Source organism: Amblyomma americanum, chromosome 7, assembly GCF_052857255.1.
Source record: "Amblyomma americanum isolate KBUSLIRL-KWMA chromosome 7, ASM5285725v1, whole genome shotgun sequence".
NCBI classification, from domain to species: domain Eukaryota; kingdom Metazoa; phylum Arthropoda; class Arachnida; order Ixodida; family Ixodidae; genus Amblyomma; species Amblyomma americanum.
This window is the reverse complement of record NC_135503.1, coordinates 62714223-62786311: the sequence shown is the minus strand read 5'-3', so window position 1 is coordinate 62786311 and position 72089 is coordinate 62714223. Positions and strand designations below refer to the sequence as shown.

The following is a 72089-nucleotide window of genomic DNA, read 5'->3' as shown; positions in this document are numbered from 1 at the left end:
AAGTTGATATCGGAGTCATTGTTTGAGGACAGGCCTGCCTCTTGCACAACGCGAGCGCGCACCAGCGAACTTCCTGGGCAAGTCCACAATAGGTGGTGAACAGTGGTGTCAGAAGCTTGGTGTGTCGCAGTGAGGGCATTTTTCTGGCGCAGGAATCTGCCACTGGTGGCGAACTGCAGGCGTAATGGCCACTCTGACACGCAGCCGCCTCAGAGAGACCTCCTCGATCTGTGATAGGTTGGGAGGAAGGGGGTGGGTACACGGGGGAATAAGAGCACGTGTACGCAGCCTGAGGGATGCTGAAGATGTTAAATGTGTCAGAAGTGGATCTGGTGGTAAAGAGGCAGGAGGTGTTTGCGGTACGTCCGCTAAACGAGATGACATCTCTGACGCGATGCTATCGACATCTGTGCGTGCTCGAAGCCAGTGTATAAGTATAGGGACCGGGTAAGTTTTGCAAGCAGCATGTATGTCCTGGGAAATCCGAAGGGTACCACGCACTTTCTTTAGGTGCTTGAGAGCTTTTTGGGAATGAGTGAATAGGTGTACCTGGTTATAAGGAGGGTCGTCAGGTAAAGCTGCTATGGCATTTAAAATCGCTTGGAGCTCCAAGGGAAGCGGTGATGAATTTTTAGTACAGTAGGTCTGGCGGCTGTAGAGTTGAGGGTGTGTCGGGCTTATAAAAACAGTTGATCCCCCCGTTGAGGTTATGGCGACATCTGTGTAAAGGGTGCAGTCATCATGTTGGGTAGAAAAAGTTGATGGTAATGGCGGAGAGAACTCCGACTTCTTATGACAAGCTGGCTTATTTGATGTAATGTGGCAGTAGTCCCATGGAGGTAGTTGAGGCTCGAACATTGGACGAACAGAAACTTTCCGTGCTCTGTTATGTTGTCGCTGGGCAATTAAATCTTCCAGTGTGTTGAGCTGCGCATAGTCCTGCTGCAGACAAATAGGAGTTGCTCGGGGTAGGTCAGTAATGACTCAGATGGCTTCGTGGTTGAGTGCTTCGAGTGTAGATCATTGTTGTTTCATAAGTTGTGGAAACTAAGCCTGATATAGGAGCCAAGGTTGAAAGAGAGCACGAACAAGTCGACGAGATGTAACGGAGCGCGCACCTCCAGAGCGATTGGCTATTCTGCGGATGAGGCCAAGTGTGTTTATAGCACTCTTGCGCATAGCTGATAACCAAGCCATGCCTTTGCCTGAAGAATGAACATGCAGGCTCAATACATTTTTATGTTCCACTTCAGGAAGAGGTGCGATGTGAATAGTGAGCCCGAACGGAGTAGCTTTGAAAATACGGCGGCCAGCTTTAGTGCCCACATGAACGTAACAGGATTTGGAGAGGTTGAGGGAGAGGCCAGTGTTGGCAAGAAATTTGTTTACAAGATTGAGGGCATTTTGCAGAGAGCCTTGCTGCACCTGAGCTGAGCGATTTGTGGACCAGAGAGTGATATCGTCTGCATATGCCAGAGCTTGAACATTAGGAAGGGTGGAAAGACTGTGTATCAGAGGAATGAACGCGATGTTAAATAGAGCTTTGGCTAAAACTGAGCCCTGCGGTACTCCGCGATTAGAAATGAATCGGCCTGTAGGTTTACCATTAACACGGATAGCAAATGTCCTTTGTGAGATAAAAGCATGAATTGCTCGACGTATCTGCAAGGGCATGCCAAGTGATGACATAGTGTTGAGAATGGCTTCGTGAAGAATGTTGTCGTAGGCCTTCGTGATATCTGTTGCCATGACTGTGCGAACGAGACGGCTGTAAGGTGAACGACGTATCACGTGGTAGCAAAGTGGTCAAGACCATCTTCAGCTCCGTATCCTGGTCGGAAACCAATTTGGGAAGACGAATATTTCTGATGATGGTCGAGCCACCAGGGAGTCGAGTGGCAAGCGGTTTTTCATACAACTTGCAAATAGTTGGGGTAAGAGAAATCGTTCGTAGGGCCCCAAGAGTTGTGGGTGATTTTCCAGGCTTTGGTATTGGAACTACCACTGAATGTTTCCAATCTGGTGGCATCTCATTGGATGTCCAGGTTTCGTTAAAAATTCTTAGAAGTGAAGTCAATGCTTCACCGTTCAGATCCCGGAATAGGGCATAAGGTACACTGTCATGACCAGGTGCAGTGTTAGGGCGGATGTCTTCAATTGCAGCTATAAGCTCAGGCATGGTGAACGGGCATGTTATCTTATCCTCTGGCTCATGTTTGTAACTGACCGGAACAGGTGCAGGTGAAGTCATAATTCGGAAAAACCTGAAGGGCAACTTGCGAAGCAAATTCATCTGAAGAAAGACAAAGGGCAAGACGAACACTCTCGGCATAGTCTTTGATGGATGGCTTGCGTTCCATGGAATGAAATACACGCCACAAGTGGTGATTGCCGACAGTACTGAGTTTAAAACACCACTGTGTACAGCGCTTGTGCAGAAGGCGTTTAGAATACCAACGGGCTTTAGCTGTGACTCTATGAAGTTCAGTTCGTGCATTCTGGTCTGAAGGATGCTGAGTGATGTACACGCCCAGCTGTTTGCGCCTTGCCCAGAGATTAAGGAGGTTAAAGTCAGGATTTAGTTGGTCTTCGCTGACAGTGGAAGAAACTGTTTTCTGAGTTAAGACAAGCATAAATGGAGAAAGTGCTGAAGCAGGAGTTATTGAGGCGTGGCGACCATCCGTGCGAAGATTGTCCCAAGAAGTTACATGGACCTTCCGGCGAATTTTACGCAATGTACTTGAAGCAAAGTTAATTAGGATGGGGGACTGATCACTGCCCCAGGTGTCTGCGCCACAAGACCAGTGAGGATTGCCGGGACCCAGTCACAATGTAAGGTCCGGAGTTGATGGAGGAGCACGAAGCCGGGTATAATTAGAGGTGTTGTTCAGAAGTGTAAACGACTGGTCAAAAAACGTGTCGTAAATCTGATCTCCACGTTTAGAGTTATGGGTGTAACCCCAGGCTGTATGTGGCCCATTAAAATCTCCTCCAACTAGTATGGTTACACTTGGGTAAGAGGTGCGCAGATGTGTAAGCCGTCCAAGGTTGAGTGTAGAGGATTAGGGTCGGCCGTAAAAAGAAACCAATAGTACTGAAGTACGTTGCGCCTTAGTGAGAGTGGCAATTACTTCTTGTCGGGTATTGCACCAACGAGACAGGTCGACGGGAGAATGTGGTGTCGAACAGTGAACATATATAGCTGCTTTACCAGGAGCAAGACCACTACAGCGGTCGGGTATTGATGGATTGTGATATCCACAATAACCAGAGAGAGGAAGGATGGCATTATGCTCCTGGAGAAGGAATGCCCAAGCAGAAGGTTGCCTTCTTGAATGCGCAGCTTCAAATCAGGGAGCTTATTAGTAAGACCACGACAGTTCCATTGCACGACATGGGAAGTAGCGTTAGTAGCCATTCGCTTGCAAAACAGAAGCAATCATCTGAGGGAGTTGCTGCAATAGGATAATGTGATCAAATCAGAAGGTGTCCTTGTTAGGAAGCACATTAATCCCATTCTCTCGCCTGTGCCGACTACTCCAGTTTCTGTTAAGCCAGGTCGTAATGTACAGCAGGATCCCCTTTATTCGACTGTAAGGCAAGAGCCATGACTTCAGTGCCGCACAGAAGCATGAACACGAAGCAGTCTTGCTTGGGGCTATGCGCACTGCGACAAACGAATTTATTGCATGCTTGTTGGACTGAACTTATTTGTTGGCCGCATCAAAGAAAGCTACCGAGGGTAAACGTGAGTTACGTGTTTTGCGCGCTCCCGGGAGTTTGAGCCGACCGATAGCCATCCGGGTGCTACGCCAGCGGGGCAATGGGGAGGGAGAGTGTTGGGCTTTGACAGTAACACTCCTTCCGGGAAGACCACAGGGGTGCGTCTTCATGTAGGCTCGAACTGAACGGACATTCCGGCGCAGCACCGGAAGCTAAGAGAGAACTGTGGCATCCGGTTGTCCAAGGAGGGGAAACCGAACACCAAACGTCATTGCGGTGATGAGCTGCAACTCTGCTTCGGAAGCGGCACTCGTCGGAGTAAGACGTGGCAACTGCAAAATGTCCCGACCTAAAAATTTCGACCTCACTGAATGACGACCTCACTCAACCTCGAACTCATGTGTGAAGTTGAGGTCTGATTTGCTGACCTCACTCCCAAAATTTCGAGCCGTCGCTGACCTCACCTCAACCTCACCTCACAACGTGAGGTTCAGGTCATTTTGAGGTTGAGGTCAACATCATGAGGTCGAAACCTCAAGAGGTGCCCACCTCTGTTTGTCTGTCTCCCGATGCTTCTACCACGTTCAGTCATTACTTTTCAAGTTCACAACTTTTATCCAGTCCAGATTTACTTTGTCTAGATCTACTTTGAATATAGGCACGCCCGGCTACGGCAGAGCGCACTGCGCAAATATATTTGCGTTTCAAGACATTTTTTTCATGAAATATCGCATCCGAAAATGACTTAGGTCGTAAAGCTTTGCTATGCAAAGCGCTACTTTCTCCGGTTCTTCTTCAGCTGCTGCTCTTATCCACACCGTTTCAAGTCAGTGCGTACGGCTGACATTCCTCGAATTTTTTATCGTGGCTTCTGTGCGCTCTTATTTACATGTCTACCTCTAGTGTTGCAATGCATACAATAATTGTTTATACCGGGTGTGTAACGCTGATCATGACATCCTCCGTCGGTCTAGGTCACCGGCATCCATACAATTCAATGCAGACGCCTGGCGATTACACATTGTCATTAGTAGTTTGAACGGGACATTTTATGCCTTCTATACGCATGATCAAGTTGAGTTTTTTCTTCTCGCTATGTTAATTGGTTTCAAAAGGCACATGAGAGGCGTTTATAGATTCTTTATTTCTGATAAACTTTAAGGCTATTGCTCATCCGCCACATCGCAGCAGTGAGGAAATTTTTCTCCAGAGGACTGCGAAATAGTTTGAGGATTCGTGCCCAGCACTTAAATGTAACAGAAAAAATTACATGGTCCAACTACACAAAGATGCGCCATTGTCGGCCAAGTAAATCGGTACTCGGCTATGTCCAAGTGTTTTCACGCGTAAACTCTGCTCGCAACAAGTAAAAATTAAGAGAAGAATACGAGCAACATTTGTGCTACCTTAGTCTATGGATCTGAATATAATAGCACTGAGTATCATACGCGGTTAACTATTTTTCCTTCATATGTGAGGGTGTTTCCTTCGCGGCGAGTAATAGATCTTAATTGTCGCACGATTATATTGACAATCTATTTCTTCGGAAGAGCGAATTAATATTTGGAAGTTTTTATTTCCGGTGCCTGTTTTCTAAGTATTCCTAATTTGTGCTTTATATAAGACTGGAACTGCCGACAATTACAGTGAGCAAGAAATCTTCATTCTTTTGAAAATCCTTCCAAAGGCCTAAACGCACTCACAAGCATTGGTCTGCAGTTTCTTCGCAGCGGCTGATTCGTGGCTTGCACTTTAAGGTATAAAAAAATAATCGCTGAAGCTTCTAAATTTTTGTGATCGTAATACTCCTGTCATGCGGCCAACCTACCATTTTAAGCGAGTGACACTCGCGTTCAGGGTCGTTCGCAGAGCGTCACACGATTAACTTGACTGAAATTGGTTGCAAAATCATAGCATCGCAGTAAGTTCAGCAAGCTCACGCCACTCGGCTGAAACATTCTTCCGTTCGAAAACATTGCGCATCAAACATTTAAAGTATTATTGATGGGGGTTTAACGTCCCAAAGCGACTCAGGCTCAAACATTTAAAGGTTGCTTTGCAGAGAGAATTGCCTCTATGTAGAATTCTCTGCGTACAAGGCTCTTGACCAGCTGCTTTTCAAAAGCTATTTTACTTTGAGACTTTATCGAATTGATCTTATTGGCTATGTCTCGAACTTCGCTTAAAGTCTTCAATGCTGGAAACAATAGACCTCACATGGCATCAATGATATCCAAAGCTGCCCTCACTAGCTGTTCCAATTGCTCCTCGCATATCAGCGAAGCCCACAGCTTTCAAAGCGTTTATTGCTGCAGCTTAGGACAAGCACATTCACCGATCCGCGCAAAGACATACAGTAGTTAAATAGGGTTAAAATAGCGCGTCGAATAAAGAATGTAGCGGATATGCAGATTCGCCAAGGACGAGTGTGGCAGGTTCTTATGATTTATATAAAGGTGTAAGACAGCCGAGCGTGGATTAAAACTGCTTTTCAGTGAATTACGATGACAATCCATTGTTCTCACCGAATTTCTGGCAAGACCCAGTACAGTAACTTGCTTCATACTCACAGTTGAGAACTGGCGTGAATGCAACGGAACTGTCACAGTCGAAGAGAGGCCTAATGTTATCAAAAAAATCATTTCGCTTCACCCGATCACAGAAGGCACACACGCTGATAAAGCTCCGCGATCAGCCGTACTATTGAAAATCGCACACATAAGCCATCCCTGTTCGTCAACCGATTATAAAACGAATGTAACGTAGGAATAAGGCAGTCTATATTTAAGAAATACAAAGAAATTTGGCAAACACACCCCGTGTTTAACACGCAGAAATATTGATATCCTAAGGCCCCACGGCCTTGTTACGTTTGGAGACGCCAACATGCCAAGAATATTGAAGCCACAGAGAAGCATCAATCGACAGAGGCTTCAAGGGCCGTCGACGTGGTTGCAGCGCCACGAATGCAGGTTATGGCGTCTACAAGGAACTTTCCCTCCACCTCCTTTTGGTTACGGGGTGAAACGGCCCTTCGCTGCCTGAGAACGGCTTTCGGGAACCTGTCGTTAGTTCTCAACGCCGGACCCACCTGGGACATGACGACGTCTTTCTGTCGGAGGGGACGGCAGGGGAGCCGGCAAGCGGCACGGGGCTGCAAATGAGCCGTGGCAAATGCCGCCGGGTTTGACTAAGCCAACAAAGCCGGAATCCTCGTGCTACGAAAACAACCTCGTCTTACCCTAAGTGCTTTTTCTTATACGTGCAACCTTCTGCAAAGTACAGTGGCATCCTTTCGTTCTCACGCTACCGCTGTGAAGTGCAGGTGACTGACCTTCGACGCTGCTTGGGGCCCGCTTCGGGCTATTCGTCACTGCTGCCTAGACAGCGCGGACCATAACTTGCCAGAAGTGGCAAGAGTGTGTTGTTGGGGGCGTCCTCGAATGCGGACCCTAACGACAGGACACGTGATCTACATCACAGTGATACGACGCATTTTTACTGAACTAAATTCCCCAAGTAGGGACCTGGGGACAGCGGACCCTATTTAAGCAGCGATCTGGCGTGTGATCAGCCACCTCCCGATTCTCTATTGAACTTTGTAAAAATGCAAATAAACCCTTTCAGTCTCTTCTCCACCTCGAAGACCCTCTCACCTCTTCGTCACCCCACAACAGCAGTCTCCCGATCCGGAACCCGGGACACCGACCTTGGCGAGAGCCGGCACAGGCGAACCAGGGGCCCGCATCTAACAACTGGTGGCAGCGGTGGGATTGAAGCGCAATCCCCCAACACCGGTTTACTGCTACGGGATAGAAGCCCCACACCTAACAACTCTTCGGCAGCGTTGGGATCGAAGCACAATCCCCCAACACCGGAGGCCTGCTATGGGGTTGGAGCTTAACACCTAACAGCCTCGTTTGTGTCGTCGAATATTTATATCTCAGTCTCATGCACCCTGACAAAGTTCCATGTAAGTCCCGAAAACAACCTTCGCAGCTCCACCGGTTAGAGCCCACGGAGATTCTTATTAACGTGGTGACCAGCTGCTCAGTGTTCACCATGACGACCAACTCCCACTCAAATCAGCGACCCACGATGTTTGGTGGCGAACCATGGGGAGCATATTTTTCCTGAAGGCTGCACTTTTGTCTTCTTTATCTCAAGCCCGGAGATGATTTTTGTCCTCCAACCTTCTACATCGAGGCTTGTGCTTGGCGAATATAGTTTCATCAAACTCCTGAGACGAGGAGGAACTCGGTCACTTACCCCACTTCGCCACCACACTTGCGCCATGCAGATCCACACCAGAGCGGTCGTCATGGTTTGAACCAAATACCAGCCTGGCTTTCGGGTGCCACAGCTAGTTCAGCTGCGCCGTAACTCGGCATTGCCTTAGTAGCCTTGCCTCCTTCTGCTTATATTCGAGGGTTTTGTCGAGCGCAGGTACCGTAATATTAATTTGGATTATTTACTGATATAAAGAGACATCACAGGGTGGACAAATGTAAGTGAGAAATTTAAATGGGTATGACCCGAAAACAGGGGCTTTGGTTCCATTACTAATTACACCTTTATCGCAGCTTTGCCCACTGCCTTCACAACTGTTTTCACAAAACACAGCAATGTACAACCTCCTGAGCCATTCAAGCGACAAGAAGTTTGATATGTAAATTGGTGATTTGCAGAGCCTCCCCATGAAGTGAACACTGAATTCGATAGCACTTGCCAGTAATCAAGATATTAAACACTGTTGTGCCATGACAACCAGCCCGGACTCCACATTTTCAAGACGCACAATTTCTCCTGCGAACGCCCTTGAACATGCCCGGTGCTGCGCCGCAAGGCACAGCGCCCTAACGCTCCCTTGACAAGCTATGATGCTGCATCGCCAGGCAGCACCGCTCTATGGAGAAGCATCGGCGAGCAACATGTCCAAACGTGTCCCAACATTGCTAGACAGCCAGGCGCCGGTTCCCCATTCTCCTTGGGAGTTACCGCGCACGGCAAACTTGAAGCGGGTTGCCAGCGCGGTCGCTGGTTGGACCTGTCGGACGGCGGTCAAGTGCTCGCTTTTTATTGGTCCGTTTGTGTGACGACTGTTTCTCGGGGCTATATAAGCCCCAACGCTGCCGCCTGGACAGACCGGCACCCCCTCTCCTTCCTGGAGGCCACCAGCCTCTTCGGCCGCCTGTAGGCCACAGGGGACAGCACATGTCATCTGACATGATCACTGCGGCTGCGCGCCTACCCTCTCCTCTTTCAATCTTTTTCCCCTCCTCTCCTCCTCCTATGACACGCCGGCAGTGGGCGTGGAGGATAGCCCTCCAGTAGACAAGCCCGTGTCTTCCCACTTTCATCCTTCCCTACAACCACAGAAGAAGCCTGGACAGACTCCGGACTCCGTTCTTCCGAGACCGTTCAGAGTGTGCCGCTCCCGAGTGGAGTGTGATGTATTACGCTTTGGAGCCTCGCCGGACGTCACTGTGCGAGAACAGTCGCGTTTGCTGCTAGCTCTCGGCCCCTGTGCCCATCTCGTCCTGCATAATGCTCTGTCCATAATGTATAAAATCCCTTTCGTTGTTCTCACCGACGCCTGACTCGGAGTCTTCGCTACCGACTGAGAGCTGGCGACGCTCTGTCACAAAACGGGTGGCGAGCGTTACGGGACAACCTCAAAGTCACAACACTGGATGGCAGCTACGAGATTGACCGATATCAGCTACATCGGCGCGGTGAGTGCCTGAAGTTTACCTCAAACACTAAACTTTCTCTGACACAGGTTATTATAGCTTAGAGAAGGACTTGGTGTAGCATTGTGTTAACCTTGTGTGTTTCAAGCCTAGTGAGAGCGTTTTGAAAACCAAGGGATGCTGAGGGGGTAAACGGCAGTTTGTAAAATACTTGCGAGTGTCTTACTAGTAACGTTACAGTAGCGTACGGCAAGTATATTCAAAAAGGGTAAACAGCGAGAGGACGGTGTGAACGATGGAAAAGTACAAGGTCAATGAAATTCTCCAAATTTGTGAGGAGTTGGGCACTGTGTTGGTCTCAGCAAAAAGAAAGAATGCGATCCTTGAGGTCATGAGGACTGGGGACATAACTGCTGAGGAAGCCGAAGAGGCCTGGGCGGATAACAATGAACGGTGGGAGCAGCAGGAAAAACGTTGCGAGGAAGAAAGGGAAGAAAAACGTCGCGAGGAGGAAAAGAAAGAAAACGTCGCGAGGAGGAAAGGGAAGAAAAACGTCGCGAGGAGGAAAAGGAAGAAAAACGTCGCGAGGAAGAATGGGAAGAGAAACGTCGCGAGCACGACCTTAAAATGAAAGAGTTGGAGGCCCGAATTAGCTCGCCGGCGCCTAGCCTCGCTTCTAACGGTCCAAGAATACGCGATCAACTTCCACCCTTTCATTCATTCATTCATTCATTCATTCATTCATTCATTCATTCATTCATTCATTCATTCATTGATTCATTCATTCATTCATTCATTCATTCATTTATTGTAACCTTAAAGGCCCTTTTCGGGCATTACATAAGGGGGGGGGGACAGTTGAAATACAATGTAAAGAGAATAACAATGTTAATACAGTAAAATACAACACAATGCAAAAAGGATCTGGAATACACTGTGAAATGTTGAAATGCAGTTCTAATCAATACATGGTGGCGGATAGGCTAAATTGGGAATAGTAACAAGAAAAAATAAATGGTAAAAATCAAAGCATGAGGTTGTTTTTTTCATTTGATGTAATGTTAGATTAGTGCGTCTCTAAATTTACTAGCGTCACGATTGTTTACGATGTGATCTGGTAACTGGCTCCAATTTTCCATTGCTGTAGGTATAAATGATTTATTGAAGGCTATTGTAGAACCATGTAAACGCTGAACACTCAGGGAATTGAAGAGGCGACGCGATGTTCGGATGGGAGGTAGGAGTAATGAGTCACGGAGGTAAGGAAAGTTGTAATACAATTTATGAAGAAGGCAAAGTCGTGAGATTTTTCGACGCTTCTCAAGTGGTAGCAGATTGAGTGTTGATTTAATCCTGGTGATGCTGTAGTATCTGTCATAATTTGAGGTTATGTAACGTGCTGCGTGGTTCTGAATAGCTTCTAGGGTGTTAATTAAGTTCGCCTGATGAGGGTTCCATATAGAAGATGCATATTCAAGTTTACTACGGATGAAGGTTTCATATGCCAATTTACGGACAGAAGGAGGAGCCAAGTATAACGATCGTCTGATGAAGCCGAGTGATTTGGATGAATTAGCCGCTAATTTCAAGATGTGTTCGGACCAGGTTAAATTGCTGGAGATGGTGACTCCGAGGTATCGGTAGGATTGCACGTTTGTTAATGTGTTTGAAAGCAATGAATAAGCGTAAGTGAGGCTGGAATGTTTGCGAGATACTTGCATGTATTGGCATTTTGAAATGTTTAGCGAGAGAGGATATGGCCAAATACCTCGTAAAATTTGAGCATGTGTGTGAACGGAATGGCACTGAGCGATCCCTCTGGGTACAGAATCTGTTAGCCTTGCTTCCTGGGCGGCACACGGCACAGCGGGGCGGCACACGGACCGATCAAGGTAATTTGAGTGGCGAGCAGGCACGGGAGATGCAGAGCTCGGAGGCTGGCCTGGGCGAGCGTGGCCTGGAAGTGACTGGGAGTGACACGTGCAGTGCTAGTCGCGATGTAGACACGACGCCGCAGTTAGGTGACGCGGGCTCCACACTCGCTCCAGTTTCCGCCAGGTGGCAGGCGCTCACTGCAGTTAAAAAAGAAACGCTGATTCGCGAGCAGCAGGAAGATTGCTCCATAGCCGATCTGATGAACAGCGTCAAACTGCGGGTGGTGAAAAAAAGAGGGTTTCATTTTACGAGAAATCTGGCTTATTGTACCGCTGCTACACGGATAAGCAGGGTCGCAAATATGAGCAGCTTCTGATTCCTCGAAAATATCGCCGTCAGTTACTGGAACTCGCGCACGAAAATGCGTGAGCTGGGTACCTTGGCTTAAAAAAAGACCAAAGCTAGAATGGCTCAGGAGTTTTAGTGGCCGCATTGGTGGAAGGATATCGAACAATTCGTGCGCTCTTGTGACACCTGCCAGAGAGTCGGCAAATCCACTGACAAATGGAAGGCACCGATGAAATTGGTGCCAGTCATAACAGAACCTTTTCGGCGACTGGTAATCGACATTTTAGGTCCTCTGCCAGAGTCAACGAACGGTTGTAGTTACGTTCTGACCGCCCTGTTTGTCGCGAGAAAGTTCCCAGAGGCGGTACCTCTTAAGGAGCTAAATTCCTCACAGGTAGTAGACGCTCTGCTCTCAATGTTCGCACGCGTCGGGTTCCCTTCCGAGGCTCATTGCGACAACGGCAGCGTCTTCACCAGCTGCCTAACTTCTACCTTTTTGGAAAGATGCGGCCTTAAAGTGGTGCACAGTTCTATCCATCAACCACAGTCTAACCCAGTAGAGCGAATGCATTCTGTGCTGAAGCGAATATTGAGAGCCCTGTGCTCTGAGCGTCATTGTGACTTGGAAGCCTGCATTCCCGCAGCTATGTTCGCCTTGAGATCTGCTCCCCATGAGAGCACAGGCTTTAGCCCCGCGGAGCTTGTATATGGCCGGATGCAAAGAACTCCGCTGCGCATGCTACGAGAGTCTTGGAAGGGCAGTGACGCCGACCCAAATGTAGTCTCCTACGTCCTCGACCTCCTCCAGAGGCTCGAGAAAACAAAAGGTATTGTAGAGAACCACATGAAGGCGGCGCAAACCTTGTCAAAGGAATACTACGACAAGCCAGCAAAAAAAAACGCACTTTTGAAGTGTGTAGCCAAGTGATGTTGCTGCGACCGTCGAAAAAAAACAAGCTTGAGGTTCACTGGGAGGGGTCCGCAAACCTTGTATCGAAGCTTTCCGATACCAACTGCGAAGTCAAATTATGAAGAAGGCCCAACAAAATTTATCACAGCAATTTGATGAAACCATACATTCAGCGTCACGCGATTGTAAGCATGACGGTAAATGCTGCCGATGAGGAAGGGGCCGAGATCCTGACGACGGCTGACATGAAAGAATGTGGTTTAGAGCTAATGTTGGAACACCTTACGTTGGACGCGCATCTAAGTGCCGCCAAAAAGGAGGACTTAAAGGGAATCGTTGCAGAGTTTAAGGAGGTTTTTTCGAACTGTCCCGGAAGGACCACGGTCCTAGAGCACGACATCGAGTTAACATCTGAGCAACCGATCCGCAGTAAACCGTATCGTTGTTCACCTGCGCAGAAAAAAATCATGGCTGAGGAGATTCAGCGCATGCGTGACTTGGGGGTTATTGTCCCAAGCGAGAGCGATCACACATCGCCCCTGATACTCGTCCAGGTTCCGGGAAAAGATCCGAGGCCATGCGTCGATTATCGGCGTCTGAACGCGATAACCCAAGATCAGACATATCCGATACCGAACCTGGAAGAAAGGGTAGAGACGGTGTCGAAGTCAAATTATATACCTACCCTGGGCCTCGTGCGAGGCTATTGGCAAGTACCCCTTACGGAACGGGCTAGCCGCTGCGCAGCGTTCGTTTCCCCGTTTGGAACGTTCCGCCCACTCATGTTGAGCTTTGGACTCAAAAACGCGCCGTACTGTTTTTCTAGCCTGATGGACAGAGTGCTTTATGGTTTGGGCGAGTTCGCCTTACCGTACCTCGATGATATTGCCATATTTTCGGACACTTGGGAAGCACATCTGGAGCACTTGCGTGTCGTATTGAGCAGGTTGAAAGAGGCCGGCCTTACGGTGAAACCAGCTAAATGTCACCTAGGTTGCGGTGAAGTGACTTACTTGGGCCATGTGGTAGGGCGCGGCCGGCGTAGACCTTCCGACATCAAATTAGCCGCTATTGTGAACTATCCCCGGCCAACCACTAAGACGGATATAAGGGCCTTTTTAGGTTTAGCTGAATATTACCAACACTATGTGAGAGACTTCTCTGACCTTGCCAGCCCGCTAACAGACGCGCTTCGGAAATCTGTGCCCGTTAACTTGACGCGGGACCCGAAGAAAGAAAATGCGTTCCAAATGCTGAAGCAAGCATTGAGCCATAAGCCGGTTCTGACGGCACCAGACTTTTCGAAAGGTTTCATCATTCCATGTGACGCGAGTGATCGCGGTGCTATGCCAGGACGATGCTAGTGGTCATGAACGACCAATTTTGTATTTGAGTCGCAAACTAAGTTGCAGGGAAGAGGCATACAGTACCTTTGAGAAAGAGTGCGCCTGCGTTATGTGGGCAGTGCAGAAGCTGGCTTGTTATGTCTCCGGTTCTAAGTTTATTGTGGAAACGGACCATTGCCCTTTCACTTGGTTAAGTAACATGTCGTCTAAAAGTGGCCGTTTGCTGAGGTGGAGCATGACCCTCCAGCAGCACAACCTCGTCATTCGTTATAAGAAGGGAAGGTTGAACGCGAACGCAGATGCTCTAAGCCGTGCATTCTAGGCCTCGCTTCTTTCAGTGACCTCCTCCTTACTTACCTTATTTCGCTTCGCGACAACCTGTCATATTCGCAGTAAGATCGGGGCAAAAATGAATGACCTCATTTGCTTCATCAGTAGTGTGTTTTCGGCCGAAGTGATTTCAAAGGGATCATTCTATTTTCATTAGTATTGATGATTATAATGGTTCCTAATATTTTGGCGTTTTGTTGATTTGCAAAATTGTTGTTTGAACCTTGTGTACTAGAACGTACACCTGCCTCTTGCTGCAGCGGGAGCAAAAAGGGGACAGCAATTTAGTAGTTAGGTTGATTTGGATTATGGCCTTGTCTGGTGTATGACGGGAGACAGAGGGCAATTGCGTGTGTTGGGTGTTGCCTTTTGCTGGTCGGTTCTTGCAAGCTCCAGAGCTGCCGACATCAAGGGCATCGGAACGACCCAAGTGAATCTGGTCGAGGTGCCTTGGCGACAACGCTGTGAGCAGCGATCCTGGCCCGGCGAGTGGGACCTGGGCACGTGAAGCGACCTGGCGTCCGGACACTGGACGTGAACTTCAAAGAGCCTGACGAACGTGCGCGTCGGTCATCCGAGCCACGTGGAAGGAGCTCGTCTTCCCGGCGCCTAATCTGAGGGCGGGGATGCTGTTGTGCCCGGACAACCAGCACGGACTCCACATTTTCAAGACCGACAATTTCTCCTGCGAGCGCCCTTGAACAAGCCCGGTGCTGCACCGCAAGGCACAGCGCCCTAACGCTTCCTTGACAAGCTATGATGCTGTTTCGCTAGGCAGCAACGCTCTATGGAGAAGCATTGGTGAGCAACATGTCCAAACGTGTTGCAACATTGCTAGACAGCCAGGCGCCGGTTCCCCTTTCCCCCTGGGAGTCACCGCGCGCGGCAAACTTGAAGCGGGTGGCCAGCGCGGTCGCTGGTTGGACCTCTCGGACGGCTGTCAAGTGCTCGCTTTTTATTGGTCCGTTTGTGTGACGACTGTTTCTCGGGCCTATATAAGCCCCAACGCTGCCGCATGGACAGACTCCGGACTCCGTTCTTCCGAGACCGTTTAGAGTGTGCCGCTCCCGAGTGGAGTGTGATGTGTGACGCTTTGGAGCCTCGCCGGACGTCACCGTGCGAGAACAGTCGCGTTTGCTGCTAGCTCTCGGCCCCTGTGCCGATCTCGTCCTGTATAATGTTCTGTACATAACGTATAAAATCTCTTTCGTTGTTCTCACCGACGCCTGACTCGGAGTCTTCGCTACCGACTGAGAGCTGGCGACGCTCTGTCACAAAACAAGTGGCGAGCGTTATGGGGCCACCTCAAAGTCACAACAACACCATCCAAATATATAGGAGCACCTACGGTGCTAAGGACTGTAAGGTTTCATACTTTAAACCACTTTATTCAGAGAGCGGATACGGACAATATATGCATACATACACACATACATACACACATAATTTATTTTTTCCAGGAATTGGAAAAGTCTTCTGAGCTCAACGCTATGAGATTGACTAGGCCCAGGAGACCCATTACATGGCAGTATCGTGAGTTTACAAAAAAAGAGATGAATAAACATTCACTCAGAAAGTTCACAAATGAAACTGATCTGTACAATTTCTATAGCATACACACAGCATTTAGCATGCATGATGCATATCACAAAAAAGAGATCTCACACAAAGCAAAACAACAACAAAAGAGTAATAACATCAATGTGCAGTTCAATATGAAATATCGCTAACGGAACAAAAATAGCAGTTGAAATCATATATTAGCAAAGTAGGAATGCTGCTACTTGACGGTGTATTCATGAATAGTATTGTATTTGTTGAGCGCAACAGGAAGGTTATGGGTCAAGAACTGATGATTATAGGAAGTGCGAAAGCGCGGGAGTGCCCAAATGTCTGTGTTTCTTGTGTTTATGATTGAATTTTTAATGCGCTGTTTTCAAGACACCAACAAAGTTAAAGTGATTTTTATTTGTGGGGAGGAGTAGCAGGCTGCCTGTAATAAACGAAAGTGGTATATGTTATCTATGGGAATAATGCCAAGGGAGGAAAAGGATTCTTTACAAGATGACATAGGTGCAATATTTGCGATGCAACGGACAATCTTTTTTTGAATACCTGCAAGCTTGCTTAAATTAGATCTCGTGGTTGTGCTCCAATCTAAAGAACAATAAGTTAAGTGAGAGTTAAAGGGGGCATTATATATTTGAAGCATGACTCATAATGGAAGCAACCTACGACAGCGTGATACTACACCAGCGATGGAGGAAAGTTTTATGGAAAGGTTATTTATGTGCATGTCCCAGTTAAATGCTGAAGAAAAATGAACTCCGAGAATTTTATGATGATCGACAATATTGATTACCTGACCTTCTAACATAATCACTTCACGCGCTGAAACTGGTTTATTTTTAGAAAGAAACATAACAGCTTTTGTCTAAGATGTGTTTATCTTTATTCGAGTTTGCTTTTACCAAGCAGACAACTGCTCAAGCATCTGATTACAATTTATTATCATATGTTGAATATTAGAACCAGCGATCAGCATTGTGGTGTAGTCGACATACACAATGAACTGAACTGTATTATTTATGTTTACTATATCGTTAACATATAAACTAAAATGAAGAGCACCTAATACGCTGCCTTGTGGAACACCACATGAAATGGGCAAGAATGACGACATGTTAGCCGTTATATGTACGCACTGTTGCCTTTCATGCAGGTAAGATTTCAGAAGCGTTAAGCAGTTTCCACCAGTTCCGTAAGCCTGAAACTTAGTGAGAAGAATGTGTGATTGAGGGAGTCGAAAGCCTTACTGTAATCAATAAATATTGCATCTGTTTTTCAATATTTTTAGATTAATTTCTTTTAGAGTCCAGAGAGCTATCTTCGTTGATCTCTCTTTACGGAAACCAAACTGTGAATTTGTGGCAGTGTTTCTACCTTCGAGGAACTTATTTATGCGAGAAAAAATTATCTTTTCTATGCCCTTTGAAAAAACTGGAAGCACTGATATCGGTCGAAAATTGTTGGCTGAGTTTCGGTCACCGCCTTTGATGATGACAGAGACTTTGGCCTTTTTCATTGCACCAGGAAAAGTGCCCGAACCCAGAATGAGATGAAAAATATGTGTAAGTACCATAGTGATGAGCGGTAAAATGTATTTAACTCGTTTAATCTGTAAATTATCTATATCTAATGCTTAACTATTGCTCAAGCTCAAAAAAGTACAATAAACTTCGAATTTATCTGTTGGGTACATAAATAAGGTCTCGTTAACGATGCTCCTAAAGTCTAATGCATCCGGAAGATCATTTTTGGAGCGGCTACATTTACAAAATGATAGTTGATATAGTCCGCAGCTGCTTTACCATGTAATTCATCGTAATTAAGCTTCAGATAATTTGGCCTACACTTTTTGCTTTCTCGATCTAGAACATTATCACTTTCCAGGTTTTGTCAGGGCGCCGAGAAGCAACATCAGCCAACAAGTGTTCGTAATAGGCTTGCTTTTTCCGTTTGAGTTCACCGTTTATTTTTTTTTCACAGTTTATAAATTATTTTAGCATTATTTCAGAGCGCGTTCGTAAAAATGAGTGATACGGGCGGTTCTTTGCTTTGATAGGTTTTATATGTCCACGGGTAACCCATGGTTTTCTCGTTCTTTTTGTGGAAGACCTGTTTGTTTTCATCGGAAAATATTGGAAATAAATACGCACAAAACTTGCAATGAAAGCATTATAAGCATCGTTTGAATTTGTTTTAGTCAATACAGATGACCAATACAGCAAGAACCCCAGGGAAACACACCACAAACCGCAGTGGGCGGTACAGCCTGCGCAACTACTAGCCGGTTTTGCGATTGTAGACTTTGGCTGTTTCGACTGAACATGCGTGAGCTATTTCGCTGAGGAGACTTGCCAAACTGCCCTAAACACGTATGTGTACGTTAGTGCTTCATTTTTTGTCCTTGCTTTGCAGCGAACAACTTATTGAAATGACTCTTTGGTACCAGTAGAAATTAAAGAACGCCAGAAGACACGATGTCTACTTTGTGCTTGCTCATTCCTATCTGTGTTTGGACTCCTGTCCCTCGAGTCACCTGTTGGCAGTCTCATAATGTATCATGACTACAGCCCACGCGTGCAGTTTCCTCAGTATCACTTCAGGCAAGGGTGCGATAGGCTCGTAAATTTAGCTGAAGATGGCGCATTGTCCACTTAACTCATGGTTAATGTGCAGTTTATCGCTGAAGCACGCGTATGTACTAGATTGTCGATTATGAGTACACGGTTGGTCCGCAAAAACATGAAAACTCGGCGGTGATTTGGAAACTGTCCAGAAAGGGTGATGCATGAAAACCATTGCCACGTTGCGGCCAGTGAGCCTTGTTAGTAGTTCTGGGAAACTGAATACGCTTTCCTTCAGAGGTCACTTCGTGAAAAACTGCTGTGACGTGCCTGAGAGTTCTCAGAGTTCTCTTCGGGAGATGCGACCTGTTCTAAAACCTAAACTGGTTCAACTGATGGCTCGGGAGCGCAAGTAAGGTCCCTAGGTAGGCAATTCACGTAAGTGGCGTTCACGCTGACTCTTTTGTCTCCTTTTTTCTTGGCCAGTTTATCGATCACGTTAGCGACGTCGGTGACGAGCTTCTTGAAAGGAGGCCGCATTTTTGGGTCCTTTTGCCAGCACTGGAGCATGAGGTTGTACCTGCATTGAATGAGGAGTGATTAAATGCAGGAGAGCTTAAGTTTTTAATGTCTTGCTTGAAAAGAAAGGAAAAAAAGGTGTACACAAACTAACAGCTCTCTCGGGCAGAATTCTGGTCGCTCCATTCGGCGCCCTTGCCTCAGGAATCTGGCGATGTCCCAGTTGTCCACGTCTGGGTACGGGGTCACACCACGTGTCATGAGCTCCCAAAGCAGCACACCGTACGACCACTGGCGGAAAGAACCGCGCGAGTTTATGGCGAAATTTCTCAGCACGACAGAAATAAAATTTAGGGAATGCACCAAACGCCTGCACCGGCAGGAATACTCACGACATCAGTCTTATGATTGTAGGTGCCTTTCTCCAAGCTCTCTGGTGCCATCCATCGAACGGGAAGCTTGGTCTTCTTGTTATCTCCGCTGTAGTAGTCCTTCTCGTAAATGTCACGTGACAGACCGAAGTCGGCGACGCGTACCACTAGATCTTCGTTCAGCCTGCAATCAGTCCCAGAGTGCAGGGCATCACGTGAGACACTTCATTCAGCAAAGCCGCTCACAAATGCATCTCCACTCACATGCAGTTGCGAGCAGCGAGATCTCTGTGCACGAACTTCATGTCGGCCAAATAGTCCATGCCTTGGGCCACGTGGATGCCAAATGTTATCAGAAGTTTCACTGTTGGGTTCTGGACAAGAGGAAGGTCATGGCAGTAAGCCAAAAATTAGGTTGATTTACGAAAGGAAATTCCTGGTATCATAATTCAGTACGGGTCATAAGGATGAGAATTTTGGAGGACTGGTCCATAGCAGCACCGATAACAGCCACTGCAGTGCATGATTGAAGTGTATTTCCATGTACACGTCCGCAGAGACATCTGTCATGAACGTGCGCGGTACTTGTTGGCCACGTTGAAAAATAATTATTTCCATGTGCAGTAGCGTAGCGTGATATGGCTAAGAAAAACGGCTGTATCAATCTTAGACTTCAGTAGCGGTGAGTGTCTTATAAGACTGAAGCGTGTGATATTTTATCCGAAAATATTCTGGCATCGATAAAAGTTAGCCAAAACAAGCTTCGCATGCAATATAACTCGCAGGCTACCTTTGTGTTGAAGCTTTGTTCGCAGAAAGGTACTTGATTGCCCCGATTTCCCAACCCAAACAGGAAAAAAATTAGACAGGAAGTGTGCCCTTACATTATTCTCGTCCCGTATGTAGGACAGCAGGTCTCCGTGCTTCATGTATGGTGTCATCACCATGAGGCCGTCTCTCTCGTCGATGCTCAACCCTGTGAGTGGAAGTACGTTGGCGTGGTGGAAGTCCTTCATGATGAGAGCCTCCTCTAGGAATGACAGGCTGTCAATGTCGCCTCCACAGGAGTCTGCAGCATCCGATCAAAACAGACAGCGAAGGTCGAAATGAAGTCAGCCGAGATACGCTGGCCGCTTCGCTAGGAGTAGGTTAGTTTCTGTATAGTAGGCGGTAAGGAACAACAGGGAAGCTCTCCCGACGCTCTATGAAACTGCCAGCATCTAACCTGTCATTGTGAGCGCCTCGAGCATGGACATAGAGCGAAGCCGGTTTCGATTTCCCTACTGTGTGCTGATGGAACACACTATGGAGAGAACTCGGCTTTGGAGACATCCACTTCATACTGCATCTAAACCTCTGCATTAGAGTGCCGACTAAACATCTCGGATGTAGATTTAGTGTGCAGGCTGAATCTGTCAGAGATAGATATGCGCGTCAAATGCCCTTCTTAATGATGCGGAAGCCCGGTACAAACGAAAGCAGATTCAAGATGTATTGATTAGCGCAGAAATAACTGCAGCCAAGGTCGGAGTCTTTAAACATTAGAAACTGAAACGCGACAAGCCCTTCCTTTAAACTCATTTTCATTTAAAACATAACCGCATACCCCTAACATTTGCCACGTTGCCAAAAACAATATATATATATATATATATATATATATATATATATATATATATATATATATATATATATATATATATATATATATATAGCAGACAAATCAAATGAAATAAGGGGCTCGTTTGACAAACATATTAAGGAAACCAACAGTCACCGAAACCAAGGTGCATAGGGGAATGTTTTCTATTTTTGTTTTAATTTCTAGTGCCAATCAATTGATTTTTTAAAGAAAATTAGTTATAAAGTATCAAAGAGTATGGTGGAGCTGCCATAAAAAAACGTAAACCAATAAGCTCCTGCCTGTACCACTAAAGTATCACAGGCTTAACCCAATCATAATATAAATGAAAAGACCCGAAGGCAATGTGCTTTTGCCACCCGCAGGTGGGAAAATAAAAAATGGGGTAATGCTACTAAGCGACCCACAGCCGGAGGAGCGGGCCCGGGGAGACTCTCCTGATCTCCCCTGGGACGTAGCGGAGGGGGTGGGACATAGGTTGTGGGAATGGGAATGAGGGAAGGGTTATAGGTAATGTGATGGGAATGGGGACAGCGAGATATTGACCCTCATTTTATCATTGCTCGACTCTTCTGGCCAGGACAGGGAGGACGTCGATGTTGTCCAATGGTGCGGCTCCACTCACGGGATGCCCGACCACCCAACGACGCAATAGCTCCGACTCGGAGACAGGGAATCCTAACCCGGGGCAGCTGCCTCGGGCTCCTCCACGACTATCAGGGGTCCGGTTCGGACTTGCGTAACTCTGCCCAGCTACTAACCGTTTAGTGTTTTTCGCGGCTTTTCAGACTCCGGAAGTATGTGTGGTGGATCCAGCCAATGGAATTAGACTCCCGGGGAACCAACCACCTGTGCTTCCAACCAACCAACCTTGCACTTATTTCCTCCCCTGGCTTGCTCCACACCTACTGAGGAGAGTGTGTTCAGGGCCGGGCTGACCGGGCCACAAACCAAGAACCTGGCCGAGGGTGAGATAACCCGGGCCTACTCACCGCTACTCCACAACATCGACGGTTTTCGCATCGGTCGTAGTAAGGTCCCCCTTACCTCGGCGTCCCGCGCTCTAGCCTCACGGCCCCGCGGTCAGCCATCCCTGGCTGCTTCCCCGAGGACATCGCTCCCAAGGAGCCCTTCTGCTGGAAACCCCCGCGCGGACCTGGCCTCTCCGTGGCCAGAAACCGACGTGCCAGCCGGTAGCCACGCACGCCCCCGCGTGCAGAGGCCTTTTGATTTTCGAGCACTTTTTGAGCCCAATTCCTTGAGTCCAACCTGATTATGAAACCAGGCCTGCCTCCGCACAGGCATCGGACCTCACGTGCGCGACTGGCCCACTCAGTCGCTTGGGAGTCACTGCCACTCCCATGGGGTTTTGCATCCCCAGAGGACGGGCCCCGGCCAGCCCATCCCCACCGCTGGCGTTGCACCGGAACAAAGCCTAGTAGCCAAAACTACACCGGCCCGTATCCGGTGGCAGGGGGGGCCACGGGCAGGCCGCACAGTCGGATTTCCCCCCCCCCCAGTTATAAAGTAGCAGAAGAAACAACCGTGCCGCCGGTGGGATCCGAACCCACGACCTCCGAATATCACGTCCGGTGCTCTTACCAAGTGAGCTACGGCGGCGGCTGTCCAATCTGCTGCTTTCGTGGGTATTTATGTTTTGCGTGTAAGCTTACACGATATTCGGAGGTCGTGGGTTCGGATCCCACCGGCGGCACGGTTGTTTTTTCTGCTCCTTTATAAGTAATTTTCTTTAAAAAGCAATTGATTGGCACTAGAAATTAAAAATACAATAGAAAACATTCCCCTAGGCACGTTGGTTTCGGTGACTGTTGGTTTCCTTAATATGTTTGTCAAACGAGCCCCTTATTTCAGTTGCCTTGTCTGCTAATAGCTTAAGGGGGTCTCGGTTCTGGCAGCCTTCATGCCATAGGTAGCATAAGAGGGCTCTCGCACAGTTTCTGCCCTCGCCGTTAGGTGACGTCCTACGTCACACTTGCGGTATTACAGGACGTGCTACGTCCACCGATATGGACGAGGGTGGCGCTGGTGAACACTCTCAAGGTTCGCTTTCACGCAAAACATAAATACCCACGAAAGCAGCAGATTGGACAGCCGTCGCCGTAGGTCAGTTGGTAAGAGAACCGGACGCGATTTTCGGAGGTCGTGGGTTCGGATCCTACCGGCGGCACGGTTGTTTTTTCTGCTGTTTTATAAGTAATTTTCTTTAAAAAGCAATTGATTGGCTCTAAAAATTAAAAAAAAATAGAAAACATTCCCCTATGCACCTTGGTTTCGGTGACTGTTGGTTTCCTTAATATGTTTGTCAAACGAGCCCCTTATTTCATTTGCCTTGTCTGCTAATAGCTTAACGGGGGTGTCGGTTCTGGCAGTCTTCATGCCATAGGTAGCATAAGAGGGCTCTCGCACAGTTTCTGCCCTCGCTTTAGATGACGTCCTACGTCACACTTGCGGTATTATAGGACGTGCTGCGTCCACCGCTATGGACGAGGGTGGCGCTGGTGAACACTCTCAAGGTTCGCTTTCACGCAAAACATAAATACCCACGAAAGCAGCAGATTGGACAGCCGTCGCCGTACCTCCGTTGGCAAGAGCACCGGACGCGATATTCGGAGGTCGTGGGTTCGGATCCCACCGGCGGAACGGTTGTTTTTTCTGCTGCTTTATAATTTTCTTTAAAAAGTAATTGATTGGCACTAGAAATTAATAAAATATAAAACATTCCCCTATGCACCTTGGTTTAGGTGACTGTTGGTTTCCTTAATATATATATATATATATATATATATATATATATATATATATATATATATATATATATATATATATATATATATATATATAAGCGTGTAGCGAGTTTCAGCGGGAGTGCGGAATGAGCCACAAGAGCGCTAGGTTATACTAGTTTGCTCGATAACTAATATTCTGCTCGGGAACAAACAATCTGTTAATTTCCTAAAGAAAAATTGCGCTTCTCACAAATTCCGCTCTTTCTTTTAAGCTATTCACAAAGCTTACATTTCGTTATCACCCCTGCGCATCACCTATCACATCGCATCAGTCATCGGAATGCTGTTCATGCATCTCGAGCATCCGCTTATGCGCACCTGAAATCATTCTTCGCCCAGACCGCTAGAGACCTGAGCAACCTGCCCGCTAAAGCTTTCATCCGTCCTCGCCTGGAATCCTTCAAATCATTCATCACTGATCTAATTAAATTATATCTTCGCTCACCCCTCATGTAATGCCCCTAGTGGGCCTTTGAGGTAATAATGAATAAATATATGGTAGAACTCAGCCATTTAATTCTTCTGCATTTCCTAGAGCAATTAAGCTCTGGAATGATCTTCCTGACATCATACTCTCTTTCACGGCTCCTGGAGATCTGTAAACACCTATGTACACATTTATTGCACTAGTATTGTTCGAAACGTCGTGCTACGGTTTCAGTTGCTCTTAACGTTGTTTTCTAATGTACCACTGCTTCTGCTACGTCTCGTTACCTCCTTTCCGCATATTCGTGTCTCGCTCTTTAATTTATTTTATGTTTCGTGTTTAATGTTATCTTAACTCTGTTTTGTATAAACTGCGTGTTCCTTTCGTGTAGTTGCCTTGTACCGCGTCCGTTGTACTCCTCCGTAATGCCAAACGGCCCTGGAGGTATTAATAAATGAAATGAAATGAAATTATGGTTTATTATTTCTGCATATTCCTTTTTTATACACCCCCCTCACCCAATGCTCTTCAGGGCCTGTGAGGTACAACTAACTAACTTACTAACTAACTAAATAAATAAATAATATGCTTGACCCTGTCCTGAAAGTAGCCGTCTCACATACTATTTCGGGGGCGAACTCTGCGGGTGCGACGCTGCCACCATGAATGGTCCCCGCTGAAAACGAGAACCTTGGAGTATGATCCGAAGTGTCAAACGAGTGGCGCGAAAACTGTGTCCTCTTAGGGCAAGCGGACGTTCAGGAGGACGCAAACCGGCTTGAGGCGGGGATGTCAGTCGTCGCCACTCATAAGGTAACCTGTCTCTGAGGGTCGGATAAACCGGCATACGTTGTGTGGTATGGATGTGCGCTTGGAGAGCGAGGGTCCCGCATCTGGCTAATATCGGGTGCTTGTCCTCTGCGTAGGCCTGAAAAGGAGCTCGACTCATTCGGGATAATTTCGAAAAGCCCGCGCTGTCCCCTCCCCTTCCCTGGGTTAAGCTCCATAACCCTCACCTAGTATACGCACACTCCGTTCCACATTCATTCCGTCCATCGTTTCCCAGCGCAGATCAGGGGATTCCATCCAGGCCCGAACAATAGCATGTGGTTTCGTTGTCACTCGTAGCATTTTCCCACTTTCATTTATATTTTTCGCCTTTTGGTACAAAAAGACGAGGTTTCCTTATTTGAACGGATTACTTTATGTGGTGGTTGAATTAACCCGGCGGTGATTTGAGCTGTGCAGGTTGAGGCTCTTTATTTTACAATCATTTAGAGCAGTCCCAAGCCAACCATTGTCTTCAGCTACATGGTACGGACTAAGTAATATTTTATTTATTTTTAACGCCAAACCTAACAAACCGGAAACAACTTTGCACGGAAGGTAAGGTGCCCGCGAGCTCCATCTGTGCGAATATGAGTTGCCGGTTCGCAAGCTCGGTTCGTAAGGTTGTGCACAGACATTTATAATGTGACAGCTCTACTTAATTTCGTAAAAATAATTACAGAGTACTTGTGGCCACGACTGGTATGCATGGTAAGTATATTTACTGACAAGGCTATAATGCCTAAACAAAGCACTGAAGTGTGTAGGAGGGGATGGTTGCCCCTGAATCTCTCGGATGACGCTGGTGCGTAAGGCAGGTCAACATCACTCTGAAACGACCCGCATTTTCGAGCGCTCTGATATGTCCCACAACACACTGCACTAAAAGCGTCGAGCGCTATAACGATTGTTAACAGTTGTTAACAATTGTTAACCAACAGCTTCGTCGACGAAGCCGCACATTCTCTCTATTCTGTAATTCAGCGCTCGCACAACGCTTTGTTGCTTGTACCTGCTTTGGAAAAACGTAGACCAACAGAACTAAAATGTACCGTGCTTGCGTCGAGAAACGAAACGCTATATGTATGCGCTCGATAATTTTAAGTTGGATTCCAGATATAAATCAGCTTTCATTGCGATATTGATAAAACACTAATAGTTAAGCCCCACGTCAGACGTTATCTTCAATGTAGAGTTAACATAACTAAAACCATGTAAAATCAACGACACTCATGACAGCACGGTCAGGCGAGCGCTTGAAAAGTGTTATCGTGTTCGTCGAGGAAGGAGGCGTTTGGTAAGATGGAATGTAATATACCTCCAGGAGCCGAAAATAAACGAAGTTAAACTTCTTTTAAAGTTTTATTTTTATTCTGAGACGCAGAAAGAAATAAGCGGCTGGTGGCACCGTGAGAAAACGTTAGTCAGGAGATTTACTTTTTAAATGCGTTGTGCGCCGCAAGTAATGATAATTGTGCTGTAGGGCTTCATGGCAGAGACGCATTCACTAGTATATGAATAATTGTTGTTTAACGCTTCTTACTCATCGCCATCATCAAATTATTTCCTCTGTAGGACTAAGACCATTACAATCCATCTAGAAGTTACCCTCTACAGGGCCAGGTGAGGTAATCCTATTACTACAAACTTCCTAGTAGCAACCATCCACCTGACCCTCTGACGTCCCCGGCTACCCTGTCCTTCTAGAACCAGTCCTTTGTCTTAAGGAACCACAGGTGCATGGCCTTCGTGTTAAATGCCCTGCCCAGGTCCGTTTCCTCTACTTGGTTTAGACTGCGATATTCTAAACGTGCGTATAGTTCATGACACATTCTTCTTTGTTCCAGTCTCTTGTCCATACACCTTTCATTTTGCTTTTCATATCTCGCTGCGCTCTCCTCAACTTATGTTTAATCCTTCCCGTCGGGCTTCACTTTTCTGGTCGGTAGGTTTGTGCCAGTATGATACAACTGTTACTTCCTTTCCTCAATGGGGATATTGGTAGACTAAGCATCATCTAAGCATCATCTGCTAAGCATCATCTGAGAGTGCCTGCCAAGCGCGCACCACTCCTTTCATATTCTCCTAGTCATCTCACTCTCGTAGTCCGGGTCAGCGGCTACTACCTGCACTAAAAAATGCATTCCCTTGTACTGCGTTGTATGCTTAACTGCCTAATGTAAACTGTTGTTCTCTTCAAATCACACTGATAATTGCTTTGAATTTTTTACATAAATTTTTTTCGCCTACAGTATCGATTTGCTTGTGTTGGTTATTGATCTTCCCTTCTTCAGAGCGGCCCCTGAGTTAATTAGAAAACAATTTTGTGAGCAAATCAGCGCTGAAAAAAAGTATTTTGCAATACCTTCTATCCTGAATGAAGTTCTCTGAATACCTCCTCTAAACACATGGTGAATAGTGGCGGACATATGGTGCCTTCTTGCTTGGCAGCGTTCCTGATTTTGATTTGATGTCTTTTATGTCAAGGATTATGGTTGATGCGCAACAGCTTTAGATTTATTCCAGAACCTTTGCATACGATTCTGCGCATTTCTATAACGCCTGACTGATTACCTGAATCTTGTCTCTTATGTATGCTTACTTTGGATTAATTTATGGTTCTATGCTAGACGAAAACCGAAAATTTTCACTGCCCTTTAAAATTCGTAGGTCATATTTCAATCTTATACGGGCAAACCACTAGTTCTCGGTCAGATACATTCTATTGGAATGCAGCCAGCTTTTGCAGCACGTACGTTCATTTATTACGCGACGCTCAGGCAGGGAAAGTGAAGGGTTACGTACTGTTGCGGAGAGTTTTGACGGCGACGTCCGTGACTTGGCCTCTGCCTGGCACCTTCAAGGTACCGCGGTAGACACAACCGAAGTGACCTTTCGGCAGAGGGAAAGATAATACAATCAATTTAGATTAAAATTTGCAGCGGTGTAAGTTACTGTGAAGAAATCTTAGAGCATTCTCAGTGAAGCGATCTGGCAATTAATCCCCTGGAAACATCCAAGCTGAACTCGTCAAGACTTATAGCTGGCAGCACTGCTCAGAAATTACGTCGCATGCGGGTTTATTCGTTCAGGAGAACAGTAGAGAGCAAGAAGGTTGAAGGAAAACATCGTGGCTCGGGTCTGGATGAAAATACTTGAATTGAAATACCTAATTCTTTTTATTACCGGCCACAAGGAATGTGACACTATGTAGAGCAAACAAGTTGTGTTGCTCTATTGAGCATCCGATAACACCGTGTGCTTATGGACATCAGCGCACAGTAATGAAACGCAGATTGTATCAATTATTCCCGAGATCGCCAACTTCCTCATAGCCAATTTGTAGCACAACGGGTCGCTAAGCAAGCACGTAATGCACGCCAATGCGTCTATTATACTCAGCAACAATAAATGTTTTTTTTTGCTCTATTTGGCTAACATGCAGCGCTATCAGTGCGAAATTAGCAATAGAATATACCTTCGCCGATGACAGGACCCACTATGAGCAGTTCTCTGCTGAAGAGAAGCCCGTTGCTTTCAAGCATGCGTTTAGTGTCTTCATCCAGTTCAAAAGCGGCCTTCATTAAAGGCTGCCTCGCTCCAGGGTTGTTTTCTTGGACGTAGCCTGTGAAAAAGGGAAAAAAAAAGATGCGCTTCAGTAATCTCATTACATACGAATGCGCTAGCTAGCGCACAAACACACGTGCAAACAATCTTTTTTTCTCTGCTCAGCAAATCTATGGCGGAGGGTATAGTTTGTGAGATACCACATGAGAGGGCAAGGAGCAGAATCCAGCCAATGGGGAGGGCTTAATGTAGGGCCCTAATAACAGAATCTTCAGGTTGTCATACGCACGTACCTACAACGTCAGCCAAGGCAACCGGGAAAGCGCTTATAAAGCATTTTTGACGTAAGCAAAGAAATCCCGAGGTACAGAAAAATATATCGCGCCCAGCTTCATGAAGAGTAGAGGAATTAGAAGCTTGCGAGGACGTTTCTGCAGGCTGGTTGGTGCAGAACTGGAATTGTTTGTTTTAAAGCGGCGAAAGACTGCAGGAAAAAAAGCGAACTTAATAGGACAGAGTGATAACTAACAACTCATATTTGGAAGGCAGGCTTGATTGACGGACCACTTGAGCAGCTCATATCAACCAAATGGAAGAAAAAAAATTCAATCAACAAAAAATCAATTCAACTGAGATCCCATGATCCCGCGAGGCGGATTGCGTAGTTCCAGTGCTTTTGCTGCGCAAGGTATTTGAGTTCATTTTATAAAAGCAAAACTGAGAGATTCCTGACGCACGCGTTGCCAGTTTTTTCAATCTCATCAGCTTCTATTATCTCTCTCCCTATATCCGTCTTCAATTTGAGCAGCACTGCGGTGTTCCAAGAGCAAGAGCGCGAATCTTCGAATATGATCGATCATTTCGCTGCCCAAAATGTTTCTTTTTTTAACTGTTAATTTTTTATAACTAACAGCCTGATTTGGTAGCTAGCGATCAGTCCTGTGAAGTAGTTTTTTTTTCTACTCTGTCTTTCTGCGCTTAAAAAATTAATTCCAGAATTAGAAACTGTTTATCCGAAGTTTTGCGGCGCAAAAGAGGATGTAGTCAGCTTTGTGACTTGGGGTTTGTGGTCATCCACTCCTACTCTCGAATGGTGCTCAGCCCTCGACCCAAAGTAGACAGTTATCACTTGTGCTAAACCGTCACTATCCGTCGCCATCATCCATCGTCTTGCTCACCATCCACGTTTCGTAAGGCCTCATGTCCCATGGGGATACAGGGGGGTGAAAATTTAAGCTTTTGAGATCTCTTAAAATCACGCACAGAAGACAACGCGAAATTAACCTCTGCACATCAGTGATACGGCCAGTTTGGGGCACAAAGTGGGATGATTATTGTACCTTCCGGCGCCTTATTAACAACTATTATTCTTTTTCGCCAGTACAGATAACGTGAATGCTTATAATAAAAATATAGATGTGGTCGGACTTCTTGAGTACGTTTTGGTAGATGTACCTCCTAATGTGAACCAGCTGTTGACTAGGGCGTTTGTTTCATTTGGACAGCCGAAATTTAAATGGAAGCTGTTCAAAGCTTTATTGGTTGCTGTATGCCGTTGGCTGACCGAGCACCGCGTCACGCCGGGAGGAGTTTCTCGTCTTTGGTTAGCGTCTGAAAGGGTAGTCCTTGTGTGATTCGGCTAAGTACCAGTGCTTGCACCAGCCGAAGAGTGTCTTCTCGCATTCCTTGGCGATGCATGAGAATGCGGCTTAACAAAGGGAGAGGAGCGGCAAGTTGACACCATCATGGGAGTGTGTGTGTGGGGGGTGGGGGGGTACACAAGCCGGCTCTTAACCTGCCTAAAAACACGTCGACGGAGCATCTGAACGGACAAGAAATCTTCAACACCTTTACAGAACTAACAGAAGCCATCCGTGCATCTCAAACGCTAAGACTTCAGACTACCCAAGCTGGACGGTCTATTCTACACCGAGTAGGCATAGTTGCAGACATCCGCGCGCCAGATGTTCAGTCCTCTATAGAGAAAAAAAACACAGGAAATACATCAGCTTGGCCTCGATACCGAAACATATGCTTAAAGACGTTCACATAGGCAGACGACGAGCGCCAGTAACCTACATAAGCCGACGCCTATATCCAATTCCCCGAACGTGGTTTATGTTGACGCCGCAGCATACCGGACCATGACAAGTACGCAGTGCCGGCATTGGACCACCACTTCTATTCACTTCTTCTATTCTATTCTCAATTCACTGCTTCTGTAAGAGCCGAAACACTAGCGGCTGCGGAGACCCCCGCAGTGGCCTGCATTAGGCATTACGAGTCCGAAGGCCAAAGCGCTCATGTGATCACACACTCGCAGAACGCGTGAAAAATTTCCTGAGAGACCGAGTTCCCAAGCAGGTCAGTCAGCTCATGGGCACTACACCCCTCACCAAGCCCCACCAAATCACCTGGACATCAGGCCACGAGGGACTGGAGCGAAATGAGAGGGCACATGCTCTAGCTCGAGGCATCATCAACCGAGCGGGGCCACAAACCGTGTCCGCATTTACCCCTCTACCTTCTGGGTATAACGAACGCCTCGAGTTTCAGTGTCTTCAAAGGAGACACTTCCCTCCACCTCATAGAAAATTCGACACCCCAGAAGCCGTCTCTTGGCGGCCGATACAGACCAACACATTTCCAAACCTCCATTGATTACATCTCATGCACTCAACATGATACTCCGACACCTGTTTCTGGCCCAGGCCCGGCCTACACTTTTCCACATTTAGTGGAGATGCGCAGCCAAACCAAAGACTTTACAGACGGAAAACACGTATTTTGAGCGATGGGAGGCGCTGCTGACCAGTGATAACATTTAGGATCAACGGGCCCTCATACAAAAGGTCACCAGGGCAGCTCAAGCCAGCGGAGCCCTGAAATGAGGGCCCCCCCCCCTATAAACTCGCCCATCTCTCCTTCACTTTAATAAAATTTTTCCTCCTCCTTTTCTCACCACCATGCATGCACCATTACGCGGAACGAACTAAAAAATTCAGCACGAGTATCTAAGAAAACCCGCGCGCTAGGTTAAATCTAGTAAATGTAACCGTGTAGGAATACCACTGCCTCTACCTTTCCGATATATACAACATCGGTTACTGCCTGTATTAAATAGTTCAGTATTCGACTTTAAACAAGTACGGGTCTTACAGTGGAAATTGTTATCTTACTTTGTGCGCCCCCTCTCCCCGGACCACATAACTTATTAATGCGAAAGCATTGTATGGCTATGTCCTGTCGGCAAAACGTGCCAGCAAAATTTGTCGGCAGAAAACATCGCCCCATCAGAATGAAACTCAAAAGGTTTAACGGTAGGCGTTGGCTAATACATTAATAAGTGTGTAATATGTAGTGGTGACGTTTACCAATTGTAATTAGTTAATATATAAATTGATTTAATCATTTATATGTTTCCGTTCGAATTGTCGTTCAGGGTGAATGTGTCAATAAAAAAAATGGGTGTAAAAATGCTGTGGTTAGATTTACAACAAAAATCTCATTAATTATTTAATTATTAATGCGAATGTCAAGGCCATGGACCGGCAAATTGCAGCGTGTTAGAGAAAAATACAAATAAAAATAAAAAAGAAAAGAAAAAGAAAAAGAACAAAAGTAAATAAGACAAAACAACATAAAATAAAAATAAAGAGAGCAAAATTGAACAACAGTAAGAATCGATTAAAAATAAAAATAAATATGCAGGGAGAAAGAGAGGAAAGGGAAAGGCTTTCGCATTTCCGCTCGTAAGCAGAAAGTGCAATCCTGTAATTTTTTGCATACGTTAATTTCATGTAGTCTCAGACAGCTAGTCTGACACACGCTTCAGGGAAAGGGTCAAAGTACGCGTTCATTTACCATATGTGAAGAAATATTTCTCAGCAATGTGAAAAAAATACTGTATATGCGTGTTCGCGTTTGATCCCGACCTCACTGCACCTCTCCGCGCCTATGTTTCAGAAATCATTAAAGCTTAACTTTGATCACCCTGTGTAATGCTGACACAAAACGACCCCGCTGGTTCTCGCTGACGACATGCTGTGAGTTTTCTCTGCAAGTCAGTTACTCGGGATCCTGCCACAGGGCAGGACGTACCCCACTCCCATAAAAATCTGCCTACAGCGTAGAGGGGTACCACAGGTGCGAACCATTCGCATCGCGGGCCTCTACCTCCAAGAAGGTGGGAAAAATACTGGAACCATGAAACTGTTGAAGAGCACGCTAGCAGCCACTACGCAGCTAATACGCAGAGTCACAGGTAAAGTTCACGTACTAAGGGAAGCGGATACTCTGCCGGTGGTAAACGCCTATACTATGAGTTGAGTACTGTGTTCTACCCGGTATCTCAAACTCAATCCATCCTAAACCCAAACAATAAATTCTATAATGAGACAAGCTTCTAATGCAGCGCTCTGATTGCCCAAAACCGCTAACAACGAACACCTGGCAGAAGTTAGATGTGGATAACACCATACAAGAATTAACCGAAGCGCATTTGAAGCCCAATATCTGCGCCTAGCCAGCACCTTTACCTGCAGGCATATACTCTCTGAACTCCAAATTCGCATCTCCGCTAATCAGAACTCCGTAAAAGCTCTCCCCAAATAATTCGTCAAAGGCTACGCATTCGGCCACACCCTCGTAAAATGCACCCCGACAGAAACCGCGAGCGCCGGGGAGCCAGGGCAGCGGCCCTTCATGAACGACACGGGGGTGAGCAGAACGCCATATGGGTAGATGCTGCATGTGACCAGCACGGAGCCGCAGCGGTTGCGTACACTCCGCATACCCCTCCAATTATAAAATAGTTACCCCAGGGAACTCACCCCGAGAAACCAGCAGAAAGATCAATAGCGCTTGCGCTCGGCAACTCCAGTGCTACCTAGATACTCAGCGATTCAGAAACTGCAATGCTAAATTATGCTAGGGGCAGAGTCCACCTTGCCACCTACCAAATACTGACCCAGAACCCACCCTCCTCCTGCAGCACTGAGCTCGTCTGGGTGCCCGCGAACTCTGGAAACCCTAGCACTGAGGCTGCCGATTCTTTAGCACGAGGGTCTATAAACTGGGCACAGGCGGACCTCATAGTGGTCTGTCAAAGGAGCGTGCGTGTACCTTCTCATTAACTCATTGCCAAAGCTCGTACCGAAAGGCAAATATACCAACCCCCCGACTGTTCCCTCTCTACCAGGGAGGAACGCCTTTGGCGCCATCTGCAAACGCGTACCGTACCTACCCCCTCTCTCCTCTCTCTCTACCGGTCCATCCCCCTTCCTGCCCTCTGTGCAATGCACCGAAGGCAAAACTGACCCATATCCTCCTGGCCTCTCCGGCTTCGCCTCCACACGGTGGGCCGGTTCCACTCCGAACATGTGAGGACTGGAGGCCTCACTACGCTCCATGGATTAGGCAAGGCATAAGATCGCCGCCAGCCACGCTGCCAGCGTCATTGACCTTTTAGGCATGAACGTTTGAGTGTGGTGGGATTTTGCGCGGACACAGGGACCTGGGAGGTCCGAATTCCACTGCACAATAAAGTTTGCATCCCTCTCTCCCTCGCTCTCTCAGTTACCGCGTGCCGTCTTTTACGAAAATCGAGAACTATGTATGAACTCTCATCTGCTTGCGTCATTAATACTTTTACGGGCGTTAACAGGCTAAAGCACATTTTTTATCGTACCACCGATTTATTATGCCGCGACAACAAAGCTAATCTCTTATGCATAATATCCTAATTTGTGTGGCGAAAATTCTGTTCTGCAAGGCAACTGATACTCTTGCGCATGTATGTAGCTACGTGCCTGCGTAAATATAGTGTGTGCGTGCGTGCGTGCGTGCGTGCGTGCGTGCGTGCGTGTGCGTGCGTGCGTGCGTGCGTGTGTGCGTGTGTGCGTGCGTGCGTGCGTGTGTGTGTGTGTGTGTGTGTGTGTGTGTGTGTGTGTGTGTGTGTGTGTGTGTGTGTGTGTGTGTGTGTGTGTGTGTGTGTGTGTGTGTGTGTGTGTGTGTGTGTGTGTGTGTGTGTGTGTGTGTGTGTGTGTGTGTGTGTGTGTGTGTGTGTGTGTGTGTGTGTGTGTGTGTGTGTGTGTGTGTGTGTGTGTGTGTGTGTGTGTGTGTGTGTGTGTGTGTGTGTGTGTGTGTGTGTGTGTGTGTGTGTGTGTGTGTGTGTGTGTGTGTGTGTGTGTGTGTGTGTGTGTGTGTGTGTGTGTGTGTGTGTGTGTGTGTGTGTGTGTGTGTGTGTGTGTGTGTGTGTGTGTGTGTGTGTGTGTGTGTGTGTGTGTGTGTGTGTGTGTGTGTGTGTGTAGACGAGCGCGCGCGCGCGGTTATGTACGCATGCATACACTGTCGTGAGCACAAGTGGTGCATAGCACCTAACATTCAGCTGAACGGCACCGCCGCGCCAGTAACCGACCCCGCCTGCTGTCGTGTGCATGGTCGAACTGATCGCGTTTACCTAAAGGAATGTCCGCTTGCTCGTTTCGATCAGTGACACTCCTGGTTCGAAAAAAAAAGAGCAGAGAATTAAAAAGGGCACCTCGCCGGGAAACCATAGGTGGTATACACCATGTCTCTGAATTGACGTACTGCTGAAAAAGATCTTTGAACAAGCCGCGTCTTGACTGTTAACTTTTAGAGCTATATACATCTAGCCCGCTGATAGAGTCAGTGGAGGATGTAAGGCTAATGAAGGTCTAATAAGGGATCTCACTGTTGTCCTCGCTGCGTCTGGTGCTGAGTGTGAGGCGGCGGCGGTTGTGGTAAGTGACGACGGGAATAGACTGCGAAGTCGCTTTTATCCGACGGCGTCTTCGGAAAAGAAAGAACACCCCTACTGCGAAGGCGGCCACCAAGAGGAAGACGGCGACTGCGACAATACCCCCATAGAGACTGGAACTATCCGACAGCAGGATCACATCGCCAATGGGGTAGTTGTATCCATCGTATTTCACCTGAAGAGGAGAAGAAAGGAAAGTAAATGACCATAACAGCTTTATTAGCAACAAAAGTGCAATATAAATCAAATTTATAAAGATGAAAATCCGGAACTTGTCATGACTTCTTGAACAGGTCATTACTACAAATCTATGTTAGGAAAGTTCTATGATAAACGTAAGAAAAATGTACTTAGAATAAATAGTTTTTTAAGCATAGGGTCCTTTAAAGAAAGGGAAGAGAATGGTGATGATGAATATTTATGGTGCAAGGGCACCTTTGGCCAAAGAGCGCAATGCCACAAGGTAGTTTTCATTGCTCAAGGTGAGGTCAGAGACCTATTTCCCGAGCAATTCACGCTAATGAAGCTGAGCACAAGACAGGAGAAATATTGTACCCATTGTATCACCGGTGGATGCCCGGCGGCACTGGGGATCAAACCCCGCACCTCCCGCATGCGAGGCCGATGCTCAAGCCAGAAAGGAAAAAAAAAGGTAAAAAAGAAATGCCAGTTTAGCCTATTGCGCTACAACTGCATAGTATCTATATACAAAGGGCGAATAAGCACAATGGATACACTGCAACAGTGCGGAACCTAAAGTATAACAAATAACATGCTACCTAAATGAGTTACAGAATTAAGTTTTTTTCTCAAATAACAAGGTGCATAATAAAGATCCTCACAATAGTTAAGAAGTACTTCATCGCTTAGAGCGTTATTTGAGAAAAAAGTAATCGTGGATAAATAAAAATGCCTTGCATGATCTTGCGACCCATTTGGGCCTACAGTCGTGATCTCAGTAACATGTCAGGACCGAGCACTTTGGATCTATAAATTGGCATTTGTAAATATAAAGTCTGCCTGCAAACACTGGCGTCTACAAATTAAGGATGAAGTGGCACGAGGACAGTAGAAACACGCACCCAATCACCACTGGACTCCAACTTATGCTTGACAAACGCGTAAAAGAATCCTTAAAGCAACCTCATACACCGATTCTGAGGCAGCGAGTGGCCGCTCCATATTTTATTGTCGTGAACATTGTTGAGAATAGTTGTTTGGGGGATTGGCTGTTATAGAAAACCGGGATAAATACACAAGGTAAAAATGTAGGCGGCAGAAACTGCAAGGTAAGGAGCCACATGTTCCAATGTACAGTCGGTTCCCCAACTAATTAAAATAACTTATAGTGATTATCTTAAGCAAGGAGGTGGCTTTGACATAATATGCTATGCAAAAATGTTGCTTTTTTATGCGAATGTAGCGCAATGTTTTATATCTGTATTGCATGTTGTCCTTGGGGCGATTGGTGGAATAGGGTTCGAACATGTGGATCGCGTGCTTTGGGAAAGAGGTTTAACTGCAATTACAAAGCTGCGCTTGGGTGCTTGCATACCAGCACCATTTGTTGTGCTATTCCTAACTGCTTAACAGTGGAATGCCTAACAGGGCATGAGGAAAAATCTACATATTTTCTTTAACTCCGAGCTAGTTTTCTATTCATATTCAAGAAATTCGCCGAAAGTTCCCATGGTCAAACACTAATACTGCGCTACACGTAGGATTGAAAATCGGAACAGGCACCAAAATGCCGAAAAGTCAAAGTACCCTTCGCAACGTTTATTTGTTGCTTAAGTATGACGTTAGAGCGGAAGAAGAAAATTGCACTAAATTTCTTTTAAAATCAAGTATTGGGAAATGAGAGAAAAAGAGTAAATCAAGGCGCACCTTTTTGAAGAATACAGCTGTGGATAAAAGTGAAAGCGTTGATGACTGAAGCCACGACTAGCTGACAAGAACAGAACGAAAATATGAGCTACAACCTGTTCTATGAGCCAACCTTTATAACGTTTAGATATGAGAGTGGTTTTGCAGGTGGTATTTCGTTGCATTGCAGGGAGCTTAGTCGAACTACAGCCTCCTTCTGATGCAAAAACTAGTATCACTGCAAACACGCTTAGATGGTATACAAGATGTGATTGTTGAAGTAACGATTTTTGTGCTGTTTTATAAATTGTTCTGTACATAAAGTAGGTTTACATAAACGAACATATTCTGGAGCTCTGGCCTCACAATTTCGCTGACTGTTGCGCATCAAATAAGCACGTATATGCCGGTAATACTTCGGACCACAAAAGGAACATTCAACAACGCAGCCTCTATAACAGCGCAAGATGTTCAGAATGTTACGATAACCAAATTTCCATATCATTAACTGCTTGGCGAGCGCACAGTTTAAATGCAGCCATTGGTTGATGCGAGATGGCGTAATGAAGAACACAAAATTATTTTTCCCCTGTGCACGAGTACACAAGTTCACATTTTTAGTGAGTACTATTCAGACTATGCAATGCTAATGGATTACTGCCATTCATAACACAGGCTTCTATATCTGCAATTTTAGCTAGAAACATATTCGTTCATACGTCATAACGCAAAACAGACCTGCAAATTTAGACTAGTGTGCTTAACTTGGGAGTGGTGCTTACCTCAAAAGCATAAGGTGACCGATAGGAAAGGATATCACTTCCAAGCCGGCAGACCAAAGAGTGACTACTTATACTGGTGAGATTACAAGAGTGATCCACGCCACTGACGCGTACGGCAAGCGGCTCATTGCTGTTGAGAACTGCAAAGTGATTTCCCTGAAAAAGAGCCATTACGACAGTGTAGCAACGCACGCCTTAGTAGTACAAACATAAAGAGACGAAAAGGGTACTCTATACGTGACAAACATGACAGAGCTTTAGTAGACAGCACAATCAAATACTAAGAAAAGACTTATTGACAGGGCGGAATTTTTAGATAACGGGCGCATAATTTTCACGACAAAGTCAACTTTGGCTAGCGGTGGATCGTTGTCATAGTGGAATACTAGGAGCGACTAAAGAGTCTTACTCACACGCATTCACCAGAAAATATTGTCCGACGTTGCTCACTTTCTCTCTAATGGCGCTATTCCATCAGTATCATCGGCGACACGATGAAAATGGAATAATAAAACATCGCCAAAAAAGCGGACGTGCTCCTCATCAGAGACGATAGAGAGGGCAGACCCACCAAAAGAAAACCAGGTTTCGCATTCTGTCGACTGATTCTGAAGGGAATCATCGGCTCCATCGAGGGAGAATTCGCAACTTGCTGGAGAACACTGAAGCCGTGCGTATTTCACGCGAGTTATGTCATGCATGTAAAACCACGCAGCAATTGAACAGGCTTATGACGCATTCTGTCGCTGTCTCGAGATCTAGCCTTGCAACACTCTGGTTTGGCCGGAAAGTCAAAACACCGTTCGGTCACTCCTCACACTTTCAATATGGTTGTTCTCTTCCTTGCCCGACAACCGCTCGCCGAATGAGAAAGTGAAACGCCTGCTACGCCATGGCCATCAGCGCACATTGTTGTGTGCTCCGTCACTGCTCAGGTTAGAAAAATACGAGGGAAACCCGACCTGCCACCACTAGGTTTGGTACCCTCTGTTTTTTTTTGTTCTCGCTGTTGAATTACCAACGAAGGCCATTCTTATAAGAAAGCTAAAAAATCCCCTCTTCGAAAGCCAAAAAGTGAAAGGGAATAGGACAGCTCTGGTGCAGTGGTCAGCAGTGCACATAGTTTTAGCTTATATCAGTTTTGGACGCAGTAGTGGTGTCACGTTCGTAAAAGAAAAGATGGTAGAGACATATCAGATAACCTTAGTTCGTACCGTGATTTTCACTGAAGGGTCGCTGGGGTCAACGCTCTGCACTCCGGGGAAGGAGTAGAACACAGGCGGGGGCTGATAGACGAGCTTGAAGTGTCCTCTGTCGCCGTTCTGATCTAAAGGCAGATGCAGCCCATCCATATGGAAGCTGATCTGAGCCTCAGTGTCGGAATCAACTGCCTCCAGCTCTCTATTGCGAGCCACGGAGAACTCCTTTAGTGGTGTACCAGGGCATATCATCTCCGTGCCATTTCTTCTCGGTTGGCATACCTGGGGCAAAAGCGGCACGCGTAACATTGTAATGGAGGGGTAGGGTAGATAAACATCTTGAGTAACAGTAAATGATTCGAGAAAGCTCATTGGTAACCATAGGTCATGTTCAAGATCTACATTCTGTTCGGGGAATTAGGACGGTATACGCGGTGGCTATGCCACTCCCTCGCTCTCGGCGACGTCATAAATTCAGTATCTTCACTGACGCAGGGTACGAATGTGTCTTTAAACGTTAACTACTGTCACTCATTACGACTTCATTACAACTGCTTCTAATGAGATCGCGACATCATAACGCACTCAAAAAAACATATGGTGATAGAACTGTCTTTGTAAAAAATGGTAGTGGCTTAGCTTGGCCATGCCAGGATATTCCCAGCGAAAGCACGTAGCATCAGAATATACGTAGCGTATATGTACCGGCACGTAGCATATACCTAGCATAGCTTGGTTAGCCTTGCTTAATCTTGATCGCAAGTCCAGGTTTGTCTGGGGTTCTGGCTAGTTGTTATCACGTGGTTCGTCACGTGGTTGGTCACGCGGTGCGGTGCCAACACGGTGGGAATGGGAGTTTGGGGCCTATAGTGCTTTCGCACTAAAACAATAAACACTGACACTGCTTGCTTACTTTTTTCTTGCGGGCATCTCTCACCTTCAACTACACGTACACTATTTCGATCTCCTTGAGGCCAAAGCGTACATGTGTGGAGGTCTGCAACACAAACTTATAACGGAGTTCATGGAAATAACTCTAACAATAACATAATTTCTTCTAAACTTTTATACGTGTACTTGTGCCTTGCAGTAATTGACCCTCACCTTCGTTAGGTGTTCGTTCTCCTGGCCTGGGAGAGTCACACGGGTCACAATAATTGGCTTGGAGACGCTGTCCAGGTGGGCGCCCTTCACATAAACAGTGAAGTTTCGGCTGCAAGTCCAGGAACGTATCAGCACGCAGTAAGGGTCATGTTGTGTTAGTTTTTAAGCAGTACCTACCGGAAGACGCCACCTCAGACGCCACTCAAGCATCGGTTTCTCGAAAGTGCGCCAAAAGCAAGCTTTGTGCTTTCAGCTTAGTACAAGTCCTTCGCTCAGAATGAAATTCAAGCCCGAACAATGGCCCAAGCACAAGTCACTGACCTGCTGAATTCTCATCCTTTCGTTTTACTGTTCTGTTTTCGCCACAATCAAGAAAACGATTTAATTTTTTTTCAGTCATTAATGCAAGGCCACAGAATAGCGTGTCTATTTACACAGTTTGTTCATTTTGTCCTTTTGCAGCAGCGTTGCCTCGTGGCCGCTTGAGCGTCGATTCTAAAATAAAGTAATGACATACTAACTATGTTGCACACGCTTTACCGTTTCTGTTTCTTCACCCCTGAAAAGGAAAAATAGTAAAACCCAGACATCGTGGCAGGCGCTGACTATTAGTTTAGAGTTTACTTCAAAAAATCTGATTTCCTAGCTAGAAAATTTAAAGCGAGCCAAAAGCCAAGGTAGAAAGGCGAGGGCTAGAAAATGCCGTGATGACGCTAGTGAGCAGGCAGGTGCGAACGCAGGTGAGTTGCCTGCGTTAAAGGGGTGTTACTAACTCGCGTTTATTAAATCCGCTTTACTTCACTCGTTGTGTTCCATATGCTGGTAATACTTTGGCCAACAAAAGGAACATTTATCAGCGCAGCCTCTATAACGGCGCAAGATGTTCAGAATGTTGCGATAACCAAATTTCCATATCATTAATTGCATGGCGAGCGCACAGCTTAAATGCAGCCATTGGTTGATGCGAGATGGCGTAATGAAGAACACAAAATTATTTTCCCCTTGTCGAGTTCATCCACTGAAATTCCAGATCATCCGGGTGTTTGTGCCTTTCAGCGCCCAAGAAATATTCTTCCGCGGTTCCATTTGATCTCACGACATCGTTTTCTGCAGCAGGACAAACGAACCAATACAGCGACGCTGCCGAGTCGCATTTATTTACCTGCTCTACCGTTCGATGGTAGTGGCCTACTACCTTGCGATACGAGCAGCGGTGTTGTGATGGGCCTCGTTCAGGATAGAAAAAGTGACGCGCATCTGGCGCTGCGCAACCCTGATGCATGATACAGACACATTAGGTGGGCTTGTCATTACCCGTTACAGGAGGAGAGCGGCAAACGCTGTTTGCAGAGGCGAGCGTCTCCATGCGAGACGTTCGTCACAAGCACTGTACTTAAACAAAAAAATTAAATGGAAACGGCTCATAAGCATCAGCGTGATCGATTTCGGGCCTGTATCTTTCATGGGTAATGTTTGCTTCCGCACAACTTATCGGAGGCAGGTATTCCAAAATTTTATTGTTTTTACTTTATTGAGCAAAGCTAGACCTAGTGGCACTTGCCTGAAGATTGACCTCTTGGGTGCAGTGTCGGTGACGACGGGATCTGGCTTGAAGGTGAACCTGTGTCTCAGATTGTTTTTTGAGTGGGAAGGTACCACGAGGCCATCTATCATGAGAATGACTTCCTTCTCCTGGTCCTCTAGATCTCGAGCCACAGGTTCCCGTGAACACTCCAGATGTGTGGAGTTCTTCCTGTCATAAGGAAGCCAATCATTGTTCATGGTAATGTTCGCTGCGAACAGCGCTCTGAGTCACAGGCATTTTCAATGTCATAGAGCTCTCCAGACTTAAGGCATTATTCATAGTTGGGCATGCCACTTGGCTCAATCCACCAGCTCGTTACCTCGAGAAAAGATAAAATTATGCCTCCAAGCTTCAATTTCAGTTCTAATATCAGCTGGGTTACGCTCTGCACAGCTTTAGCAGTAATCCTCTAGCAACATTGGGTGTTCTTCGTCGGCCATTGTGCCGTACAGGCTAGCTGGGAACCAGTGTACTAATGGCAAACAGAGCTATTTTGTCGCAAAGAAATGAGCGCTTCTGGAAAACTATGCATGCCCAGCAAAAGGCAATTGCGGCAGACACTAATACACATCTTACAGTTACGAAGGCATATCTTTGTACACGACACTGGCCATATTGGTTCTGGGCAGTCGTTGTGCACCAACTGGTTTGTTGGAGGGTCAGAATGTACTGACCTCGAAGCACCGCTGAAACATTTAAGAGCGTTGGCGATGCTCAAGCACCCGCTAGTACAACACTCCCATTTTGCGCGGAATAAACGGACTCTTAGTAAGAGTTCCATAAGAGTCGTCCGATAGAGATGATCAAGTTTTACCCTCTTTTACTTGGGTTAACGGCTAGCCTAACGAACGCCTCAGGCTTTACCTTGGCATTATTACGATGCAAACTTCAAAACGTCTTAGTGACATTCCATCCTTGAAGGCTCTAGATAGAACTTCGACAATTATCGTAATCTGACGAAAGCTTCTCGTTCATGATTGAACTGCGCTAAAGAACGGGGACAGAGACAGTAGACACGTACCCACACAGAGCGCTCTATGTGTATACGTCTTTCTTATCTCGGTCCCCGTTCTTTCGCGCGGTTTAATCATGAACGAGAAGCACCAACTAACCCGCCAGAAAACGTTTCTTGTCTGAAATTTTTCTGATACCTTTGGAACTGTCCTTCTATGCCTGCGTGGTTTCCAGGTTTCGGTTAATATTGTGTATGTATTTATTTCCTTTCGCATTTGCTTACGACTTTTACCTCTGCGGTCAGTTTCTTTGAAGTTGTTCGGGCTCTGCACGTCTGTTACTGGCATTTTAATTTGTTCTTGCATGCAGCGAAACAAACAAGAAACTATTCTCTTTCATTTTTTTTGCTTTGCTCCCGCTGTAGGCCTAACGTTACAGCGGTGAGCCTTCGTCAACCTGCGCTTTTCGTCCCCTTTATCACCTCGATGAAATACAATGTGTACGTATTCTTTTGGTATTTTTACTAAAATTTTCTGTTGGTATTATAGTCACGTTATTATACCTGATAATTTTGGAGTAATACTTAATATACACTCGTAACAGCACATTTTCACAAAATTATCTGCATGTGCACTATGAGGAGCAGATGAAGGGGCACGCGTTTCTCCTGGTAGCAGTCAGCCAAGGTCTCTTGGTTGCCATTCTTTACTGAATACCTTGTGCAGTCTGCAGCCGATTGGTCTATTGGTATCCGGCGGCTGGAGACCACACTTGCGGAGATGAAATAAAAAATTCTGACTTTCACCTCCACAGGTGTGGCCTACAGCCGCCGGCTAATAGCAAAGCTACCGGCTTCGGTGGAGGAAAACGTGGTCCAGAGACTTTTCTCCCCGACTGTACATACTTTGAACACGACATTTCATAAAAACAGGTTATTGGTGATTTATTTCCAATTTCGGAATAAGAAAGCTGTACTGGAACAAAAATTATATTAGTTACCTTTGTATGCGACATAAAGCGTCGCCGATTTTCACAGCCGGCTGGTGCCCCACGTCCAGGTTAAGGCCTCTAATAGTGATGTTCGTATTCCCAGACACTGGGCCATAGTTGGGGGTCACACCACTGTACCAAACGACCTAAGGAAAAAAAAAGAAAAGCGTAGCATATATTCTGGGTCTGGACCGCAGTCAGCACAAGGTGAATAGTCCGGAAGGCTAAAATGGCTTTAAAAAACAAAATGTTTGCCTACAGCTCTCCATCCTGCATTTTAGTCGACCATGCCCACCTGCAGATTGCTGCGACAATCCCGTGAAGGCCACAGAGCGGTGAACTTTCTTCTTTTCTGAGGCGTCGTGTTTGTTCTTCTATACGCTTATGCTTCACTACCTTCCGGCCGATGGCCGAAACTCTTAGCTTTAAATGCACTAGAGACGACAGCCACCAACGAGAACGTGCTCGTTATTTGCATTTTAAAGACAACTCGGGTGGGCAACTTTCTTCGAATTGAAGAGGGCAGGAAGCGCCAATAGGCACATGTTGCCCCAATCACCTCCGCAAAGACGAAAGGAGCGCAGTAAAGACTTTACCGCTCAAAAAAGAATATTTAAAGAATCATAATTCACGGGACATGCATTATAGGCAACCTTCAAAAGAGCAATACTATATATTCTGCGCCTGTAGACAGCCGTCCAGGCAAAAATATGGTATCTCAAGCATACTTTGCCGACGGGCTGTATTGCGAAAATCACACGAAATATTATCTTCCATCAAGTCGCATCGCATTGGAATGAAAAAAATTATCAATAACAAGCAAATTCTTGTATGCAAACACGGCGATAATGCTTCACAACATTGCCGTGAGAACAAAAGTGTTAATCGCAAGTTTGTTTAAAATCGAAGCTAAAAATAAACCGCAATGCAGACGCAGAGAAAAATTGGAATGGAATTTCATAAGGCCTCTCTGGTGGGACCTATTAATGCAGCCACTCGAGCCGGCATCTGCGTCCAATTGTTTGGCATATCGTTGTTCAGGGGTTAATTCCGGCTTTTTTTTTTTGATCTGCTGAGAGTCAGCCACAGTGAATGGGTGTTGTGAACGTTGCAAAGATTAAGCTTTGCTTATTATTTAATTGTTTGCGCACATTGTGACCTGAGCTTCCTAGCATAAAGTTGCATCTAGGACGAGAACAACAACAACAAAAAGGCCGCCACCGTCTGGAAGACGTTAAAGTAACCAGCGTTAGCTGTTTGGTTTACTAGATGAAGAAAGCGAAGAACGCGCCGCTCGTCTCGAGAAGCGGAATGTAATACCCTTTGAAACGGGGTGGGTTGCAACCATGCCCGGCTACGCATGCACTCCCGCCACATAGTGGAACGATCGCCGCCTAGCACCGTCTATCAGAGAAATTACAATGCACTTCTACCCATTGTCGAGTTGCACCAACTCAAGATACGTCCCAAACGGAATTTGATTCGCTTGGGGGTCAAAGTGGGCCCAGAATTCGGCTTGTGGTGCGATATGATAACGCTTTAATTAGTAATTGAATGTATACAATGTTTACCTATTATTTAATTGCGGTTTTATTTCTATACCACTACCCATATTGTTTTATTTGCCGGCCAAATTAGGTATACAACTGTCCCAGAATGGGTGCACGTTGTTGTCGGAGTATATATACCGGAACGAATGTGTACGTGTATAGCGGTCCCGTAACGGGACAGTTTTCTTACCCGTTTTAAGATGGGACCCTTTTTATTCGCCGCCATCTTGAATTCGATAAGGCGAAACTATGACGCCATTTCGTCCCCTGACGTCATACTCACATAGTTCCACCTCTATCCACCATATTAGACCACGACGTCCATCACTGGCATGCGGATGGTGGTTGTTTCTACAACGCTATTGTAGATCGCGCTACAAGTCTCAATGCGGGATGCAGTTTTCTACTTGCAGCCACAAATGGTGCTTTCATCTCAGGTTAGTAGGAGACCTCCCGAAATCTCGAAAGGTGATGAGTAGTTGCTTCCACAGATGGCGCAGTAATCAAGGGTCGTACCAGACCCCATGAAATCTCGAAACGTGTTGAGTGCGAGCTAACGATCTTAAAAATGAAATCTTATTTTGGCCAAAATATAAGAAGCTGTTCTACTTTCAGTATATATACCCACAATAGGGCTATAACTTTTTCATCGTACGATACTTGCATGCCAACGGGCGTTACATAATAGAACAGTCATAGCTATTTCAGAAATGCAAACTTCTGTTTTTGCCTCCGCTTACCATGTATTCGAAGCCCGAAGTGATGACGTGACGGTCCAGAACATTGTACTTCTTCGAATCGCTCCTGTGTGTGTCGTTTACCGTTATAACTATGTCGACTTTCAACTTGTCCAGCCCATCAGAGCTTTTTGTCACCCAATCAGCCGTTTTGCACACAACTCTGAAAAAGGAATACAATGCTCTTTTCCAGCTTTTTCTTGCAATAAAAAATTACGGAGCGCACTTGCGACCATACTTATGGGTTTTCAATGCGAAAGCGGTTTTTTATTTTAGTTCCTTTTATTTTGATTATTTTGTAATTTTTGATCTTCCTAATAACACTTGTACAAGCGACACCCCATGGGCATATGCCACGTGACAATTGGCGCCTCGCCCGCGCTGCAGTACTTCTCGCATTGCAGTGAGCGGTAATTGTCACGTGGTACGGCGCCCCGAAGAGTCGCTATTAAATGGAAGTCGCTTTGCGCTCCCCGCAAGCGAGTGGTTTTAGAATGGCGCTAGGTTTTGTCCAAATTTATTAAGCCACAGCGGTGGTGTTAATCGGGTTTCCGGAATTCCAAAAACTGATACGGCTATTACAAACGCCCGGTTTGAAATCTATTCATGCTGTCAGAAACCTGTCTATAATAAAAAGTTACCTATTAAAATTTAGTCAATCACCTTCCAAGTCAACATGACATACTTCCAAACTGGAATTACTGTGCTGCAAAAATGTTCTCTTTACCTGAAAAGCCCAATATTCATAAATTAATGGAGGGCTTCCCCGAGACGCTTAGCATACACTTGCCTTTTGGAACTCCGCTGTACGACATGACAAATTCTTTCGCCAACAAGGATCGTAATGCTGCTGTAAGGCTCGTGGTCCGGTCCTCCTAAGTTGTCGCCCTCTATTGTTATAGGAGTGCCGCCGTATATAGAGCCGTTCCTTGGATGCACCTGGAAAGGGTCACATTCAGTACTGGGACAAGGTCTCTCCCTTGAAATCATGAAGTTAGCGTGCAGTTCTAAGGTGTTGGAAAAAAGGTTTACAGTTAGTGCAAAATACTTCGTGTCTCCTGTGCCCGATTAGAAAAAAAAAGCTCCAGGAATTGCTTTTAAACTTTTGATGTTGAACGAGGTTTTTTTTTTAATACTGTTATGCACCAGCCTTATATGTTATATTTTTCCAAAGCACACTTCGACACTTGTTTTCGTCTTCGTGTCAGTTATTCCGCGATAGGTGCTTCCGTGTTTCATACGAGCAATTCATCTTCACGTACGCACCTCATTACCACGGTAAAACTTATTTTCGCATGCTGAATTCGTTGATGAGATGACTAGTTCCCATGGAAATAAGACGAAATTATATACGATTATAACTCTCTGCTGAGTCCAAGAAACTGCATAACAACGCGGCAGGTTCCGCATAACTCAAGAGGCGTAAAAATGGTTAGCCCTGAAAGGAAATACATCTTCTTTTGTTAGAGAAGCCTCCAAGAAGAGTCTGGCAGACATACAGCCGAACTGCGCTGGATTCTTAGTTGGATAATATTTTAAGCCTCTTATAAGCCTGGGTCTAGATGCTGGGTTTTCAAAGCCTCTGGCTGAAAGGGTTGGATAATGAAGAGGCGCAAGAAATGATACGCAGGGAGGTATACCTGGAAAAGTCCGTTTAGCTGCCTGATACGTAAATTGCAGAAATATCGACTTAGACTCAGGTTGTCACTACGTGCTTTAAGTGTCAAAATCCTACCCTAAAAAACCTTACATTCCAAGAGAGACCTACTGTACGGCTTTATTCGCGACAACCTCGGAGGAGTGTGGCCATTAGGCCCTCTGTGCCGATAGAAAACAAGGATCCTTGTGTGAACGCGATATAGTCCGGGAACAATGCGCAAGACAAGCCGTATAGATGAGATACGAAAGTTTAGTGTTAGCGGTCTTTCATATCCTTAGGAAACGCACATAAGTGCAGAATTTTCGACGCTTCCGTTTATTTTGAGACGCCTTGCGGTCTTCTCTGATTACAATCGCTAAAACTGTTATGGCCTGTAGAATATAAGGCGCATTCTATTACTAGTCACCAACTAGCCCGCCTCTCTCTATTATGCTAGGGTCTAATCAAGTTTGTGCGCATTTACCTCACAAAATAAAAACGAAAACAAATATTGTTACAAATTTAGAAAACTACTATTTATTTTGCCTTTCTGAACATCTTGGGGAGAATTAACAGATTGTTCTTTTGCGTTTTCGCGACAAAGGATGCTGACATGTTGACAGCTGCTCTTTGCTGATTATGACTGCTTGTTGTTTCCAACTGGCGGTGCGGTTGCGTCACTTCTTTAATTTTTTTTAGACATCCAAACCTAATATAGGTCCTTTATATCTACACCCTGCTTCCAAGCATCGTAACTGCTGTCACGTAAACATATGCATATAGCCTTACAATAATCATGACGCAAAAATTCTGTGACATTGTCAATCATAGAAGAGTGACTAGCGCGGGATCATTTCTCTGAAGCGCAGGGACTGCTGTCAAACAATGGGTGTCGATTACTGAAAATTTGGCGTACAAGTTTCCGGCCAATGAGGTCCAACATCATCACTCACCTTGAGATATTTTAACTCTATACTAATATGATCTAAAATTGTTTAGGTATCTGAACGTCGCTCTGGTATCATCTGATCATCTCTATGTATTTTTGTTTTTGCAAATAAACTTTTTTGCGTATTGACTCCGTGGCCTGAGCATACTGCCATTGTTAGCTCTGTGAGCAAGCACACTTCCTGTAATGCCCTAACAAAATCTAATGAAACTCACACACGTTGGCCACGACTAACTCAAAAATGGTGTCCAACGATATATATGAGACAGATACTGCGCCATTTCATTCCTCAAAAACCAATTATTATTATTATTATTACTTTGCAGAATAAATACAAATCTCATCTGTATTGTATTGACACCGCCTGCAAGCGGACATACTCGAGTGACATTCTGAAAAAGGCAAATGAAAATATTCTAGACGTGCATGATTTGTCCAGAAAAATGCTGTGCACGAATTATTCAAATCGAGTGCAAGGGTAACGATGCGACGGTAAAGGACACTCACATGGTAAACGGGTTTGGGGCAGCGATGAAGAGAAAAATTTTTGTTAAGCGGACATTCGTCGAAACGGGAGCACTGATCTCCGCACCAACCGCAGTCGAGCGGGTCCTCTTGACCTTGCCGACATTCCTGGCACCGTTCAATGCTGCAAGAGCCAACCGTATCCTGTACAACCTGCGCAGAACGAAAAGAAGCAGTAATGTCCACTCTTCTCATTGTGATTAATGCTAAAGCCTCAATTTCTTCCTTCGCATAGTCATGCAGATTTCTTCCTGCTCTCGATGCCGCTAGCATCTTGGTAGCTAAGGGACGTGTTTTGTGCAGCATGTGCAATGCTCCTCATGCTCGGCTATATAAATCTTCACATTTGTTTCCGCGAAGCGTTGTTGCAGGCATCTCCATGGTTTACAGAAACTTGATTGTTGAATCTAGAACACTTTTAGGCGCCCATATAGATACCCGTGAACACGTCATCGTGACAGTGTTTCATTGTGAATAATTGAAAATGTTGCATACGTTGTTCCTTGCCTTTAAATTGCATTGACTAGAACAATAAATGAAGCTGCTCGTGGCCACTACGTTTTAAAATGTCAAGAAGTGTCTGGCATTCATATATGCAAGGCTTAGACAAACAGCTCGCGCAAACTGTGTCTAGAACCAGTTCATTTGCACTTGCCTCCGAGGATTGAAAAATAAAAAAAATACCGACTCTTCATCTTTCTTTCAACGGTACGTGATGTGTGAAGCTGGTGGTCAAACAGTGAGATGCTTCAGAACCATGTTTTCCATTCCCTCCAGCGACTCAGGACCTTTCATTTTCATTGCTGATCCTTTTTCTATCATTGACCAAGCAGCCTTAAGCGGAGAGCTTTCTAACTGACCAAAAAGAGTTAAATGTTTAAATGCAACACCAAGCAAAAAAGGGTGTCAAAAGTTATATGCAACCAGAGCACAAATATGACGTATTTTTCGAATGATACTAAGTTGCTTTGTTCATTGGAGCGTTTAGTAAGCTTTAATCAAAAAACAAAACAGACCGAAAAGAGATATGCAGAGGTGGGCATCCTCACGAGGTCAAGCCCTCATGAGGGCACCCTCCCCATTACCTCATGAGGATTTTACTCGATGAGGTAAGGGTGAGGGAGGATTGGCGCTGCAAAATTCGTGTGGACGAGGGCGAACGAGGGAAGACATGGTGAGGTGAGGGAGGGCGAGGGTTTTGGCTGGATCCGTACTCCAGGCTAACGTTGTCTGCGTAGCCCTTTATCAATTCCCGTTTTAAAGGACTACTTGTTAGGGTGAAGTTTCCCGGGGAAGGCCTAATTTCAGTAGTCTGGAGGTACACGAGGCGAACACGAAAGGCGAGCAGGCGCACGCCTTCTGCGTCACTGCGATTTACTACACCGCTGACTATGCTATGCCGAAAAAACCCTCTTCTAACTCAAGAATCCTATTTTTAAAAACTGTCTAAAGTCTTAGGGGAAACAGCCTGTATAGAGTGCTAACAAGGGTGCACGGGCCGTGCCATGTGGGTGGCCGCCGGTCGAAAGGGAACTTTGGCGCCGCAGTCGCCATTTTTATTTAGCAGCGCCGAGTCTGCGTGATGGTAAGAGTGTAGACTAAAGATGTAGAAATTATACCTAGTAAGGCTGCTGAGTTCTCAAGTTCTAGGCTTTATTTCTCGAAACGAAGTCTGATTTCAGCGCAGTGAGGCTTCAAAGAACTAGCTGCAACGCAAAAAATGCTTGTATGAAATTTGAGTGTCAAATGGAAGCCTTTTGGCAATGTTGGTGTGGAATATTTTTCCATGCAGAATGTCAATAGTTGAGTACAGTTGTATCTTCTTTCTATTATCTATTTTCTCTGGAACTGCGGTATAAGAAAGTGGGGGCGCAATTGGGAGGGCAAAGCCAACCACTGTACTCTTATCATGGAAATAAACCTTTGTCCGTAAAGTTCTGAGACTAAGTCCGTTAAAAAGATGCGTTTGACATTGAAATCATTTGTGCAGCACACCTTCGAAGTAGTCTCTATTGCAGTCTCTACACAGCATCCAACGCTTCTTCAGGTCTCGGGAACAGTTGGAAAACGCTTTTTTTAGGCAGGACTGTCAACTCCTTTGTCGCGGCGTCTTGAATGGTCTACACGCTCCCCATCCAGCGACCTTTTAGGGCTCTCTTCACACGAGGAAACAGGAAAAAATCGCGTGGGGAGAGGTCAGGCAAGTATGGCGGATGGGGAAGTACATTAATGCTGTGCTTGGCAAGAAATTTTGTCACGTTGAGAGCAGTGTGCGGCCTTGCGTTATCGTGGAGACAGCTCCATTGCCCAGATGCACATAAGTCATGGAGACGGTGTTCAGGTGCATCACGCATCTGTTGGAGGACGCGGATATAAGACTCCTGATTCACCGTCTGCTCTTGTGGGACGACCTCGTGGCGTATGACACCTCTGGCATCGAAAAGAACTATCAGCATCGTCTTTGTTTTGGTCTTCTGTCGACGCACCTTTATCGACGCCGGAGAGCTTGTGCACCGCCATTCGGCGCTCAGCCTCGTTGCTTGAGGATTGTATTAAACAAACCATTTTTCGTCTTCAGCAATGACGCTTTCGATGAATGCAGCATCCTTTCCCGCCTCGGAGTGCAAATCGGCGCTCACTGATGCCCGCGTGTCCTTCTGGCCCTGTGTGAGGGAGTGCGGCACAAGTCTGGCTTTCAGCTTTTGTTTCCCCAACTTCTCACGCAAAATTTGGTGACATGTTGTCTTACCAATGTCGAGACCATCTGATAGCATGCAGACTGTAATGGTGCGGTCTTATTGTACGATTTCTCAGAACCGAGCCACGTGGTTTTCATTCCGTGAGGTTTGAAGACGCCACGCCCTGTGTCATCTTCCACCAACCTTCTCCCCGAAACGAACCTATTGTGCCGCTCGAAACCGCAATGATATCTTGTTGCCGTAATCATCACGAAGGGGCTCATAAGTGTGTGCGGCTGTTTTGAAAAGCTTCACACAGAATTTTATGTTTACACGCTGTGCGAGGTGGACGTCCATCTCTCCACATTCACTCACAGTAGAATGCGCAGACGAATAATGACAGCGTATTTTTCTACATGTAGTGCCATCTAGCGGCTGCCACAGCAATTAACATAGAGAACTCAGGTTAGCCCGATTAAACGGCGCTACACATGAGAGAAAACATTTAATTTGGGGAATAATTTCTACAGAAGAAAATAAATCAGTCTCGAAACTTTAACGGACAAAGGTTGTAAAGAAGGTGCTTAACCACTTTGTTCTTAATAATTGCTCGATCCGCCTTGCATCGTGCATGTGCTAAGAAAGAAAAAGTTGTGCTGTTCTCCAAATAATTGGAACACATCTCTTGGTTTATTACTGCCCCTGCCGAGACATGTGACCGTGTAATCGCGCACCTGATATGAACTAAATTTCTTGCAGGCATGATAGTGAATTGACACTCATCGTTTGGGTAGTCCGTAGAGATGCAAGCAAAAAATTCCGGGCGGTCTAGCTTTGGGTAACCACGAATTATCGTGCGCTAGCACCATTAGCCCCCGTTTTGTATGGTTTTATCCTCACTTTCACTGCTTTTGCGTGACCTGAACGGGCTTGCTTTGGTTGATAATATCAGATGTAAGTTTGTGTAATATCGTGTCATTTTAGACTTGTACTCCGGTAGAATTCCTCATTCTCTACATTCGCACATCCCTGGGAGCCGTGATTCCGTTTCTGATCCAAAGGTGCAGCGGGTAAGCTACGCGCCACTGTCCTGCGATGGGAGGTGCTGTCATCGGCGGGGCCTTTGAGACCTACCTTGTTCTTGAGGAATATCTCGCGACTAATCATTAACTGAACTGCCACGGTGGTCAGTTCGCTCGCAATCCAAAGGGCAGCTTGTGATGACGTCACAACGTCATGTAACCAAGGTGGCTCATGAGCTAGAAGCAGGCTTAGGACAGACAACCACTTTTCAGTAGAGTGGAAGCGCTAGGGCACTAAAATAGAAACCCAGGAATCGTTCACTACAGGCTCGGGGAATTAGTGACTAGCATTATTCAGCCCAAATGCTGCATTTAACGACTAGTTTGATTATAAAATGGCTTGACTACTTTTTAAGTGACAGCATAAGTGACAGCATAAGTGACAGCATAAGAGCCTCAATGCAGCGAAAAGCCGGCATCGCACTGGTGGAAGACAGTAAAGAAAACAAGAACTTCATAACTGAGGAGCGGGATCTGAACCCGCGGTGGCGCTAAAGAATCAGTTACACTGGCCGCTGCTTCAGACCACTACGCCATCGCCCACAGCTTTTCCTTAAGCATAATACTGCTTATATTGAAAATATATTCTATTTACATTAACTAAATTACTTAAAAAGCCATTAGGAAACGCCACGAAACGCACTGCAAAAAGACTGAGCAACAGAACACTAGACGCGTGGTAAGTCTGAGCACGGAACGAAGAGGGAGGCCACTCTGTTTCATAGTCAGTCTGGTCATAGACTACCCTCCGATGAACAGTCACTTCGGAGATATCTTAACATCCTGCCTGTACGAACTGCCAAGCTGTCGAGCTGTGCTTGCAATGTCGTCGCCTCCGTCACGTACCCGCGTTCACTCGTGCTAAACTGCCAGTATCTCACGCTGTAGTTTGAAACCGTGGTCTTCATCATCTTCCATCCGTGCGTATGGAAGCGTCATCATACGAGCATGCACCAAACTGCACGACGTGACGGAAGATTAGAAGTAGTGAAATTCATAACATGCAGTTCTATCGTATTCCTTGTCCTGAGTCTATTCTGTGCTTAACACTTATTGTAACTGTCGCGGGATATGCAGATGGACTGTTTTCTAAGCATTCTTGGCGTACATAGGTTTTTGTACACGGGAAAAACAACACGCTGACTCATTTTAGCTGTGCATGTAGATAACAGTGAAATGTTACAAGTGCAGGCACATATATGCATGCAGTGATATTATGGCGCTCAATTCGTATCTGTCTCCGTTTTGTCTCACGTATTATGCTCAAACAACACATAGGCACACGTACACGCACACACACAACAATATAAGCATCTAGCCTTTCGTCTAATAATGCCTTGATCGCTTGTCTTATATGTTTATTGCTCAGTAATATCGCCAGAAGTTGCCAACTAGGAAAAATAGCTCCAGTTTTAATACGACTGTTAGTGTGGGTGAGGGAGGGCGAGGGTGAAGGAGGGCCATGGCTTGAAAAGTGAGGGTGAGGGAAGAAAATTAAAAATGAGGGCATTTGCCCACCTCGGGGCCAACACACGTTTTTGGGACCCGTTTTGTAAGCAGTCCTGGCCAACAATTCGTTCGGCGATAGCATATAGAGAGCGTTTTTTCCACCCACGACGAGAACAGCACCATCGGAAGGATTATTAAGGTAGATGATATATTTTACCGGCCGTTCTGTTGGTTCGAATGTTTTGATCCCAATGCCAACTTGATAAAGTACTGCCGTTAAAACCGCCAGGACTTGCATGAGTGTTGCTTGCAGATGCATCGTGGTGAGGTGGCACTGATGCTGATGGCTTCAATTGCTTTCCATTTACACAGCAAGTCATAATAACCTGATCGCGGCCGAAGAAGCCATGGCAGATCCTACGAGAAAGGACATGAAAAATAAATCTTTAGTAATATGAAAAGAAGGGCACTGTGCAGCGTTTTGTTTAGCCCTATCCTCATTCTAAGCATGTGCAACTGCTTAACGTCGCCTTAGCAGGGTGCGTCCGTGAGCGTGAGCTTATCATACTCGAATTATTGACGTTGTTTCCATTACAATTTTACAGTCGTTCACACACTTGTCTAGAGTGCTCGAGCGGCATGCTCTGTTTTTCTTTTCGATTGTTTCACTCGCCGCTGCTAAGCGGACTCTGATAGAGCTTTTAAATATAATAGGTGTTAGAGACGACCCACGGGAATTTCCACGCATTATAAGGCCATGTTTCGAACCTTACGCCAGTCGTACAACACACGAACTTTATCTCCGATACGCCGTTTGAGCGTTCAAGATAGTATGTGGACGACTGTGCAGCCGCCCACAGAAGTTTCTTCGCCATAGCTGTGAACTAATAACAAGTAGCCAGTTATTATTCAATATGCAATTCTAATATACTCTGTAGTCCATGGTGTTATTTCCTATTAAACAAAAGGCTTGACGGGTGGCTGTGTGTGCGTGTGGCTGGATTTATAAATTATTCCGTACACTAAGCCTTTAACCCATATTACAGCGAGTATTAAAACTCGGAGCACGAACAACCATAAAAGTATAGTAAAAAGCGTCTGAGAGAACGTGCCCACAGACCGCACACCCCCGGGGGCACTGGCCTCAAGTAAATAGCTCCTGCCACCTCTCCCATCCATGCAGTCATCTGAACTGGACATGAGGGTCATACAAATCACCCCTGTATAAGCATGCAGAACCATGGTCTTAAAAAAAAACGCTTATGATTCTGATTTTTGAATCATAAAGCTTCGAACACGACGCTGACGACCAAAGAACGGAATTCGTCATTCTTAGAAAGCTACGGGCACATTCGCGCAAGCGTGTAGCGCTTGCTTGCTGGTATGCTGGCATGTCATTAGGTGACAAAATACCCAAACTGAAAAGACCGTTGAGCTATGTATATGATTAAATTATCATCATTGCAAATAAGCAAGTTCCGTGTGAACATGATGGGAGGGACATAACCTCACGTTTTTTATCCTCTACCCAGTTATAATTGACTATGCAGTATAGATATTCGTCTATTACTTCACGACATGTGCCTCTCGATGTTACCTTTTTAACACGGCATTCCGATTGAGCTGGTAAACTAGTCCACATCCTTACTACGTTTCCGATTGAACATCCGCTATGCAAGCGATGTTTACAAGTAGTGATTGTAGCTTTCTACTTACCACGTTGCTCCGTCGGCATGTTCAGCAGGCACAGTTCGGTGTATCCAGCGCTGAGCGGCGGATTTTTATTTCTTTTAGGACGCCGTCTCGACAGTGTGACACATACAGGTTGCTGTATCTGAAGAGGCTACCTACGCAGACAGATAACATAAAACCCGCGCTTTGTAGAGATTGGCAAATAAGCGATAAGGTGCGCGTTCTTTCTCAGAAGGGTTCTGTGTACTGCTTTCTAGTAGCGCGTTCTGAAAACTGGAAAGGCTTACGTTTTAGGGTCGTGCTGAGTAGAACGACGCTTGTAATGGGTTTACAGGAATTAAAGTGCAAGCTTTCTGGCGAGTTGGTATAGCATTATCAGAACAGCGCAAAGAACTGGAACTGAAGGACACAGACAAAGCGGGCTTCACCAGTGCCCTGTCTGTGTCGTCGGTACTATGGCTAACAGAATCCAAGAAAGAGAAAACTCACGATTTTGTCGGCTCATTGACAGTGCCATCGTTCCTAACAAAAATCAGTTGAATACTACGTCTTGTCGTGAGCTTTTCTTTGGTAGCTCTCACCGCTTTGCTTCTTTTTTTTACTCTGTATAGGCATTCTGTGTGTCCATATTTTCAGGGTATATTTGTGCCTTCACCTCAAACTTGCGAGTGTAATTCTGCAACCTCCCATTGGATTGTTTTCAGTACTTGGTGTGTTCCTTAGTGACCATTCGTCTGACCGACATGTCAAGATCAGTTGCATACGTTTTTTTTTATTTATTTATTGAAACTGCAATATCTTTACAAGGCTTTAGCAGAGTGACCATGTAATATACAAGTAACAAATGTCGGAAATAATAAACTTAATTGGAATATGTTTAACAAAAAAGAAATCGTGAAAAAGCGAATTGAAAAAACACAAGTATACATAGGAATGCGAGGATTTATTCCAGTGCAAACATGCAAGAAAATTAAGGATAGGTTTAAAATAATTTAGTTGGTTTGTGTTACTGCATAATTAGTTAACTTATTCCAATCGGTATTGTTCTTGAGAAATAGGAATACTTACAGGAGTCAATTCGTGCGTTAATGGTGTTACCTTTGTAGTCTTTTTACAGGCGGTACAGGCACTTAGACGACGGCGGTTTTGGCACGCCAGAAATATGTCTCACGTGCCAAGTACGAAATGTTGCAGACTGACACTAACTTGGAGAATAAAATAAGAAACTATTTCTCCATTGGCCGAAGATACTTCTTCCTTCTTTATCGAAGCTGCGAATGTACCGATCACCATCATTATAATGATCATCCTTTTCAAGGTGATTATTCATTATTATTTATAATAAGAAATGACATTACCATATCAAAACGTTCGTACACTTCCATAAGCACCACCAGCACATCAGCAGTGACGGCTTCTCAAAATGGCGCACCACTGAACATCTAGCGTGTATTGTTATACTATGCTTTAGTTTTTGCAAAGTCGCCGACATCCGGCAATTGTTTTTTGTTTTATTCTTTCCTACGATGGTAAAATGCATGACCTATATGGACAAAACGAATTAACCATAAAATGCTTTTAGTTCCTATTATACTCAAATTAAGACCAACATCGTGAGGAAAGCGTGGAGAGCACGACCGAAAACTTGAGAACTTTTGTCGGAATGGAAGCCTGAAGAACAATACCTTTTAAAATTTTCAGCCATGAGCGGCATTTTAACCAACTTTTGCGCCGACAGAGTCACTTCGCTTCTCGACGTCTTAAACACTACTCTGCATATTGCGCCTTTTTTAAGGCCAAAGCCTGTAATGGCTTATACTCGCGGCCACGAGCCTGTCCGTCCGATGTCACGTTCTTCAGCAACTAGATAAGAAAAGCCTGTGCAATAGGATTCGAACCACCATCCTTCCGTTCCGCAGCCGAGCGTGCTAACGACTGCGCTACTTCCTGCCAACACATGTGTAGTTCTTATCTAGGACGCTAGAGAGTGTTAGCGGAAAGGCGTCGAATCAGACGGATGCCACCAGAACGCCCTCCAGTGTCTACAGCATTTAATATTCACAAACAATTGTGTACTTAACCAACATCTTAACCACACATCAGTCACACAAGCAGCAGCACCACACTAAAGGCTTCCGCCTCACCGCACTTCATGCCAACAAAGTGCCCCTGAACGTTTTGTGTCTTTATTAGCTGGAAGAAAAAGAACCCTCTCACGTGGCGTGTGTAGTAAATCATCAACTTGCTCATCTTTCATCCGTTCGTGCCGCGCTTCAACAAGCTTGGAGCCAGTAGTGTTCCAGTCGTGGCTGTGCAATTGTGCCAGGTTGAGTCTAGAGATAGCAGTGCTCGCCGCTGTCAGAAATGATAGCTTTAGTCCCTGCATTCACTGGTCAGAGGGCGCTCGGGGCAACCAAACGCGTAGGCGGGCCCATTGGTGAGGGGTTGGTGAGGCACCTTCAGCAGCGGAAGCATCGAGTGATGCCGAGCCCGATGGCCACCACGAGAAGCAGAAGCGGCTGAGTGTGGCAGCACATACAAATGCGCAAATGCGTTGAAGGAAGCTAAGCGCGCTGCGCAGATAAGAAAAAAAAATTATTGAATCATACATTTCCCGTATGAGATGACAGTGCGTTACTATTATCGCACCTTTGTTTCTGCATGCTTTCTTTTGGTATCGCTTTGCATCGGGTATGCATGGTGGAAGGTCCGTGATATATGCCTATTCAAAGTAGTTTATCTGCTACAGCACAAACTTCTAGCGCAACCATTTGCGACCCTCTCCGCACATCTTGCAGACGCAAACTGAAGCGTGCGCCATGGTTTTGTGAATGTCTCCGTGCACAGCTGCACAAAATAGTGCCTGCGGTGTAAGCACAGCGCGAGAGCCTGTGCCGACTGGCACAAAGGAACGGCCAGAGAAGCTGATCTGTCCGCACCGGCGCAGGTTTTAATCCCGCTCGCCGCTGGTGGTAGGGCTGTTTTTATTTATTTAAACAGGTTCACAACACTATTCACCCATCCACACACATGAAGGACACCAGCCTTTCTTCAAGGTGGGGATTCTAAAGCTAGCACCTAAGATGACTTAATGTAGAAGCTGCTCAAACCCCAAAACCAGCCTATGCTTTTCCTGCGTGGCATTACATGTTCACACCTAATTTCAGCGAAGACATAGACAACCAATGTGTTCTTGCTTTTTCCGCTTTTGTCTTTATTCCATACACGGCATTTCTGACCACAGCCTGTGTCAACGTCTTTTTTTTCTATGAAATTTAAGTCACTTGCAAATAACGTAGAAAAGGCACTAGGTTCGACTATGAATGTGTGATTATAAATTTTAAAGAAACTTTATAACACAAAGTAACGCTCAAAAAGAAAACTCTTCAACATTTTGCTGCTCCCAACTATGCTTTTCCGAACGCAGTGCGCTCTATGTATCGATCTACAGTTTGTCAGTTATATTTCCTGGAGAGAAATGAGTGCCGCGATTCACATTTTGCAATACCAGAAACACGTTTACTTGTCTATAAAGCAGTTGTTCCACCTGTCTTGGAATCTACTGTAATCATCTAGGATGGATAAACACTGACTAAAATAATTATAAAATGGCGGTGGGACATATCTGCAGTTCTCCAATCAGGGATTTGAAAAAATACGGGGAAACTATAGCAGTGGGGAACAAACGACACACACTTTAACGTCCTATTACGCTCCTCGGGATATTTTTCAATTCTGTGTGTTGTGTTATAGAGATCAGTTATTATACAAAAAAAAATCAGTGTTCAGTTTTGTGTCAAGAGCATCTAGATTAATATAATAGGGGTGACATGACAACCGATCCAATTTTTTCGACCAACGTATCTCCTGCGTGCTCCTTTTATCCAGCATTTAAATTAAGCCCACGAAGTATGAAAAATAGCCACGTGATTTCTCTCTTGCGATACCGTATTGTATCCCTGCCAAATGGTTTGGTTTATGGTTTATGGGGGTTTAATGTCCCGAAGCGACACTGGCTATTAGGGACGCCGTAGTGAAGGGCTCCGGAAATTTCGACCACATGGGGTTCTTTAAAGTTCACTGACATCGCACAGTACACAGGCCTCTAGAATTTCACCTCCATCAAAATTCGACCTCCAGGACAGGATCGAACCTGCGTCTTTCGGGCCAGCATCCGAATGCCATAGCCACTGAGCCAAAATTATGCAATACTACTGTATTTCACAGCAAGCTATCGCATCTTAGGTAATGATGCTCCGAGCGGAACTTTGGACGTGGTACGCATTTCCTGCTCTATATTATTTTCCTTGTATTAGTCAAAATAGTAAAGAGCTACGATCGTCTCGTATTTGAGCACCAGGGTATTTATAATTATCAATACAATATAAACGTTCTTCGTCTTAAGGGAACGCGAAATGTATTGGGAGTGTTTGTCGTGAAGAACTTCCACAGTTTCTATTTCGCCTTCAGTACTGCATACAGCCGCCCAAACAATAACATGAGTGCACTATAACTTAATATCGTTTCGTCTTCTCATGGAGCCCTTTCTCCATGTTAGGTTGAATGCAATTAGTAGATGAAATCACTTTTATTTTTGCCGGAGCTGTCAATGTTTGGTACCTGTTACCTATTTATTATAGAAGGGTGTCGCTGAGTTAGAGTTAAATGGCTTAGCGTCTGTAGACTGTTGTAAGTAGCAAGCAGAAAAAAGAAACCAGTTTTCTCGTGGACATGTAGCTCTTCTGTCGGTTTTTAAAAATCATAAAATTTAAATTTAGAACCTGCAATAACGAAAAATCGGATATCTTAATTAGTCAAGCACCCATTCGCTATGAACTAAGCTCGGCCTATTTCAAACATGGAAGCCTGTGACTTAGCGTAAAACACCAGCAATGGCTTATTCACAGATCGCGAAAATATACCGACAAAAATGAATGCCATGTTATATCGTTGGCGTCAAGAAAATTGTATACTAGTTTTGCGTTTCACTTTTTGTACTTTTTCTGGGGGCTGTCGAGCTTTTAATTGGCAGCCACGCCTGATTAAGACGTGTGATTAAAGTGTAAAGTCTCCGGTGGGCCCTACGGCAACGCACTGTATTTATAAGCTTAGTCTCCTTTCTAGTCCTTGTTGTTCGAGCTCGTAGATTAAGTGTAACTTTACTGTGTTGTGCGAAAAATGAGAAACCCAACTAAATTCGCCAATTGAGGTCTGATTAAAGATTCCAGACGAAGTACTTTGCCCTCTCCATATCTTCTTATTAACATTCCACTTGAGTGCTTATGGTACTTTGGTGGGCGTATGCCCTAGACAGCAGTCTGGGAATCACAAATCGAATTGCTCATTAGCAACGCCAAGCGTAGGTTAGATTATTTGCGCCGTAACTTCGGCTAAGCGTAGGCTTCTTTATAAAACACTCCTCCTTTCAAAACTGGAGTATGCCGCCCCCATTCCGGATCCGCACGAGATCCCTCTTCCTGTTGCAGCGGAGGTGGTTCACAATAATGCAGTACATCTTGCTAAAGAACTGACTATCAGCAACGATGGCTGAGAAATGCCTTGTCCATTGCGAACGGCACATGACCGTTTCCAGTACTATACAATTTTTTTATAGATTAAGTTTCTGCATGACTAATCCCATTTGCTCATATCGCTAGACCTGTCCAAGTTCGGAAACACCGGAATTCTATGGAGCACAGCCACTCATGGCATGGGTGCGTATGGCTGCTTCTACATCGGTGGGGAGATAATCTCTTGTGTTTTACACTGCAACTCTCGAATCAACTAGTATTCTCGTCTTGTAACAAGTTGCAGCCACGGAGTATTGGGACGAAATAGGCAGAGGCAGAGCTCGTTAGAAATTATTTATTACTGTCAGCTCAAAAGAAACGGCACTACACGGCGAAAGAATGTTCAATCCGGGATAAAGAACAAAGACAGGAGGCTCACCGTGGCTTTCGCTTGTCGCACGGCTCACGGGTAGGAGTGGGTACCAGGCTGCAGGCGAAGCGGGTTCCTCGGCGGCCCGTAGTGCGAGTCCACTTCCCGAGCATCTGACGCATCTTTAGTTCCCCCCGATTACAGCTCGGGGCGGATATCGCTCGCTCTCCCCTCAGCCGCGTATGCCTCCTTTCCCCATACGTGAGCGGCCGGCGCGCCCCCGCGGCGACATCCAGGAACTACGGAGAAGCTCGTGTGTCTTCGTCCGCTCCTGGGTGGCTCGCGCGGTTCGCCTTGTGGCGTTCGTGAGCTCGCCGCTGGCTGGTGAAGGAAATGGGGTACGCGTGTATGCCACAAGCTTTGTGTGCTTGGGAACCTTGAGTAACGGTGTAACGAAAGCCCGAGTAATCACACTTCTGAGAAGCACTCTTTTCTCTAACAGCTATTTTGACATCCAAGCTATTTATTCAAAGGAATGTCTTTTGTATGCGATCGAGAATATTCTTCATCATCAACGTGAGCCTAACTACGTCCACTGCAACAGAGCGGCAAGATGCCTGCGTTGACCTGAATTTAAGATGAACCCTTTTCGTTAGTATCCAGGTTTTCGCCTTATAGGTTAGTGCCGGTAAGATGCATCTGTTATACACTTTCCTCCTGTCGGAATATTGGGAAAATTTTGTTCGTCACCTAAGAGGCACCGCCAAATGCACTACGTCCCATTCTTATTACCCTCGTTATTTCGCTCTCGTGGGCTGTAAATGCGATCACTACTTCCTCAAAATAGATTGCTATTTTTCAATTCTTTTAAAATCAAGCCAACGCTCTCATTACAGGAGGTTCCATACTTTGGTCGCGTAATCAGACATAACCACGCCATCGTATTACACACACCTTCAACACGATGTGGTCTTAAAAACGAGAACTTCTGATCTTCCCCAGACTACTCTACGTACTGTTCCGGAGCCGATAAGCTCCCGGGAGGATGCGATACCCACCGGCATCCTGTTTCTCTTATACTGTAATTGTGTTCCTCCTTTCAACCGGATTGTGCGCTGGACATCCGTTGCTGCAGGCGTGCCGCGGCGCTGTTCATTCTGCTCTTGCCACTGCCTTGTTCGCTAACAATTCAAATTCTTCCTTTAGTGTCTGCGACTGTCCTACTTCTGAGTATACACCTGAGTATACAATGCTAGCTATGGCGTTGCGGAACATCTCGTAAATATTAATGTGGCAATATCTGCGGGAAGGTGATTCCAGTCCGTAAGGTACGCGGCAAAAATTACTGAGAAAAATATTTGGTATTACAGGAATCAAAACCGAGTTTTTGAAGATGATCAGTACGACGGGATACATAAAATGGCTGTTGGATAAGGCGACGGCACAGTACGGGGTGATGGTACAATTTGTGAAACGAAGCGGTAAGAGACAATTTGCGACGAAGTGACAGCAATGGAAGAGAAAGACTACCTTTCATTGTAGTTATGCTTGCAGTGCGGTTGTAATTAGTGAGAATGAAACGCACAGACGTATTTTGAACCATCTCAAGAGCCTTAATTTTAACGTCATAAGTAAGATCCCCGACTGAATTTTTATACTACAATTTGAAGCGAATTAGTTTTTTTAATTCCAAATATTTATATTTATATTGCAAATAAATAACAGCCGCTTTTAGAAATGTTATCCTTTGCTATGATACATATAATGTCCACCTGCTAAGGTCTCAACTAGAGACTGGCAGAATTCCAAATAAATAAATAAATATATCAAAAGTTTCAAAGAACAAGGAACATTGAAAAAATAGCGACGTAAGTAGCCTAGCATACGATTAGCATTGCTGACTACGTGTTCGATGTGAACGGACCAATTTAGGTTATCAGTCATGTTAACGCCAAGGTATTTATATGATGTTACACACTCTAAAGAAATGTTATTAATGTAATACGAAGATTGGGTGGTAGATTAGCTTGAAACACGCATGACTTTGCCTTTGTTAATATTTAGTTGCACTGACCATTTCATGCACAAGTTTGCTACACTGATAAGGTCTGCCTGAAATATACAGCGGTCATTAGTATCGGTTATTTCTCTAAAAATAACAATCATCCGCAAAAAAATGGATGTGAGAGTTAACAAGAGGCGGAAGATCATTGATGTTGATTAAGATTGGACCAGCTATATTTACTCCGCCCATATTGCTAAAACAGCGAACTTTGGCAGAGAGTAAAAATGATTTGGTTTCGTTTGGTTTATGGGGGCTTAACGTCCCAAAGCGACTCAGTCTATGAGGGTTACCGTAGTGAATGGCTCCAGCTAATTTAGACCACCTGGGGTTCTTTAACGTGCCCTGACATCGCATTGTACACAGGCATCTAGAATTTCGCTCCCATAGAAATTCGACCGCAGCGGCCCGGATCGAACCCGCGTCTTTCGGATCAGGAGCCGAGCGCCATAACCACTGAGCCACCGCGGCGGCCAGAGACTACAAATGTCAGGGAACTCTGTCTACGGGGATAAGGAGCTGTAAGTTGTTCACTTTATTGCTTGTTTCAGGCAGCGGAGCCATCCCAAGCAGCACAGGTCATATGATCAGGTATATATGATCAACTGTGACCTGCATCTCACGGAAAGTAGACGCGTCGCTGATTCCGCGTTATGTAAATACTGAGCTCTCCTTATGAGTGGCCCGAAAAAGTGTACACCTCAGCAGAGGTTCTTAAATATGTAGCATTCTGAGAAAGCGTGCACTTACCCACCAAGATTCAGAAGGAACTATCGAGTAGCCGTCGCCGTTTATAGTCAAGTCGCTAATTTTAAAAACCTTATGACCTTCTGGAGTTTTGTATACCTGCTTCAAAGCCACCTTCCGAGAAATATCGCTTCCTAGAACTTGGCAATACTTCAAATCAAGCAAGCCATTCTTGCTATATCCCCGTAAAATATCCCAAATGGCCGCGAATCGTCCCTTTATATGCTTCATTTTGCGGTGCTTCTACAGTGTCAATTCGCCGATATCACACCGCAGCCGAGTTTCGATGAAGACGAAACGCAAACGGGCGGGTTTGCTGAGCGGACCAAAAGTGGTCTAAATTATTCCGGAGCCCTTCACTACTGTTTTCCACGCTGCTCACGTGTCGCTTCGTGAAAACAAGCCCTACCGTTTACAATTTACTTCACTAATAACGCCTGCATAGATGTGCTCAGAGCGTTCAAGAGGCGTGCCGAGGCGTTTGGTCTCGTCTTCATGAACCCGTTCCACGGTGCAAGCTGAGAAAACGTAAGGCAGACTTCATGAATTCGTTTTTTTCATTTAAAAACAACACTTCTGAACCTAATATTAACGACGTAGCATTCTCAATCCCGTTTAAGCATTCTCAGCACTTTTCATAACGGTTGGCTATTAAGCAGTTTTGTTACCAAGTACATCCAATTAAATTCGCAGGACTCAGGCTGGAATCGAATACTGCAGTCTGGAATCGAACCTTATTTCAGATAGCAATTTAAAGATTACGCTCAAATCGAAGTACCTTAGAAGGCACAGACGAGTTGATGAGGCTTCGAACCCGGACGACGTAAGCGTAAAGTGCCAGCGTGGCCCACAAATGCATTTCGGCATTGAAAATTGGAGCGTACACTCGAGCTCCGTCTTGAGGGTATAACGCGAAAGCGTATTGGGTTATGGATCCCCTACCTAGAACAACTTCCTACTCTTTTTTTATTTATTAACCCTTCCGGGGTTTCTCGCTCACGGTCAACGCCTTCGACGTCGCGTGAACTTGATGCTTCGGTGAAACGGACGCGCGGTGCGGCAAACCACGTAGAAGCGCTGACAGGCGCCTTGCCGAAACGCGCGGGGCTTAAGTTGCAGTCGTAGTACGCCGGCACACCGTTCTCGACAAACCCGATGCCACGAACGCCAGCATAGTTTCCGCGCCGAACGAACGGGCAACAAGCCGCAAGCTTGGTGGTGAAAGCACCGTGGATGTGCGCTGCGTTGTTCGCCGCTCACCGCGTGATTGCTGCGTACCCGCACGTCCCCACTGCGCCCGAACGAGACGAGCGGGAGGCGCTAGGAGGCGCTGCCGTCACGCGCTATCTGTTGTGGCAGTGGCGTACATTGCGACGAGGAGGAGGAGGGAGTGGTTTTAGTGGTCGCCGCCTTATGGCTCTACATGCACGCCACGCGAAGAGGAAAAGTAGCGGAAACGCACCTTGGCTACTCGCTTAACTGCAACTTCTGTAATTTTCATTCTCATAATTACTAATATACAGCACAGTACATGTTTCCAAAACATCCTTCAAAGACAACACCGTATTCAATAGACGCGCCTTTGTTAATTTCAGACCATCGATTTTTCCATGGAGTTCTGACTCTTGTTGTGTCACTAACCAGTCAATAGAACACGTCTGGGATACAGTGTTCATTGGGACGTGCTCCAGCGCACAATGAACAAACACTTACCCTTGAAGTCGAATGGGATACGATTCCTGGACGTTGAGCCGGATCTTTATAAATAAAATGGAATTTTCCTTCTTGGCTTGCACAGTATTTGGCGAAGCAGGATGACTGTACGACACTGCGATGAAGACGCGCGGCCTCTTCTAGATTACTTCAAAGAAAGCACATTTATCTGCGTGAACTGTACATGGAGCTATCTTTTGGAGGTGAAGTTATCGAGTTGAGGGGAGAGTTTTGTTCCTTGGAACAGTTTTGATTTTCTTACGTGAGTTGGTTTAGTTATTGTCAGGCTATGAGGCACGCTGTCGTGATGGGCTCCGGAAATTTCATCCACCTGGAGTTCTTTAACGTGCGCGGACATCGCACAGTACACGGGCCTCTAGAATGCCACCTCCATCGAAATTTGACCGCCGCGGCCGGTATCGAACCTGCGTCTTTCGGGAGAGCAGCCGAGCGCCATAACTACTGAGCCACCACGGTGGGGTCTTACGTGAGTGAAACACATGTTCGCTCTTCATGTCTGAGAGTGCAGCGCAGAACATACGTTTTTGATCTATTGTAAACTGTCAAAACAGGTAATAAGTCTAAAAAAATAGCTGGCGTGGAGGAGTGGTTAGTGTGCTCGTTTCGCACTTTGGAGGCCCTGGTTCGATTCCCAAAATCGACCAATCTCCTACTCTAATGCTTCTGGGATTTTTCGCTCGCGGCCAAACCCGCCGACCCCGGCGACGACACCTGCTTTTCTGTGACACGGGACCCTTGACGGTATCGCGTTAAAGAAAGTACAGTCGTGGCTGTCGAGCCCCACCGCGGCGCTGCAATCTTATTCGGGCGCTCGCTGCGAGGATGCATCGGGTACGACAAAACATCGTCCTCACTCTCTCCTGGGCACGTCACACGACTGATAAACTTCAAGTGCGTCATTCGCCTGTTTCGCGGCTGACAGTCAGTATGTAAGAGAGCGCCCCCACTTCGCCTTGTTTGCAGTGCGGCCATGGGGGTGTGCGCGCGGTGCGCCGTTGCCGCTTCGACACTGCTTCGCTCTTGTATGCCCCGCGCGCCCATGCCTGGTGAGCCTTGGTGCACGGGCATTAGGACGCTCAAGAAATAGGGCAGGACAAGTTACTGTCGCGTTAAGACCCCTGTCTGCGAACGCGATTAATCCGTTTTGTTTCTGGCCGTGTATTGATAGATTCTTCCAGAGAGGGAGCGCGCTTGGACATTTTTATGCGAAGCATAATAGGGACACTACTTAGCTCAACCATAGCCCAGCCTGGCGCGGCCGCGACCACCAAGGCTAACTCCCGCTCCTCCCGCTAGGGGCGCTGCAGCCGAGCACGTGGTCTGACGTCACGACAGCTGAGAAGAGACGGGGCTCAACTCGCGCGGTCGCCGCGCGGCCGCGACCGCCAGGGCTAACTCCCGCTCCTCCCGCTAGGGGCGCTGCAGCCGAGCACGTGGTCTGACGTCACGCCAGCTGTGGAGAAACGGGGCTCAACTCGCGCGGTCGCCGCGCGCCCGCGACCACCAAGGCTAACTCCCGCTCCTCCCGCGAGGGGGCGATTGTCGTCGCGGCATTGTATAAAAGAGCCCCGCTAATCACGCCGAGGCAGTCATTCAGCGAGATGCCGCCTACAGACAGGGAAGCTCGGCGGAATGGAAAGCGTAAGCTTCAGCGAGCCACCGAGACTGATGAAGAACGAGAAGAACGACTCGCCAAGCGTCGTGCCCAGTATGCAGCTCGACGACAACGTTCCTCTAAGGAAACAACGGTAAAGGAAGAAGTTATGAGTTTGCCCTACAGTGATTCTACCAGTTCGGAGTGCCGGCACGCAACCAAACGGCAGATGCGTGCTCAAGAAACTCCCGAACAGCGACAGCAGCGGCTTGAAAAGGAGCGTGCGCCCAGAGCATTACAAGTATAACCAAGTGTCACCAGACTACACCATTTCACAAATCTATTATGCTTCGCATCATAAGCTTAACCTTAGCTAAGCCAGGCCATTTTTTTTTAACTTTGAATGCCCGACTTTAAAGGACCGAGCTCTTATATTCAGATGTTAATAAGGGCGAACCCTCCCAAGCGTCGGGCATCTGGAGCACGGCGTACACGGACACTAGACGTGCGTAAATATGGAACGCAAACTGAACTCGGACACCTCGAAAGCGTACGCGCCACGCGCATAGCCGAACTGCCGAATTCGCGCCTGCCGTAGCCTGCCTGCGTATAGGGGAAACGAGAAAATCTGCTATCGCGGCGCTGAAATTCATACGCAGCATACACGCAGCACGCATTGCAGAGCCCTCTTTCGTACTGACCTCAGCCGTGAAACAGCTGAACGCCTTACTTGAAATCTATCAGTCGTGTGACGTGCCCAGGAGAGAGCGAGTGTGAAGCTCGGCCGTCACTCTGTGCACCCTCGCAGCGAGATCCCATGGAGATAGCAGCGCCGCGGTGGGGCTCCGCAGCCGCTCCTTGCGTCGGGGCCGTGGGCCGCGTACTATTGACTGCGTCTGTACATGCCTACCGAGCCAGGTAGAGCCACTGTGTAAAGGGACTTTTGTCAGTTTCCACCTACGTCCCCTTTATGAAGTGTATTTTATCAAATTTCGGTAATTTCGATGAGCTTAGAAGGAAAGCACGTTTTCGGCCATCCATTTCAAAGGCATGTGTGCCGATGGTCAACTACTGGCAGCAGGGAATTTTTCAATGTCATATCTCCAAACTGACTGACAAGCCTATATGAAGCGTAAACAAAATCTCGCAGGCATTAGTGGTAGAACATTCTAACCTTCGTCGTCGACTTTTCGCGACAAACATTCTGGGGACTCTGAAGACCCCCTTTAAGGATAGGACGCAATAGCTTTCGTCCCTGCATGTAACTTCATAGAAGACATGGACGCAGCACTTTGGGACGCAGGTTCTGAACTTGAAGACTTTATGCGGCTCGCGCGCCATCTATTGGGTAGGCGGCGTGCATAATATCGCGAGGATTTCCCTATCGCCGCCGCATGCAGGCATCACTGTTTTCCGTCAAGCAACTACTACATGAAACGCCAACACGCATTCGCTTCTGCGTTAAGGGGAGGGAGAGAGAGCAAACCTTTATTAATCAGAGAGGATGAGCCGGCGCAGTTGATGGATGCCGACATCTTCTTGGTCCGCGTCCTTAGTCCGGGATGCCGCAAGATCCCGCCGCCTCGCGAGCCCCGCGTGCGAGGGCAGCTTGTGCTAAGGTGCCTCGATGCCAGCGCCGCCATTCAGGGTGGTGGCATCTTTTGACCACCCTCACGCCGCCTCTTTCTCGCTGCGACTCCATTTTTAATAATGGCGGGCGGGCTCAGTTCCTCGGTGGAAGCAGCTGTGCTTGCGTTGTTCGAAGCACAGGGGCTGCGGATGACTCGCTGGTGGTTCTACTTGTTCGAGAGTGTTTGACCGCATCGTTGACGACATTCTCAAGTCCACCGAGCCATCATAACGGGCTGTTGTGTGAGAATGCGCTCCTGGTCAACGCTTAAAGGCCTGCGTTGTTTTCGCTTCCCCCGGGACTCGGAGCAGTAATTATGATCAATTTTTAGGTAACAGTTAAGTTTCCAAAAGCTTAACCCATCATCTCCCAATTTTGCTGCTAAATAGGAATTGCACATTAGGCATCGTTAATATTTGTAGCTTTTTTTTTACTAAAGCGTTTCTTGCCGATTCTTTTTCACAAAGCATGGCTTTGCAAAGCAGATTACATTTATTTACGATTTCAAATTTTAAGAAAAGTATTGCTGCAGTTAAATAATGATCTCAAATTCACCATTTTTTGTGTAGGTTTATATGGATGATTTAGTAATAAGTACAGGTGGGCTTGAATAAAATAAACACAATGAAAAAATATATGCAGAAATGGGTTTCACTAACTGAAGAATTGCAGCAGAGCAAAGTTGCGCATGTCCATTGCGCAAGCGAAGTCTTCATATGAGCGCACACAAGAGCACTAGCTCGGTGTGTGTGCGCCTGTCAGAAAAACGACACCAATGAAAAACTTGCAGCAATCCTTTACCCTAAAGCCGGCGAGGGGCAATCAGTTTTCGTGGGCCTCGAGAAAGAAAACGCAGGCGGAGTGGCAACGTTGGTATACGGTGGCATTGTTTTTATATACCACCGCCCGCCTGTAAACAAATGTAACTGCACCTCTGTGAGCAATAAATAGGCGAGCAACTCGCAGTTACCCCTTGCCAAATTAAAAGCAGACAAATGAAAACAGCCCGCACGACGAAAGTCAAACCTATCGCAGAGCGCGAGCGGCTGCAGACGCGCGGCTGTTATCGAAGCGCGGGACTTGAAAAACAAAAAAAGGACGTAGAAAAAGCAAGAGAACAATTTCTTCCACTCGCACGGAGCGAAAGCACCTGCTGGAAAACTGATCCTTAAAACAATAGCGCGTTTTTCAAACCAACAGACGGCACACTATTTCTTAAACCTCTACCACTCGGGGCCTTAATATTACGTCTTCGAACCACGGATGTTAAAATGGCTAATATGAGTAAAAAGATGCGCAGTACGTGCGTTACAAATTTAAAAAAAATTGTCAGTGACTTAGCTCGGCTATCCCAGGATATACGTATAGCGAGAGGCAGGTTTCCCTGGCTGAGCTTGTTTTTCAGAAACTCGAATGGTGTGATCAGTCACAAGACGAGCCTTCACATCCTCTTCTATTGGTTCCCGTTGACTGACGCCTTCCATAGGCCCAATCTCGGCGGCTATGCACAGTCTATTACGCTCGGCAGCCAGGCATCTTCGTTTGGAAAGGCGTTCCTCTCTCTTCTCGGGCGCCTCCACTGCTCTCTTCGCCTTCTGACGCTCATTCTCTCTTTGTTGAGTAGCCAAGTGCCAGGCGATATCCTCGAGATCGGTGAGTTATCTCTTGTCTATACCGCCGTTTAGCAGCGGCTGGACTCCCCTTCTCTGCATGCATTCCAAGCGTTGTGATACAGCCGCCCATTATATCTCCGCCTTTTATGCACAATGATGCACATGAGACGCGCGGTTCGGGTGATAGAGCGACGTCCGGCGAGTCGGCGGCGAACAGAGGTGGGCAACTTCATGAGGTTTCGACCTCAGCCTCAAAATGACCTCAACCTCACGTCGTGAGGTGACGTTGAGGTGAGGTTGGCGACGGCTCAAAATTTTGCGAGTGAGGTCAGCAAATCAGACCTCAACCTCACGTGCAAGTTTGAGGTTGACCAAGGTCGTCATTCCGTAAGGTCGAAGTTTTGAGGTCGAGACTTTTGCAGTTGTCATGTCTTACTCCTACGAGTGCCGCTTCCGAGGCGGAGTTGCAGCGCATCATCACAATGACGCTTTGTGTTCGGTTTCCCCTGTTTGGACAACTGGATGCCACAGTTCCCTCTTCGCTTCCGGTGCTGCGCCGTAATGTCCGTTCGGTCCGAGCCTACAGGAAGACGCACCCCTCTGGTCTTCCCGGATGGAGTGTTACTGTCACAGCACGACACTCTCCCTCCCCCTTGCCCAGCCGTCTACTGGTCGGCTCAAGCACCCGTTTCGAGACCTCCCCGCCCCCCCCCCCCCCCCCCACACCGGGGAAAAAACGCCTAAATACCTC

At 46.2% G+C, this 72089-nt stretch overlaps 1 protein-coding gene and 1 non-coding gene across 3 annotated transcripts; both read right to left on the bottom strand.

Moving 5' to 3' along the window:
* Positions 1-15592: 15592 nt before the first annotated feature.
* On the bottom strand, positions 15593-62136 carry LOC144099230 (hepatocyte growth factor receptor-like). Of its 2 annotated transcripts, none has more exons than XM_077632378.1 (19): positions 62028-62136; positions 56103-56233; positions 54604-54803; positions 49160-49330; positions 46855-47003; positions 46068-46227; positions 43787-43923; positions 41810-42001; positions 40249-40357; positions 39160-39426; positions 37946-38101; positions 35232-35472; positions 28428-28574; positions 27755-27841; positions 20130-20314; positions 19510-19619; positions 19267-19429; positions 19029-19165; positions 15593-18935 (listed from the first exon to the last, which is right to left on the bottom strand). In XM_077632378.1, the coding sequence occupies exons 3-19, from the start codon at positions 54703-54705 to the stop codon at positions 18734-18736; spliced, it is 2715 nt and encodes a 904-aa protein (XP_077488504.1). In that variant the 5' UTR covers positions 54706-54803; positions 56103-56233; positions 62028-62136; the 3' UTR covers positions 15593-18733. The 2 variants fall into 2 exon arrangements, with proteins under 2 accessions (XP_077488504.1, XP_077488505.1); XM_077632379.1 differs by having other exon boundaries at positions 35400-35472; positions 62028-62128.
* On the bottom strand, positions 22434-22507 carry TRNAS-UGA (transfer RNA serine (anticodon UGA)). The gene has a single exon. It is a non-coding gene; the product is annotated as a tRNA-Ser (tRNA).
* Positions 62137-72089: the final 9953 nt, after the last annotated feature.

Excerpts from the sequence above, each read along its gene's own strand:
- LOC144099230 (XM_077632378.1), bottom strand. The coding sequence starts at position 54,705 with ATGCATCTGCAAGCAACACTCATGCAAGTCCTGGCGGTTTTAACGGCA. Across the intron at positions 28,575-35,231 it reads CAGACGCAGCGAGGACAACA|GCTACGTCCAAGAAAACAAC; the intron begins GTGAGATCCCTT and ends CCTTTTTCACAG. Across the intron at positions 18,936-19,028 it reads GAATTCTGCCCGAGAGAGCT|GTACAACCTCATGCTCCAGT; the intron begins GTTAGTTTGTGT and ends CATTCAATGCAG.